The sequence below is a fragment of the Capsicum annuum genome, chromosome 7 (assembly GCF_002878395.1).
Source record: "Capsicum annuum cultivar UCD-10X-F1 chromosome 7, UCD10Xv1.1, whole genome shotgun sequence".
In the NCBI taxonomy this organism is placed as follows: domain Eukaryota; kingdom Viridiplantae; phylum Streptophyta; class Magnoliopsida; order Solanales; family Solanaceae; genus Capsicum; species Capsicum annuum.
The window spans coordinates 101,465,688-101,537,776 of record NC_061117.1 but is presented as its reverse complement, the minus strand read 5'-3'; positions in this window follow the sequence as shown (position 1 = coordinate 101,537,776).

The window sequence follows — 72,089 nt, the reverse complement described above, 5'->3', positions numbered from 1 at the left end:
CTTAGCATCCTTCTACAATAGAAAGGTGACAAACTCAACTCCATGTTGCTTCACAATCCCCATCTTATGTAACCCTCACAGAAATAAATAATAAACTCAAAGGTATCTTTAGAATCAGTACCCTAGAATGTTGGAGGTTTCATCCACATAAACTTTGTTAACAGTTTATGTTTTGTATGAGTCATCACTGAAACCAACACTAAATGTGGAGAAAGATTTGTCCCAGAAGCTTCATCCATTCAAGGATCCATGGAGATAGTGGGATAGACAACTAGAGCCTGACAAACTTACACTATGTGTGTGGCTCCAGTCTAATCCAATCCACTCCGAAAATCTAACACATGTTGAAAAACCTTAACGAACATAAAAGGTAGTCCTACAACCCCATCTTGAGCTGCTAACCTTAGACTCCAAAACCAAAAATGATAAGAGATTTCCACTCTTTCAACAGAGTGTACTCCATAGTTATGTTGTGTCAGCACAATGTTCCTAACAAATACATTGATTTATGAGTTCAAGTGTTTAATAGGTAAACAGTCACGACCCAAATTACTAGATTGTGAGGGTACGTATTCTAATCCACCTGGAGAGGAGAACCCCTTACCACCCATTAAGATGATTGACAGAAGTCATAAATAAATAACAAAATGACAATTCTTATAACAACAAAACTCCAAATATTAAATGGAAAATGAAAACTATCTACTGACCTAGTCTAAATAGGTACAAGAGATTCTAAATTAAGAAAAATAATACTAGACATAACTTCAACCAAGAATGATCTGAGTAGAAGCTGTTGGAGACTATCCACGTCACCTGAGAAACATCAACTGATCTTGCAACAAGACTATACCCAAAAAATGTACAATAAGAGTAGTATCAATACCAACAACATTTATTGGAAGGTATCATCGACCAATCCGGATTAGATCACGTAAACAAAATATAAAAATCACTAAAAGTAAACATGATAACTTATATATAAAGTTAAATCCTAACACATTCAACTATGCATGTTCTCTTTATCTGTTGTTTTAACTAAGAGTATTTCTCTTCTTATTCCTATTAACCATACGTCACCTTCACATCAAGTGTCATCCATCCTAACTCCCCACTCTTTTAATCCCAATATCTATTAAGTAAATATATTTCACTTATGCCTTGATGAACCTCAATGATAAATAAAAATCAATAATCAACACCTTATAATAAATACAACTATGGACACACATTATGATAAATGCCCCAAGTTCATCACAGTAGCCTTTTCAATTAACTTTAATACTTTCATCAAGTACAATTAGAACTATGAGCAACTCAATAACCCTGACTGTGACAACAAGAATCCCAAAATATATGTTAAGTAACCGGACCATGCAAGAATACCAAATATATCGAGCAGCATCATAATATGGTTCACTAAAGGAACACACAACAATATCCACACTTTACCTTGGTACACTCACGGAACAAATATAAACAACAACAATAACAATAATAATCATATATCTTGTTCACTCAAGGAACCATCACATACACACATACATTTTACTTGCATGCCAAAGGTGCACCCACTAATTATGATCTGTAGGGGACGTGCTCTTATTCTTGTACTACACCGACGTGGTACCTTAGCCAACTAATGAATCATATCATCCAATCCTGTGAAGATTTACAAAAATTGGTACATCTCACAAATAACCAATAGAATATCACAACAATCAAAGGAAACAATGATAACAACCAACATTTGTAGCAACCACAAGTTTTGCAAATAAATTTATTGAATACGATTAAACTTAGAATATTATTCAACACATTCCTTCCTTAAGTTATTCATTACAACAATAGACAACCACCCAAATGCTTGGTCAACTTGAGTTAATAATTTCAAGTAAACAATAATCATACTTTAATGCAACATATTACAAGTAGAAATAAGTCATTGGTTTCATCAGTTACAGCATATGCTAAGACCAAAACCATTGTTTATTCAAGAAAGAATTATCAAGCCATATTAATTTGATTCAAATATCAATTTTTGGAGTGCACCACTTAACCCAAAGGAGTCTAAACTCTAGTCCAACATTTATAAATTCATTCACTAATCTAATCCTCCTCATCTATAGTGAGACCTGGGTTTTACTATTATCTAGAACCCTTACTTCATGTCATTAATAGATTCAAGACCTAAAACATTAGCCAATCATTCAACTCTACTCAACTAACAATCTAGTTTTAGGAAAATACCTTTTCACCTTTTACTTTCTAAACCTTACCCAAACTTGCATTTAGGATTTTAAGATATCTAATTCAAACCCACTAATTTTATGCTCATTTATGGTTTACAAAATTATCAAAGGGTAAATTAACCATTAAGTCGTTTCTTTAATATTTACCGAACTTAATTAATGGTGTATTAAGGTAAGGTTCCACTTTTATTGAATTGGTCCCACACTGCCAACTTTTATATTTTGGAACCTTCATTTCATACTAGGAAAAGTTAATTAACAATCTAAAATTGACTCTAGATGAAAATATACATACCCATGAGTTTTCCTTATAAATTCATGACTTAGGATTCAAAACCACAATAATTTTACCATAAATTTTTCACTCTAATGGTTCTAGAAGATGAACCAATTAAACATGGTTAAAAAGGAGTAAAGTCATACCTTAACAAAGGATTTCCACCCCAATCATGAGAAAATTACCCCTCTAAGAATAATAATGAAATATTTTAGTTTTTGAGAATGAAATCCACCAAAGTCCGCTTTTAAACTACTGTTGACATTGCTATAGAGACTTGGGTCCGCTGTAGTGGCCTCAACTTTTTTAGCATAGATAATCTTTAGTAAAATTGTTATACCTTTTCACTCAAGAAGAGGATAAAGAAATGGTAAATTGTATTGAAAAGAAGGCATATTGATTTTTAATTTTGTGGGAATTTAACCCCATAACTTCTTATATTCTAAGAGGAAAGATCATTTAAAATTGATCCTTAAACTTAGACCGAAAATCAATTGGCAACGATACATTAAACTTAAATTTATGCTAGGGGGTATTGTATGACCGCAGTGCATATCAAATGCACTCCAATACTAAATAATTAATACTAACACATATGATGATTTAGAGGAACATCCTTTTGTCGAAGCTATATTCAATAATAACAGAAATGGTTACCACAACATATATAAATTTACTAACCGTTTGTGTCCAATTCAAGAGAAGCAAGAGTCAGAATTTGAAAAATACTACTTTTAGAGTTTCTTATGCATCACCTTTCGTACCTACTCACTATCGTTTATCAAATAAATCACCCCAAATCACCATTGTCTTTCCCCCAAAATAGGTTTTTTAAATAATTAAATATTTTAAGGAAAAATCTAATCAAATAGCTATTTACCTTGCTATAGAGCCCAATGTAACTACAAGAATTTGATACAGATATAGCAGGACTTTTTCATTTTTAGGGCATGTTGCTATAGCAACATGCACATCGCACTATAGCGACATAGGCGAGGCAAAATGTCTGATTTTCTTCAAAACTTCTCTTTTTTACAACACACCGTAAATTCAAGACATTCATAACTAATCCTTTTACATCAAGATCAATACTGGGAGTACAACCATCAATCAATACACTCCTATCATATTTGTTAATACATATATTGTCCACCAGAACTTACATAAGTTTATTCGACCCTTAACTATTAGGCATTCATAACAACCAAATTTTTAGCTATCGCCCAAGGGCAAGCTATACTTATTGCAAGGACCCTAGAAATTCCATTTTACCATTCTTATGAAACACTATTAATTAATATCCATTGTCCTATAGTAAACATATGAGCAATGCAAAACGACAATCAACCTATGATGAGTCATTTTATAAATCAATATATGGGTGACTATTTCCACCAATAGACAATCATAATTACTGTTTTAAGAATTACAAAGGAACTTGCTCCTGCCATAATTTTATAATTTATTCATTAATGTAGCATTCTCATCGCAACGCAAGTAGTTACTTAATCAACTGTAACAATAACCATGGAAAATAAAGTTAGATTTTCAAATATTTTTATGTTACCACAACAAAAACATTAGCTACATCAAATAGTTAACTTTCATGTAAAGGGCTACCATATCTACCCTTCCATTTACTTGATCGATAATTTGATTATCAACTAAACCTTCAAATTATCAAAAAATTCAAAATTAAAATAATTTTTCCTTAAGTCGAAAACATGAATTCACACAAAAATTTTCTTACCGCAGTTTAGGATATCAAGCAATAATAGTCCTTTGTCCATGGTACTTATTTTACCAATCACTTGAATAATAGTCTACAATTAAATACTCTTTTTCCCTTAAATCTCATAATCAAATTTCTTTAACTATTAACAAATAACGAAGTTACCACACAATTTTTGGAATACACAATAGTGAATCAAACATAATTAATATAAGAATCAACTTTACTAAACTTAAACACCAAATTAAGATGTCATGACACTACTAATAAGACAAGAAACAGACCTACTTAAATTCCTTCACACACAACAAATGCAAAATAACTAACAATTCGTACCTATCATGGTTGAAATTCTACCACCAACATTACATCACAATCACATCATTAAAAAACACCAACAAAGTTATGACCAACTAATAATATTATAATTCGTATGACAATCATAAGTGTTCGCCCTTATATACAGATACCAATTTCTAAAAACTAAGTTCCGATTGCGAACTCGTCATGAAACAAATTGAAATCGACTAGATTTTAATTATGACTGTAGAGATACCAATTAGAATTAGAAGATACCAATTGAATTCAACTCATACAAGATACTACACAAATCATACAAAAGAAAAGAAAGAAGAGCAGCAATTTTCTAAAATACTTTATTGCTTCCTGAAGATTAGATGTGGACGTCAACACGCCAATCTAAAGGACTATACTCGACATTTGCTCTTATATTGAAATATCGGTAACCTAGGCTCTAATACTAAATTGTCACCACCTTCTCCTACCATAGTTAGTTCTCATCACTAACTTTAAGCAAGATTAGTATATATTCCAATACACATAAAACCTAGTTCATCCTTTTTACAGTAATTAGGCTAAATCTCTAGATTATAGGCTAACACGGTTTGATTATCATCTACATTCACATAATTTACATTACAATGCACCATGAAATTTTACAAACACCAAACCCCCATAAAAGATTCAAATATTAACATGATAACACATAATTAGGTCCTTAATACATTAAATCCATATTTTATCTATTAAAACTATATATACGGCCAGGCCAATGAATGATTTCTCCAATTAAATCTATATTATGGGTATGATTACCAACCATAATCTACTACTCATAAATTATAACCTACTTGGGTTCCAACTCACTCTAATAAGTAGCTATACCATGGATGATCATCCTTTTCCTTCACATTTCTAAAGGATAATCTTATAAGCAACAATCAAAAGAGTAATTAATAATCTAGTCTTTAACAAATACCTTGAAAATTCAAAGCCAATAATTTTACCCTCATTTATGGTCTACAAAATTATTCAAGGATTAGTTAATTCAATATCAAATCAACATTTTAATGGTGTTAAAAGATAAAGGTTCCATCATTATTGAATTCAAGGGTTCATAGTAGGAATAGTTAATTCACAATCTAAAATCAATTCTAGATAAATATACACATACCCAGGAGTTTTTGCCAAAAAATTCATGAACTTAGGGTTCTAAACCATAAAAAATTCACCACAAATTTCTCATTATAATGATTCTAGAATATGAATAGATCAAACATAGTTAAAAAGGAGTAAGATCATACCTTAATAGAGAATTTCCATCCCAATCATAAGAAAATAGCCCCTCTAAAGCTTAGGAATAGAATATTTGAATTTTTGAGATTCAACTCCATTAAAATCTACTTTTAAACTACTGTTGATGTTGCTATAGCGACTTGGGTCCGCTACAGTTCCCTCAACTAATTTAGCATATGTAGTCTTTAGTGAAGTGATCATAATATTTCACTCAAGAAATAGATTAATAAATGGTCAATTATGTTGGAAAGAAGGCGCATAGATGTTTAATTTGGTGGGTATTACACCCCCGGCTTCTTATATTATAGGAGTGATGCTCATTTAAATTTGACTATAGTTTAAACATAGCTCAAAATTAAATCGACAAAGATACACTCAACTTAGCTTTGTTCAACGGGTATTGTATGATCATAGTACATATAAAATTTACTCTCATACTAAATAATTAGTCCTAACACTTATGATGAATGAAAGACACATTCCTTTACCATAGATACTTTTAGTAACAACGAAATTTGTCCTTATAAGATATACCAATTAACCATCCGTTTATCCTAGGATGGGAATTAAGTGAAGAGATAAACAAGGTTGGAATTAGAAATAAACCACTTTTAGAGTTGCTTATGTAACACCTTAATTACCCACTTGCTATTGCTTATCAACTAAATCTCCCTAAATCACCCTTTTTCTTCTCCAAAAATATGTTTCTTGAATAATTAACTTTATTGAGAAAAATCTAATTAAATAGTGATTTATCCCTCTATAGCAACCTATGTTGCTACAGTGACATCACTATAATGACCTATGTCACTATTGCGACATGGATCCTATTATAGTCTGAGTTTTTCCATTGTGAGACATGTTGCTATAGCAATATACACGTCGCTATTGCGCCATGGGAAAGTAAGAATGTCTGATTCTTCTTTAAAGATCCTTCTTTTCACTAGACACCATGAGTTCTTCTTCTTTGAATCTGATTTCAAAAAAGTCCTGCGACTTTTTTATCGCCTTAGCTAACATAAAATCAAGATAAACTTTATTATATATAACCAATCCATTTATGTATTTCCATAAATCATACCTCACTCAGATTTTACCAAAGAATAGCCTCGCCTAAAAATGCTAATTCCAAACCTAAGAAAACTTAACCAAAAATTTTGTATGCTATACTTATTTGTAACGATGGAAAATGTCATTGCAAAACCACAAAATGCCAAACTTCCATTGGAAATCACCCTAACCTGAAGTTTTGTCAACTTATATCTTGGAGAGAACTTTAATAGCATAATTTTAGCCTAAATAATGATATAACAAATACATCATTACTAAACACTTACACCATGTTTTTCGCTTGCAATATTTAATTTATGACTTTTTTCTGCACCTACATAATCAACTAACATGAATAAATTATCTAGAGTACAACTATCAACCAACACGCAACTATGGGGTTTGTTAACATATAGATTCTTCACCACAATTTACGTAAGTCTATTCGATCCTTAATAATTAACATTCATAAACAACCAGCTTTTTAGTTATCACTCGAGGACAACCGATACTTATTGCAAGGACCATAGGAAATCAATTATACCATTCTCAAGGAATACCATTGATCGATAATTATTGTCCTATAGTAAGCGTATGAGCAATGTCAAATAATAACCAGTCAATGAAAAGTAATTTTTTAAATCAATACATGAGTGACTATTTTCGCTGATAGATAACTATAATTACAGTTTTCACAATTACAAAGGAACTTAGTCCTACCATAATTTCATGATTTCTTTGTCAACTACACATTATAATCACTATGCAAGTTGTTACTCAATCAACAGTGAAAACTACCAAGGAAAACAAAGTCAGATGTTCTTATCTATCTATCTATCTATATCTATCTATCTATCTATCTATCTATCTATCTATCTATCTCTCTTTATATATAGATATATGTATATATATATATATATTACCTCAACAGACAATAACACCTGCATCAGACATTTAAATTTTGTGTCATGGGATACCTAATCTACCCTACTATTTACTTGATCGATAATTTCTTCACTAAGTAAACCTTTAAGTTATCACAAATTCAAAACAAAAATATTTTTTTCTCAAGTCACAATCATGAATTGCATAAAAAAATTTCCCACCACAATTCTCTCTATCAAGCAATAATAGCCCTTTATCCATGGTAATTATTCACATACCAACCACTTGAACATTAGTTTCCACAATTACATGCCATTTTTCCCTTAAACCACTTAACAAGGATTTCTTTAACTATTAACACACAACGAAGTTACCACCTTTTACAATTGTAAGAATTTACATTAGTCAATCAAATACAACTAATATAAGTATCAACTTTTCATCAAACATAAATACCAAATTAAAACTTCATGATACTACCAATTTGAGAAGCAACACACCTACTTAAATTTTGTAACACACCACAAAATGCCCCACTTTGCAATTCCTACCTATCACCATTCAAATTTGATCAAATAATTTAATATTACAATTATATCTTATATTACACCAGCAAAGTTACATCAACCAATTTATCATAATTTATATGAAAATTAAAAGTTCAAATCTTTATAGATATATATCTATTAAAAATAACTAGGTTCTCAAGATGCGAATTGCAATTGACTAGATTCTAATTATGATTCTAGAGATACCAATTAGAATCTAGAGATACTTATTTGGTCCAACCTATATAAGAAGCTATACAAATAGTATGAGAGGAAAGAAAGAAGTGGAATGATTTTATAAAAAGCCTCATAGATTTTCCAAGATTAGACTTCAACAAACCAATTCACTGGACTTTACTTGATATTTTCTCTTGTACTGAGAGACGGTTAACCTAAGCTTTGATACTAAATTTTCACCTCCTTCTCCTTCCATAGTCAGTTCTCATCACTAAATTTAATAAAGATTATCCTATATTCAAAGACATATAAAACCAAATTCATCCTTTTTATGGAAATTAGGCCAATTCACTAGATAATAGGCTAATACAATTATAATCTACACTCCCATAATTCACATTACAATCCACCATAAATCATACAAATACAAAACACCCATCAAGAGTTTATTCATCAACATGATAACACACAATTAGGTCCTTAGTACAATAAATCTATATTTAATCCATCTAGACTTCATGACGACTAACCTAAAAATAATTTCTCCCATCAAAGCACATAATGGATTCAATTACTAACAAAATTCTACTACTCATAAATTATAACCCACTTGGGCACCATGCCCTCCAACAAGTAGCTATACCATGGATGAATTTCCTTCTACTTCATGTTTCTGAAGGTTAAACCAACTAATAAACAACAGTTATAAGAGTAATTAATAAACTACTCTTTAAAAAATACCTTGGGCATTCAAATCCAACAATTTTACCCCATTTACAGTCTACAAAAATTAACCAAGGATCAATTAACCATTAAATAGTTCCTTCAAGATCAACCCAACTCTGTTAGTGGAGTTTTAAAGCTAAAAGTTCTATTTTTATTGAATTCATGGTTCCCAACTTCCAACCTTTATGTTTTAAAATTTTAATTTCATACTAAAAAGAGTTAATTCATAATCTAAAATTGATTCTAGATAAAAATACACATACCAATAGTTCTTTCCCATAAATTCATAAACTCAGGGTTCTAAACCATAAAATTTCATCATAAATTCCCATTCTAAGGATTTTAAAAGATGAGCAGATTAAACTATGTTAAAAGTAGTAAAACCTTACCTCAATTAAGAATTTCCACCCCAAGTATGATCAAATCACCCCTCTAGGATTTAGGAATAAAGTATTTGAATTTTTGCAGATAATGCCAATCAAAATCTTCTTTTAAAGTGTTGTTAATGTCACTTAGAAATTTGGGCCGCTACTACGGCCTCAACGTTTTCTTTAGCACAGACAGACTTTAGTAAAATGGTCATAACATTTTACTCAGTAAGTGAATTAATAAACGGTTGATTGTATTGTAAAGAAGACTCATAGATATTTGATTTGTTAGGTATCATACCCCTAACTACTTATATTCTAGAAGAAATATTAATTTAAAGTTGACCCTAGTTTAAACTTAGTGCAAAACTAAATCATCAAGGATACTTTCAACCTACATTTGCGCTAAGGGTACTGCATGACCGTAATACTTATCAAATACACTCACATACTATAGAATTAATCTTAACACTTAAGAAAAATAAGAGGCACATGTCTTTACCATAAATATTTTTAATAATGACAGAACCAAACTATAATGATCTATTTTGTGAGTTTTTATTTTTATGTGTTTTAACCATTTTTCCTTTACCTAAAATTGCTAAATGTTATTTTGGGGTTATAGGTAGTTGGCATAATTCTTGTTCTGATTGAAGATAATTTGTGTGTTTGTGATCTTTTAGAGGCTTAAAAAGTCATATAGTTTACTTCGATCGACATTTTATGATCTGAGTGTTGAATGACAATTTGAATTACACCAATATATTTATTATGTCTCATTTAAGTTAATAGTGGGGTTCACTCAATATTGAGACTTTTATATCTCATTTTTATACTTTGTTTGGAAAATAGTAGAAAGGGATCCCAGGAGTTATCTATTTGATAAAACCTTTTTTCAGAAATCCAAAATCACCATAGAGTCTGAAATAACAAAATTAGCCTATTAGAATAGTTATTTTATGTTCACAAGATTACAAATAAATCCCACGGGTCGATCGATAATTTTATAATTTAGCAAAGTTAGTGGCGCAGCTACAGTTAGTGTAGCTACTTTAGCAGCCACTATATTGCTTTAATGGTAGTTGCTTAAATGAAAAAGTATCACTTTAGAGGAATCGATAGACCAGTCTCCTACCACCAATTTAGCAGAAGGTGACCGCTTTATCAAGCATAGGAACAAAGGCTAGACCAGTTTAGCAGTCACACATCAATAAAGAGATTATCGCTTAACAGGTTATTTGACTAGTTAAGAAGTAAGCTGAATTAGTATATACACTATTCTACATATTTTTTCCTTTATTTTGGACATTTGAGCTTTACTTTTGGAAAATTCTTGAGGATTCTTTACCATTAGAGCTTGGGTTAGCTCAAAAACTATATTCTCATTATTTTTCATGGGTTATATCATCAAACCAGCTTTAAATTATGATATCAAAATGGAAATTTAAGGTTATTATGGGTAAAGTTTAAAAATGACTTTTATTCAATTTGGACCTTTTTTGTAACCATTTTTGAGTGAGTTTTCTCCTATATACTCTTATAACCTTGGGATATGTGTTTTAAAAGAAAATTCTGCTTTTACCCCTTTTATTTTTGACTTCATTTCTCAAACTCATTATGGACCTGACGTGAATATCATTAAATGTGTATATTTTTATTTATTTTAATGTATAAATGCAATATTCAACTTTGTAGTTGATTTTGTAGCTGCTCGCAAGGGGAAGAGTCCATGTTAAAGCACCTTAGATTAAAATTTCATTATTTTGAGGTTGCTTATGGCTTAACTTCTTTGAGATTGAGTTGGATAGTTAATAAATAAGTAAAGAATTCTAAAAGTTGATTTAAATAACTATGGGTGTTATATTTTGAGATTATTTTTACTATTATATGCCCGTATAAGCGCTTATGTTTTATCGTGGTAAGTTTTTGATATTTTACATTGTGTGTTTCCCGTATGAGGTCGTAATTTGAAATTATTGATCTTATCTTTGCATTTGAATACCTTTATTCTAGATATGATATTAGTGCGGAGGCTTATTTTGCTAATACAGGTCTTATTTAAGAATTGGTTGTCTTTATCCTGGTAGAAATACTTGAATTAGGGATTTAGATGATATTAATTATGTATTACATGCATATTTATTCTAATGGTGCCTAATTGGAGTTGATGGTCATGACTTGTGGACAAACTAAGTTGACTTCTTCGATCACTTATATATATATATGTTGGATGGATAGGATATCATTATATTGATTTGATTGTGAACATTACATCCTCATTCCATACATATACATTCATGAGATACCGACACTATTAGGAAACACTATTTTTGAAAGAAAATAAGACATTTTTGTTAAAACTTTCTGTATGAACATAAGATAAGTATGGGAGTTGAGATTAACAAATAATAAATTTTATATGTGTTGCAAACCCCCTTTGGATCCTATCTTAAAGATGTAAGCTCGATGGGCGTATACAAAAATTCATTCAATAGCTTTCATTATTCATTTCATCTATATTTCATTACATTATATATACACACACATCTTGTTTAATTTACCTAGTTTCCTTGACTTATGCTTAGTTTCAATGTATTTTTATATATGTTTTTGTTGTTTCTCTTAAAAATATTAATAGTAGAACTATTAGTGGAGATGAGGTGAGCTACTGTTTGGGACTTTTCTAATTGCAGGTGACATGCTCATAGTATAATTACTTATATTTATTTCTACTTTGCTTTGTCGGCCAATGTGACCTATAAAGTACAAGTGTACCATACTCACCCTTATTGTGCTCTTTCAGTGCAGATCCGAATATAAGTACCTCCCATGGTAGTTGGTTTCATGTGGAGATTTTAGATTTTGAGGTACTGATTCCCTTTGGATCCTTGTAATGACTCTTCAGGTTATTTTTGTATTTATGCTTATTGTCATTATTTAAAGCTTTACTATTTATACCCCAAGACAATTATGACATATTCAAACTGATAGTTTGGTTACCGAATAACTTATTTGATTCTTAGAGCCAATTTCTTATTTTGAATACTTTGTTGGTTCAAATTGGATACCGAGCAAAAACTTCAATCTAACAACCTCATATGGTAATTATAACTATTCCAATAGCTATAGAATATCAATTTTAGGCTATGAGGACCTTTTATCCAAGTCTTAAGGCTCCTGGACTAGTTTTGGCACATCGTCCAAAAGTTAAGAAAATGGCAAGTGGGCGTTGGACCCATTATTCATTGAAACAACCTTGGATAAAATTTTAAACAGTTCCATTAAGTCCAGAATGTCTCATTTGATAGGGTACCATTTTTCTATGCACGAGATTTTAGAAGAATTTTAAGGGGTTGGCAGAGACTTAGAATTTCTCTAAGTTCAAGATAATGCCTAATATATGGTGTGACCGCTAAAGAGGCCCTTTGGGAACTTTAGAGTAGGGTGATTTAGTGGCCCTAACCTAGCTAACAGCTACCACTTTACTTCACCTAGGCACTTTAGCAATTTCGCTTGTGGGATACATATTGCATTAGCGGTACCAGGATCTCTAGCGGTGACCGCTAAAGCAACCAAGTGACCGCTTTAGCGGAACTCGTATGCCAGGGAAGGTTATAAATATCCACATAGCCCACTTTTCTCTATTATTCATCCATTCTCAAGGTATTGGAACTCTGAAGACTGGGAAAGCTTGGGAAAAACATTTGTAAGTGATTTTGTATCTTAGGTGGAGATTATTATGCCTTTCTTCTTCAATTTTGGGGTAAGCTTCCATCTATTTTAGGATTAAATCCATCATCTTTTTATAAAATCCCTAAAACCTAGGTGGCTTGATTTTAGCACCTCTAGAGCTCAAAATTCACCTATTTTTTAGGGTAAATATTTCTTGAGCATAGTGGGATTTTGTGTTTTCTTCAAATGAAAGATTCCATAAAAGGCCTTACATGGGATCTTATATTTCTTTTGGACTCAAAGAACAATAGTGGAACATGGGTATCATATTTCTCTTCTTGATAAGTAGATTGTGATTTTGATAGTATGGTTCTTTGGGCTTTTCTTTGGCATCCAAGTAGACTGGGCTTACTCTCCTTATAGATTGAGCTATTTCGTGGTATATTTATGATATTATGCTAGATTAGGAGGGGACTTAGGTTTTTGAAATATGATTGTAAAATATTTGGGGTAGTTGGACTGTCGAGGTTATCTTGAAACAATAATTTTGGTGTAATTAACTTAGTTACTCACATCTTAATTAGAATAACTATATTAGGGTTATTTAAGGCAAGTTTAACATCTAAAATTGGACTTAGAAACCTTATCCTTTTCCATTGAAGAATTTACCTTATAATGGACTTCAAAGATTAGAAGTCGGTTTCTTTGCCACGCCTTATACCAAGACTTGAGCTAATCTTGGAGCACCTTGATATGCTTATTTTACATTTGGGAATGTTTATTATGAAATTTAGAAGATAAGATACTTAATGGTTGAATTTTTTAAGCTGATGCTATTTATGGTAAAACGGACAATTGATTAGGATGTTGATGATATGAGCACCAATTCAAGTATGACAATTGATTATGATATTGATGATATGAGCGCCGATTCAAGTCTGGCAATTGATTATAATGTTGATAAGCACTGATTCAAGTCTATTAATTATTCATGATATTGGTGATATAAGACTCAGTTTATGTTCGATAATTGAGAGTTGTTATATTGTGATATGGAAAAGATGAGTTCTTGATTTTCACATGATATTTGGTCGATTATGATTACCGATTATGTACTTTTCTTGAATGTACCCTCGAGGCTTCTAGGGGCCTATGTTTGTTTATTTACTTTTTTACACTTATTGGTTTATGGGGGCCAATTTAGTAGATATAATTGTGTGATCTTTATGTCATTATCTCGTATGCTTTTATTTATTTATGTCCGATGATGTTGGTGTAAAAATCTAGGATTGTCCTTTTACCTTTTTTTAACTGATTTTATATTGCCTTTTGTGATATTTCTATTATGATTTAGCTCAGTCTGCCGATGATGCTTATTGAGTACCATTGGCTTTAGTACTCATTCTAGACTTTTGTACCTTTTGGTACAGATCTGAGTACTAGTTGTCGCCGTTTACTAGATGCACATGCTATGATTGGATCTCGAAGATTAGGTAAGCTCTTGGAGTTAGAGTTACCCCCTTTTCCTTCTATTTATCTGTGTCTAGTATTTTGTTTCCAAGATAAATTATATTAACTATTTAGAAATACTTGTGTTTTCTCTTATACTGAAATTACTAGGTCGTGGGATGGTTGTCTATATTTTATCTATCTTGTTTTTTATGTATTGTCTTATCCTTACGATAAGTATTAAATTGTTGATTTTTGGTATTTTGGCCCATTTCCCACCAAATTAGCCCATTACTCATAGCTCCGGGCTACGATTTGGCTTACCTATAGGTGGCATAAAGTAGGTGCCATCATGACTTGTTAAACGAGTTGTGACAAATTTATATCAATTCCTAGGTTCATAAGTATTATTGGTACAAAGTAAGTGTCTAGTAGAATCCTGCAGATCAAAATGATGATGTTCGTTTCTTATCTTTGGAATACTATAAGATATTCTTAAGAGTTCTTAACTCTTTTACTCATCTGGTGCTAGGAGTCGAAGTTGGTTTCTGAAGAATTCCTTTAGTTTCACACTTTCTTAGATGGCTAGGACGCGTGATACCACAACACGAGATGGGGGTCCCAAGATCGAACCTATGGAACCTTTTACTATTCGTGGATGACCTAAAAGTTATAGATAGCATCAAGATGTGTCCCCAAATAGGGACAAGGATAGGGGAAAGTCTCCAAAACCTATCCTACCATTGAGCCTGATATTCTTCCACCCTAGACAGTGGTGGTCAAAGGACCAGCCCAGGATTCATCGGGGTTTATTTCTTATTTAGTGCTCATAGATGCTTTGGTTCGGCTTTGGGGATTGTTTGGTGGTTCACCTTCTGAATGTGTACAATCAATAAATTAGAGTAGTACTGAGGCAGGGTCACAAGCTTTATTAATGGTACCTAGAGTTTAGATCCCTCCTACACTAGCGTTTGACCAGCCAGTAGTCACTTAGCTAGTGGTTGCCTAGCTTACATTGTCTGTCAAGGAGCAAAAAATGTTGGGTAGACTCTTGAGATTGGCTCCGCCTAGGGTTTTATGTGCGTCGGGCAAGGATTCTTATGAATTTCTAATTGTTTGTGAGGATAGGTTACACGAACCGACCGAGGGCCTTGTTGTAATGGGCATCCTAAGTCCAACCATGACCGAGGACCACCCCCATTAGCCAACCCAATCTCTAGCCGCCTTCCTTGAGTTGGTTGAATTTTGAGCATATTACAAGATAGAGTAACTGTCCAAATTACAGAGTCAGGGATAGGTCTATTACTAAGACCGACCCAACCGAGTCCAACAGTTCGAAACCACCCAATAGCCAAACCAAACCACAAACCATAACCATATGAGCTCCGTAATAATTAAATATAATCCCAAAATAAAAAGGGATGGAATAATGTGAAATTTAGTCCTTTGGTATTAACTCCAATACCAATGCCAATACCCAGGCTGACACCAATACTGATCCCACCAATACCAACCTATAGTAGTTCCACAAAAGCCTCTAACCAAAAGAAGACCAAAATTCGATTGGGACATGCCCCCATCCATAGACAGAACCAATATCCACAAATGCACCAAAGTATGAATTAACGTCCATGAAATGGATCCTTCCAAAAAGATGGAAGCTCACCACTTCAATCCAATAGTTGATCTCGGATGTACAATAACTAAGCAGGTGAAGTAGAATTATTGGTTCCTGCATCGCGTGTGGATAAAGCCTCCCAAAGATGGGTTAGCGGGTGAATGCTAGCATGAACTCAGGATATGGATAAAATAATGCCAATAAGTAAAACTATGTAAACCAATCATATGCATACAAACCATACATACATACACTCACACATATATATACTAGTTTAGGTGTATCCGCTTTGTGTGCGTATATCACTTTAATAAATTCAAAGGTTACGCTAAATAGGATATTTGTTTAAATTGATAAAGATGTGTATACTAAATAAATTCAACATATTTTAAATATGTAAAGATGGAGAATTTATTTAATTAAACCTAGCCTTTACAAAAAATATTTTTTTAAGCCGATTGACATTCATCTACCACCTGTAAATTCTAATAAAATAATTTAATAATAGAGATATAAAAATAATACAATTAAATGTAACCTTTACATAAAAATTTCCTCAAAAATGACAAACATTTACCTACCAACTGTAAACTATAATAAAATAACATGATAGTAGCCATATCTAAAAAGTACATCTAAACCTAACCTTTACACACACACAAAAAAATTAAAATCAGAGATATCAAAACAATACAATTAAACTTAATCTTTACCTAAAAAACTTTTCAAAGTCAGTCGATATTTATCTACCACCTGTAAACTATAACAAAATAATACGATACAATATATATCAAAATAATATAATTAAACCTAGCCTTTGCATACAAAAATTTCTCAAAGTTGATCAACGTTCATCTACGATTTGTAAACTATTGTTTAGGACCTGTAAACTACCACAAAAGAATACACTAATAGAGATATTAAAACAATGTAGTTAAATAAAACCTTTGCCTAAAAAAATTCTTCAGAGCTGATCAACATTCATCGACTAACTGTAAATTAAAATAAAATAGTATAATAATGATCACAAAACTCTAGTCTCCACTGAAAATAATTTTTGCCTGAGAGGAAATTTTGACCCTAAAGGATGACTTGAATGAAAACAAAATAAGATAGAAAGGAAAAATGATTTACCTTTACTAAAAATACTAAAAGAATTTTATACCTAAACAAATTATACTACTATCACACATCTCTATTAAAATAAGGAAAGAAAATTAATTTAGCTTAACTAAAAAATAGTACACGTAATTTTTAATTTTTAGAAAAATATCAATTATCAGTATTTATGTATAAATACTAAAAATGTTAAAGGAATTATATACCTAAATAAATGATACTCCTATCACACATCCCTATTAAAATAAGAAAAAAAAAACTTAATTTACTTTAACTAAAAAATCGTACACGTTGTTTATATTTTTTCAAAAATATAAATTATTAGTAAATATAGCCATCATCAAATTTACCACACTTAAAGTTTGCTTATTTGATCAAAATATTTGGGAAGTTAAAATTTTTATCTTTTAAAATCCATGTAGGAAACTTACTTTTCAATGAGAAATTCCAAGTAGAGTTTTTTTTTCAACTTTGTATGGTTTTTCCACGCATATCCTTTACTTCATGATAGTAATTCTTTACCAAATATAAAGTACTACTATAATTAGGACTCTTTTAATAATGGAGATTTTTTATTTTTTTCAAAAATATATATTATTAATATTTATGTATAATGTAATTTTAAAAAAATAGTAAAAAGATAATTTTGTCCAAAGGAGAGTGTTTTAATGAAGGGTAAAAAGTTCCAATCACTTTTCTAAGGGCCTTCACACTTTTAATATATTATAGATATAGATACACACATATATATATATAACCATGCTGAGAAAGTGAACTGAATTTAGTATGCATTTAAAACCATTAACCTGGTTGTGTGTAGCTTAACCGTCCTGAATAACACACGAGCTATATGGGTCCAATGTAAGCCCCTGAATGGGCCCCGATGCGTATAGCCACACGAATTGGAGAAACCAAAGAGTAAGGGATTCCCAAGTATCCTCACCCTCCATGATACATATGTACAATGTACTTAGAGGATTCCTGCGTACCTTATAGTATCATAAAAGGGTCGACATTCCCCACCCCTCTTGTTGGCAAACATGAGTTTTCAACGTTTGTTCATTAAACTCCAACATTCACAGTTGGCTATCACACCCCGCCATTATTGCCCAATTAAAACCATTTCCAACCAACCAAGCCATTATTATTTACCGGGGATATACATAGTCGTATTGTCATACTGACTATAACTTGCAAGTATTGTCCTTAGCCAAACCTATTTGAGATCAAGGGAGTCTCATGTACCCATAGATCATATTACCAATAAACTTGGGGGAGTCCTATGTATCACACAACTGTTCCATTATTATGATAAGTTAAGGATTCCATTGTACCCCACAAGAATGATTGTTAAACCAAAACCATTCTATTTTGACCATTCCAAACCATTTAACAATTTAGGGTTCCTTTACCAGGTTTAAACCATGCATAGGTTCCATTAATATCCAACAATATAGTGAAAACATTCTCATAGGCATTTTATCCAACATATTGGGGGAATAGTATCTCCAAAACCAAAGCCAATTATCAAATAACCATTCCTATGCAACCAATTACCCAAAACCATCGGTAAAGCATATAAAAGCATAATTAAAACATGGAAAAATCATAAACAAGCATTTATAAGTGAAACCCTCAAATTATATTTGAAAATCCAAAACCATACAATAAGAAAACCATGAAAACATTGTATAAAACCATACCTTTAGTTGGAACTAACAAAGAGGTAATAGAACATAACTTTAACCAAGAAGATGATGGAGATAAATCACCAACACAAGCCCCAAATTAATCCTTAAGATGAAACCTTGGCCTTTCTTTACCCACTTAAGAGATGTTTCTAAGTGTTAATGAATAGAATAGAATAATAGGGCAAATAACTTACCAATAGGAATATAAATCATGGTGCCTTATTAGGTTAAGTTGGGAAATATCTAAATTTCCCTCACATAAACTCCCAAATATCCTATCTGGTGGGTACGACTATCCATACCAGTCGTACCCTTCAATACGAGTGGTACCCACCACTCATACCCGAGGCTATCTCCCTTGCACTCAACACTGCCTATGGTATGACTCACCTCAAACCAGGTCGTATCAAAGTATATGACTAGTATCCATGATTCGTACCCCTAAAAGAATAGAATCTCAAAAGGATTGAACACTGCCCACCATACGAGTCCTGATAAGACTCGTACCCTAGCTTACGGCTCTTGGTGAGCTACTCATACTTAAATCTACATTGAGTTACCAAGCCTAAGAATAAATAAAGTAACCAAAGAACTTGTATCCATCGATATGACTCATACCACCCAAGTCACATCCATTCTAGAACCCAAATCCAACCTATCAACCAACACTGGTCAGGATATAACTAACTCATGTCACTCGTATCCTAGTGTATCAGTCATTTCCCCTAGTTATATCCTGTCTAAAGACCTAAAATCCATGAAATTTTCTTAGGACATGAAACTCAGGGTGTTTTAGTTTCCTCAACTAAGAATACTCATCTGGAATTACCGATAAGGTAGGGTAACCACAAACACAATTCATTTGAATTATCAAATATCAATCCAAACTTTCACAAAGTTAGGGAACATAAATGTAAAGATATGACTCTTTCCTCTAACAAACTCGAAAAAAAAAAAATATGTTCAAGAACACATACCTTCCACACAAATGTAAGAAGCAAAAAATAGATGCGGATACTTGGACTTCATGTCCTTCTTTGTTTCCCTTATAGCCTCTTCCACCTTGTGGTTCCTCCATAGAACCTTAATCGAGACCATATTCTTGGTCCGAAACCAATGAACCTACCGATCCAGTATCTCAATTAGGACTTCTTCATAAGATAGAGAGTCTGAGATACTCAAGCCCTCTAAGGGAACTCCAAAAAAGGATGATCGATAACCAAGACACTTCCTCAATGGATAAATAGAACTCAAACCCAAAGGCAACATCAATTCATAGGAAACATTACCAGCCCCCTATAAAATTGCATAAGGACCAACAAATCGGGGACTAAGGTTCCCCTTCTTAACAAACTGCATTATTCCCTTCATGGGAGATACCTTTAGTAACACCTTAACCCTATCCTCAAACACCAAGTCTCTATGCATTACATTTGTATAGGTATTTTGGCAACTTTGGGCAGCCTTAAGCCTATCCCAAAACACCTTCACCATTTCCATAGCCTGATAAACCAAATTCGAACCAAACATGTCCGCTTCACCAAGCTCAAACCAACCAATTGAAGATCTACAACTCTTACCATACAATGACTCAAATGCTTAACCCAATTTCTACTATAATCAATCACACATACCCGAAGCATATCCTCCTATGTCTGAATAGTTCTTTTTGCTTGCCCATCAGTCTGAGGATGAAAAGTAGTACTGAGATTCACCTTAGTACCCAATCCCTTCGAAAAAGACTTCTAAAAATGATATGAAAATTATGTACCATGATTAGAGATAATTAAAATAGGAACCCCATACAGCTTCACAATCTCTTAAAGATACAACTTTGTATAATCCTCCACCGAAAAGGTAGTCCTCACTGGCAAAAAGTAAACAGACTTTGTCATCCAATCCATGATGACCCAAATCAAATCAAATTATTTTTGAGAATGAGGAAGACTGGTAATATAATCTATATTGATCACCTCCTATTTCTATTTGGGCAAATCAATTTCTTAATACAACCCTCCAAGCCTCATGTGCTCAACTGTAACTCTTTGACACACCATGCACTTGGCTAGAAAATCAGCCACGTCTTTTTTATACCATTCCACCAATATATCTCTTTAAGATCACAATTTGCAAAATTGAGATGAATAACTTAGAGAGAATCATGTGCCTGAACCAAGATCCTTTGTCGTAACTCATCGACATCAGCAATACATAACTTCCCTTGGTATCTATAAGACCCCACAAAATTCAATGCTTAATTAATTCCCTTAATCTTGCTAAGAGGTCCCGAAATTAGAAAATTCTAGCTAACTATTCAGACTTAGTGTTATTTTAGCCTTCGAAAGTTGGTAATCTTATTTCGCAACTTTACGTTAATTAAATATTGATATTTGAGTTAATTCATAATCACAAATGTCAATAGGTGTTTCCAAAAAAGATTTGAATTTTTTTGAACCTCATTTAGATCCTGTTTGAATGACCAAAATAGTGAGTCGACATGATCTTGACGTGTTGCGTCATCCATTGCATCGACAGATAATTTTTTCCTCAGCTTAGTGCAATTTTTACTGAATCGACCTGAATTCAATGTGGCACATTGGCTATCTCATCGATGCCAATGATGCGGCGCGTTGGCCTGTGCGTCGATGATTTAATTTTTCAGTAATTAAAAGCCGCTTCTTTAGGTTTAATTAAGTCTTTTCCCCACATCCTTCAGCCCCCATAACACGAAATTTAGCCCTTTTAGCAAGTTAAATTCATTTTTTCACAAATTTCTCAAGAAAAAAACCCTAGGTGAATTAAATTCAAACTCAAGGCTGAAGATTCAACCGTTAATTTTCCAAAATTCACTAACTAAGGTATGTGAAGTGTTTATTCAAGGATTCCTTCCACCCTTGAAATCATAGAAATCTTTTAAAGTTCATGTAGAGTGATATCATGATTTCTATGATTTGAATTAAAGTGTATTCATGATTTATTGCAAAATTCATGTAGATTTAATTGATATGTGTGGTTTATCATATAAATCCATTTTGAAACTCTTGGAATTTAATCATTATGCCTATATGTTGTATTAGTATTATGTGCATATATTGTGCCCCACAAGGGTTTGATGAATTGTCCATTTGAGTTAAATAGTGAAATTATATCATGTTAGCATGCATACAAGTTCATGTCATTCATGTGTTTGCTTAAACGTCCAAATGAATGAATGATGATTAAGTAGTTAATTTTCATGTCTCAAGATTATGCCATGTCTTTTAAGTTTATGCTATCATTTCCTGGGGGTATTTAATTCCCAATAATTTAGTTTCTTGTCTAGAGATTTGGTCAGCCACATAGTAGAATCAGTCATGTCTCGATCTAAAAAATTCAGTCTATTATATAACATAGGAAAAACTTAGTGAACTTAGAATCAATCCCGCTCATTTCAATAAAAATCAATTCAGTTTAGTTAAGTAGTACGATCAGTAACAGTTCAGTCTAGCCTAATATGATTTAGAATTAAGTCCAATGTCTATTCAGTAGGGAGTAGGATTCAGCACTGAGTGAACCCAAGGATGGGGACACACCTGCAGTAAAGGGTGAAATCCTAAGAAATAGTCCTTCCATTCCAAAACTAAATAGCCAACGTAGGTTGAGATATCAACCTGCCAGTAGAGGGTTGATGAGGTGATCTACCTACCAGTTGAGGGTACCACCATTCTTATTTAAAGTTCCTACCAGATAAGTGTGGCTCAACACTTTTCCTTACCTGTGGCACGATATTGACACCCTTCCAACTGGGGGTACAGGTTAGACCCTAAATCAGTTAGAGAAGGGGTATGCCAATTAGATGATTATTTCCCACAGTCTCAATTTCTGATTCAGTCTCAGTATGGAACTTAATTTAGTTTCGCAGATTCGGGACTTTCAGACATAGTTACTCAATTTAGTATGAGACTCAGTATAGTTCCACAGAATCAAAACTATCAGATGCAGTCATTCAGTTACCAGCAATCTAGTATTCAACATTATTACGATCTCAGTACAATTTACGTATTCATGCATGTACTCTCATTCATTCATACTTATGATATTCAGTTAGTATTGTTCATGCCTGTGAACCCATGAATTTCAACCTACCTCACTGAGCATACCTATATATTTGAAGTACTAATGCACGCTTTTCTTTTGTGCTATGATGTCTTATATAATAGGTTCAAACGCACGAGCTCTCGAGCACCCTTATCAGTTCAGATTCTCAGCATACAGAGGTAGTGGTAAGTCCTTATAGTTTAAGGACGTGATAATTTATTTTACTATTTCAGTTCATTTTTAGTAGTTAGAGTTAGTTGGGGACTTGTCCCATCAACTCCACAGTTTGGACAGTTTAAAGGCTTTTTCGACTGGAGTATTTTTAGAAAGTTGTTAAGTTTTTAGTATGGATGTTTAGTTTTTGTATTGCGATACCATGTTTATTATTATTTACAGTAATGAACCTTATGGATAGTATTCTAAATATTTTAGTATTATTGTTATTTACTTATTACAGCAGGTACTAGTCATGGGTTAACTTGTGGTCCTTTAAGATTATCATTATGATGTAGCATCTGGGGTACAGACTTAGGGCATTACAAACTTAGTATCAGAGCCTAAGGTTCAATAGAGTCCTATGAAGTTTTAAATCAAAATCTAGTAGAGGCTTGTGCATGGGTGTGTTGAGCGCCATACTTATGGACAGGAGGCTACGAGATGTTTTAGGAAAACTTTCCCTTCTTTTAGTATTCATGTCATGTGAGTCAGCGTGAGCTCCATTTAAAATCTTAGTCTAATCCTTTCTCTTTCATTTACAGAAATATGCCTCCAAAGAGAACTAAGGGATGAGGAAAAGGAGATCAGCCAGAACCACATCCCGTCCAGCCAGATCCACTGGACGAACATGTCTCCCACGATGAGTTAAAAGCAGCCTTCACCACCCTAGCTCATTCTGTGGTAGCCCAAAATAAATGCCCAACTGCTGTACCAGCTAACCCATTGGCCAAAATTGCTACTGCTAGGATTTGGGACTTTACTCGAATGAACCCTCCTTCATTTACCAGGTCGAAGTCAGATGAGGACCCTCAGGAATTTCTTGATAAGGTGCAGAAGGTTACGGATATTATGGAGGTAACCATGATTGAGAGTGTATATTTGGCCATATATTAGTTTCCAGATATGACTCACTCATGGTTTAAATAGTGAAAAGTGAAGAGAGACATAGATACAGGCCCATAGAGTTAGAGGAGTTTGCTAATGCTTTCCTAGATAGGTTCTTCCCATTGGAGTTGAGGGAAGTGAAGGTTATAGAATTTATCAATTTGAAGCAGGGCAATATGATAGTGAAAGAGTAATCTCTCAAGTTTATTCAATTAGCTAGAAATGCTCCTCAAATGGTGGCAGAAAGAAAATCCTGAATGAGTAAGTTTGAGTCAGGGGTGCTAGAAGTATGGTGAAGGAGTATAGGACCGCAATTCTTATTAAAGAGATGGACATATCTAGGATCATGGTCCATGCTCAGTAGATAGAGGAGACTAAGAATAAAGAGAAGGAGAGGGTGAGCTAGAGAGTAAGGACAAGTAGTTTCAACTTCGCTCAGCCTAAGTTAGAGGGTAGGAATCATTCACAATTCCACCCAAAATATTTAGTCCAAGTTTCGTCCTCAGCTAGTGCTCATGTGTCAAAATTTAGAGATGGAAATAGGGATAGGGCACCAGGCCCTAAATCCCAGGGCAGTGTTAGGAGTGCCAGAACCAATCCCCTTTGTCAGAAGTGTGGCAGAAACTACTAGAGTATCTATAGAGCGGGTAGCATTAATTGTTTTGGGTGTGGCAAGCCGGGCCAAAGAGAAATAGATTGTTCCCAGTCAGGTTCTCAAGGTTAGAATAACCATCCCCCAGCTCAGTTCAATTACCCGAATCATCATGGTACCACTTCAAATGCCACCAGTGGGCAGTGCCTAAATAGACTCTATGCTCTTTAGTCCCGATAGGATCAGGAGAGTTCTCCTGATGTGGTCATAGGTATGTTACATGTTTTCCATTTGTATGTTTATTCTTTGTTAGATCCAGGAGCTTCTTTGTCCTTTGTTACTCCATATATAGCCATTAATTTCAAAGTCAGTCTTCAAATTCTTGCAGGGCCTTTCTCAGTCTCTACCCCAGTGGGATCCATCATAGATAGGTGGGTATACATGAACTGCCCAATTATGATATCTCAGAAAATCACTTCAGCATACTTGGTCAAATTATAGATGACTTATTTTGATGTCATTCTTTACATGGATTGGCTTCATTCCTGCTATGCCTCAGTCTACTGCAAAAACATAATTGTCCAATTTCAGTTTCCAAATGAACCCATCCTGGAGTAGAGGGGTAGTACTTCAGCACTTAGGGGTCAAATTATTTCTTACCTTCGGGCTAGAAAAATGATATCTAAGGGATGTGTCTAACATATCATTGACTCCAAGACACTAGTTCAGAAACCCCTACTTTTGAGTCAGTGTCAGTAGTGTGTGAATTCCCAGATGTGTTTCCTGACGATCTTTCTAGAGTTCCTCGAAATTGATTTTCAAATCTATATTCTTCCAGATACTCAACCCATATTGATTCCTCCATACAGAATGGCTTCAGCAGAACTTAGATAATTAAAAGATACGTTAAAGGATCTCTTAGATAAGGGATTCATCAGACCCAGTGTGTCTTTGTGGGGCGCACTAGTTTTATTCATGCATAAGAAAGATGGTTCCCTCAAAATATGTATTGACTATCGTTAGTTAATTAATGTCATGGTCAAGAACAAGTATCCACTTTCCAGAATCAATGACTTGTTTGACCAACTTCAGGGTGCTAGTTACTTCTCTAAGATAGAACTCAGATCAGGCTATCATTAGCTCTAAGTCAGGGAGTATGAAATCCCAAAAATAACTTTCACAACTAGTATGGTCACTTTGAATTCTTAGTCACATCCTTTTGGCTTACCAATGCTTCAGTAACCTTCATGGACTTGATGAACTATGTGTTCAAGTAGTACTTGGACATGTTTGTCATAATATTCATAGATGACAATCTTATCTACTCCCGCAGTGAACATAATCATATAGACCATCTCAGAATAGTATTACAACCTCTCAGAAATCACCAGTTATTCACCAAATTCAGTAAGTGTAAATTTTTTATAAGGTCAGTATCTTTTCTGGCCATGTAATTTTTGGTGATGGCATTAGAGTTGATCCCCAAAAGACCGAAGTAGTGAGAAACTATCCCAGGCCTATCTCTCCATCAGATATCAGGAGTTTCTTAGGTTTGGCCGACTATTACCGATCCTTCATTGAGGGATTTTCATCTCTTACATTCCCTATGTATAGATTGACTTAGAAGAAAGTCAAATTACAGTGGTTATATTCTTGTGAGAAGAGATTTCAGGAGTTGAATACTCGACTCATTACAACTCTAGTTTGGACCTTATGTGATAGTTCAAATAGCTTTTTAGTGTATTGTGATACCTCCAGAGTTAGCTTGGGGTTTGTTCTGATGTAGAGAGGTAAGGTCATAGCCTATACCTCTAGTCAGCTTAAACCCCATGAGAAGAACTACCCTACTCATGATCTTGAGCTAGTAGCAGTAGTATTTTCCTTTAATATTTAGAGGCACTATTTGTATGGTGTGCACGTTGATGTATTCACAAACCACAAGATCCTACAGTATGTATTCCCTCAAAAAGACCTAAACCTCCGTCAGAGAAGGTGGCTGGAGTTATTGAAAGACTACGACATGAGTGTCCTATATCATCTGGGGAATGCCAATATAGTGGTCGATGCTCTAAGTAGAATGTCTATAGGTAGTATTACTCACGTTGAGGATAGTATGAAAAAGTTCGCTCAGGAAGTTCATTAGCTAGCCCGACTAGGTATCTGCTTAGTCAATTCAGCAAAAGGTAGAGTATGGGTGTAGAGTAGTTTAGAATCATGCCTAGTTTCTGAAGTGAAGGAAAAGCAGGATAAGGATCCCAGTCTAGTCAAGTTGAAAGAATCAGTCAGTGATCAGAAGGTAGAGATTTTCTTCTAAGGGGGAGATGGTGTTTGAATTCTCAAGGTCGACTATGTGTGCCAGGCATAGATGACTTGAGGCAGTGAATTCTTGTAGAAGCGCATGGTGTGCACTACTCTATTCATCCAGGGGCCATTAAGATGTACCGTGATTTGTGGGAAATCTATTGGTGGAGCAGGATCAAGAGGGATATTTTAGAGTTTGTGGCTAAGAGCTCGATATGTCAGTAAGTTAAGATTGAGTATCAAAAGCCTAGTAGGTCCATGAAGGAGTTCAACATTCCTATCTAAAAATAGGAAGAATAGAATATGGACTTTGTGATGGGTTTGCCTCTTACTCATTGTCAGCATGATTCGTTTTGGGTCATTGTAGACAGGATGACCAAATTATCTCATTTCCTAATAGTCCATACCTCTTACTCAGCCAAGGATTATGCCAAACTCTATATCAGGAAGTTGGTCAGATTGTATGGTGTTCTGTTGTCCATTATCTCAGATAGAGCGACCCAGTTCACCTCTCATTCTGGAAAGCATTCCAAAAGGGTCTTGGTACCTAAGTTCACCTTAGTACAACCTTTCATCCTTAGACAGATGGTCAAGCAAAAAGGACCTTTCAGACTTTAGAGGATATACTGCAAGCATGTGTGATAGATTTTAAAGGTAGTTGGGATGTCCACTTAACTTTGATTGAGTTTGGATACACAACAAATTCCATTCCAATATTTAATGGCTCCTATTGAGGCACTTTATAGAAGAAGGTGAAGTTCTCCCATTGGTTAGTTTGAAGTGGGTGAATGGTAGATCCTGACTTGGTATTTCATACCTTAGAGAAAGTTTAGTTTATAAAGGAAAGGCTTAAAATAGCTCAAAGCAGACAAAAATCATATGCAGATGTACGCAAAAAGGATCTAGAGTTTGAGATTAGAGACTATATGTACTTGAAAATCTCTCCTATAAAAGAGGTGAAGCATTTTGGAAACAAAGGGAAGCTCAGTCCCCGATAGATTGGTCCTTACCAAATTCTCAGTCATTTCGGAAATGTAGTTTATGAGCTTGAGTTACCTTTAGGTCTATCTTCAGTCATCCAGTGTTTCATATCTCCCTGCTAAAAAATTACATAGGTCACCCATCAGCTGTAGTCCCCATAGAGGGTATAAATGTTTCGAATAGCTTCTCTTACAAAGAGATTCCAGTCAAAATCCTTGATTATCAGATTCACAGACTGAGGAATTAAGAAGTACCTCTAGTCAAAGTTCTTTGGCATATTCAGCCCATTGAGGGAGCTACTTGGGAAGCAAAAGCAGATATGCGGACCAAGTATCCTAACCTCTTCTTCGCAAACTCAGGTTCATCTAAAGGTAATAGTCTTTCTCAAGCTTATTCAGTTTAATCCTAAGATTTTCCATTATGAACTTGGTATCAATTACCATTGCATATTCATTCATATGTTCATGAGTCAGATCAGTCATGTATTCATGCATAAGATATGCATGTTCAGTATGTCAGTAATACTAGTCAGATAATCATGTTTCAAATGTTCATGTTCAGGAAACAAGTTCATTCTACCAGTCCTCTCATCTTAGTCAGTCTTATTCGAGCTCATTCGAGGACGAATGTTAATAAGGGGGAGATATTGTAAGACCTCGCAAAATTCTTAGCTTAATTTAGTCTGTTAAGCTTGCTAAGGGGTCCCAGACTTAGAAATTCTAGCTAAGTATTCAGACGTAGTTTATTTTAGCCTTTGAAAGTTGGTAATCTTATTTCGCGACCTTTGCATCCATTAAATATTGATATTTGAGTAAATTCATGATCAAGAATGTGAATAGGTGTTTTTGAACAAGTTTTTGATTTTTTTGGACCTCGTTTATATCATGTTAGAATGACCAAAAAAGTGAGTCAACGCGATCTTGACGCGTCGCATCATCCATCACGTCGATAGATAATTTTTCCCTCATATCAATGCAATTTTTAGTGAATCGATACGAACTTGACGTGGCACGTTGGCTATCGCATTGATGCTAACGATGAAGCACGTCGGCCTATGCATCGATGATTCAATTTTTCAGTAGTTAAAAAGATGCATCCTCAGGGTTAATTCTCTTTCCCACACCCTTCAACCCACATAACACAAAATTTAGACCTCTTTTAGCGAGTTATATTCAATTTTTCACAAATTTTTCAGGAACAAAAACCCTAGGTGAATTAAATTCACACTCAAGGCTCAATATTCCACCGTTAATTTTCCAGAATTCACCAACTAAGGTATGTGAAGTGTTCATCCAAGGGTTCTTTCTACCCTTGGAGTCCAAGAAACTCTTTTAAAGTTCATGTAGAGTGCTATCATAAATTCCATGATTTGAATTAAAGTGTATTCATGATTTATTGAAAAATTCATGAGAGTTAATTGATATGTGTGCTTTATCATGTTAATCCATCTTGAAACTCCTGGAATTGTGTAATTGGAATTGAATCATGATGCCTACATGTTGTGTTAGTATTATGTGCATATATTGTGCCGCAAAAGTGTTTGATGAATTGTCCATGTGAGTTGGATAGTGAAATTATATCATATTAGCACGAATGCAAGTTCATGTCATTGAAGTGTTTGCTAGAATACCCAAATGAATGAATGATGATTCAGTAGTTAATTTCCATGTCTCATGATTATGCCATGTCTTTTAAATTTATGCTATCGAGTCCTAGGGTTACTTAATACCCGACAAATTTAGCTGCTTGTCTATCACTATTGTTAGTCACAGAGTAGAATCAGTCATGTCTCGATCAATAGAATTCAAGTAGTTATAGAACTTAGGAAAAATTCAGTGAACTCACCATCAGTTCCACTCAGTTTAGTTAAATTAGTTTTTTTTAGTTATGCACTATGATCAGTAACAGTTTAGTCTAGACTAGTACAGTTTAGAATTCAATCTAGTGTCTATTCAGTTGGGAGTAGGATTCAACATCGAGTGAACCCAAAGATGGGAACTCACCTGCTAGTAGAGGGTGAAATCCTTAGAAATAGTCCTTGCGTTCTAGAACTACGTAGCCAATGTAGGTTGAGACATCAACTTGCCAGTTGAGGGTTGATGAGGTGATCTACCTTCCAGTTGAGGGTACCACCATTCTCGTTCAGAGTACCTGCCAGATGCGGGTGACTAAACACTTGTCCTTACCCGTGACATTGTATTGACACCCTTCCAACTGGGGTTATAGTTTGGACCCCAAATCAGTTAGAGAAGAGACATATTGGTTAGATAATTAGTTCCCACAATCTCAGTTTCAGATTCAGTCTCAGTATGGAACTCAGTTCAGTCTCACAGATTTAGGACTGCCAGACATAGTCACTCAGTTCAGTACGAGACTCAGTATAGTTCCACAAAATCAAGACAGTCAGATACAGTCATTGAGTTACCACTAATCCAATATTCATTGTTATTACGATCTTAGTACAGTTTACGTATTCATGTATATACTCTTATTCAGTTATACTAATGATATTCAATTATTATTGTTCATGCATATGCACTCATGCATTTCAGCCTACCTCATTGAGCATACCGGAATATTCGAAGTACTTCCACATATTTTTTTTCCCTATGATGTCTTATATCATAGGTTAAGATGCACGGGTTCCCGAGCACCCTTAGTAGTTTAGATTCTCAGCTTACAAAGTTAGTGGTGAGTCCTCATAGTTCGAGGCCGTGATCATTTATTTCAGCATTTCAGTTCATTTTCAGTAATCGAAGTTAGTTGGGGACTTTTCCTATCACATCCATAGTTTAGACAATTTAGAGGCTTTTCAGACTAGAGAATTTTCATACAATTGTTCAGTTTTCAGTATTGATGTTCATTTTATGTATTGTGATACCATATTCAGTATTATTTATAGTATTGAACCTTATGGCTAGTTTTCCGCCTAATTTCTGCATATTTCATTATTATCGTTACTCAGTTATTACAGCAGTCACTAGCTATGGGTTAGCTTGTGGTCCTTCGAGATTATGAGCACCGTGTAGCATCTGAGGTACAGACTCAGGGCATTAAAGTATCGTAAAGCACCATCACCATTGATCTCAAACACCATTACCTTTTGCCCCTACATCACTCTTGATTTACATCTAAATAGGATTTAACACTTGCTTATCCTTAATCCCTACACCGAGAGATGATCTAATTACTTCCTGTAACAGCATACCACTATCCTAAGAGTCTAAGAGACGAACTACAAGATTAGAAAAGCAGTGAATATCCTTCACTAATTCCTTTTTCTACTTATCCCTATGAGCCAAACTTCCCATGGATAACCTGCTAATTTCATCAACAACATTAGCCTTACTTGAATGATAGTGAAGGCTCATATAATAGTCCTTGAGTCTCTCCAACCATCTCCTATGCTTGAGATTTAGCTTCTTTTGAGTGAACACATACTGTAAACTCTTATGATCAGAAAAGAGATCTACGTGCAGACCATACAAATAATACTGCCTTTTTTTAAAGAAAAAACCACCGCCAACAGCTCTAAATCTGGAGTAGTATAATTCCTTTCATGCACCTTCAACTGCCTAGAAGCATAGGCAATCACCTTCCCATGCTGCATCAAAATACAACCAAGTCCCATCCAAGATGTATAACACTAAATTACAAACCCTTATTACCTTCAAACAATGTCAAAACAAAAGCTAAAGTTAGCTTATCCATAAGATTCTAAAAATTCCCTTCACATGCTTTTGACTAGGAAAATTTTACTTTCTTCTGAGTTAGCTTAGTTAGAGGAGCTGCTATATAAAAAAAAAGCTTTCCACAAATCACCAATAATACCTAGCAAAACCTAAGAAGTTCTGAAAGTCAATTGGGGTAGTGGTTCTAGGCCACCTTTCAACCACAACCACCTTTTGAGGATCAACCCTGATCCCCTAACTATAAATAATATGACCCAAAAAAGTTACAACATTTAACCAAAACTCACACTTAGAGAACTTGGCATACAATTGTTGTTCCTTCAAGGTATGCAACACCATACTAAGGTGATTGACATGATCCATATCACTTTTAGAATACACCAAGATGTCCTCATTGTACACAATGACAAAAAGATCCAAGAACTGCCGAAAACCCTGTTCTTTAAATCCATAAATGTCGCTGGGAAATAGTCAAGCCAAATGACATAACAAGGAATTCAAAGTTCCTATATCGAGTACGAAAAGTCATCTTATGGATATCCTCATCCATAATGTTAAGATGATGATACCCAGACCGAAGGTCTATCTTAACAAAGGACTTAGAACCTAGCAACTGATCAAACAAGTCATCTATCCTTGTAATAGAATACTTGTTCTTGACCATTACATTAATGAATTATCGATAGTCAATGCTCATCCAATGGGAACCATCCTTCTTGCCCACGAAAAACACAGTGCACCCCACGAGGACACACAACGATTAAATAGTTATTTATCTAGAAGATCCTTAAGTTGCTCTTTGAGTTCCCTTAACTCAGCTAGAACCATTTTATAAGGAGGAATAGATATTGGCTGAGTGTCCATAACCAAATCAATAACAAACTCAATTTCCCTATCCTAAGGAACAATAGGAAGATCATCCAAAAAATTTTTAGATATTCAGGAAACTCATTTACCATCAGAACTAAGTGAAAGAAAGACCCTCCGAGTTAAAATCTTTAACTCGAACCAAGAGATAAAAACACCCTTTAGAGATTAATCTCTAAGCTCTAAGATAGAAATAAACCTCCCCAAAGAGCTAGGGAACTACCCTCTCACTCTATAGCTAGTTCATAAGGGAACCTAAAGAAAATGATATGAGTCTAACATTCTAAGGATGCATAACATGAGTGTAGCCAACCTATCCCCAGAATAATATCAAAATCCACAATATCTAGCTCAAACAAATCTATTCAGGTCTTATTGCTACCAATAGATACCACACTACCCTTATAGACACTTTTAGTAATAAATAAGTCACCTAACAGGGTATAAATAAAAAAATGATATGAAACTACCTCAGGATAAAAACCAAAAGACATGGCCATAGATGAGATCACATAAAAAAAAAAGTACCCAGGATTAAGCAGAAAATACACATCACGAGAAAAGAGTTGTAATGTACTAGTAACGACATCAGGTGATGCCTCAGATTCCTGCTGAGATGCAAGAGCATACCACCTATTCTGTCCTGTGCCAATACCAGAAGTAGGAGGAAACACAGAAGCAACACCACTAGGTGTAGGAGTAGTAGATAAAACAACTGTAGACCTAAAAGTTCCCAAAGCACCCTTACTAACAAGACAGTTTCTAAGAATATGGCCTAAATGACCATATTTAAAACATGTGTCCCTTACTTCATCATAAAAGCCCTAATAAAATCAACTATAGAACTAGAAAAGAGGACACAAAAAAGCTGACTGTGCCCCACTTGCCTGAGATTGGAGACCTTGTGCCTAGAAATTATCACCACCTTGCTGATGCCCGTCACCCAATGCTTCAAGTAAGGAGCACTAGCATTAGAGAAGGAACCAGATCTTCTCTACTACTTCTTCGACCATTTGCCTCAATCCCGACCACCCTACTATTGTGCACCATCTTGCTTAGAGAACCTGCTCCTCTTAACTTGCCTTTCCCCAAACTCTAACTATGTCCTTTTTTCATCCTCCACCTGCTGCATGTGGACAAAAAACCTCAGCATATCAATATACTTAATTAACAAAGTAGTCTTGCTTTCAAGGATCAAATCTCGAGATAGCCTTGAAGTGAAGTTTTGAATCCTCACCCTCTTATCAGTCTACAAATCTAGAGCATACCTTGACAACTGATAAAATTTCAAGGCATATTCCAACATTCTTCCATGCTTAAGATTCACAAACTTCTCCATCTCCTCTTCCCTTAGCTCCTAAGAAAAGAAGTAATCCAGAAAAGCATTGTAAAAGACCACACATAAGAAAAAATCCTCAACATCACCTCTATCCCTATCCCACTACACGTACCATTGGTATGAAATATCCATAAGCTGATAAGCTGCAAAGTTTACCCCTTCCAAATTCGTGGGCTACATCACCTGAATATCTTCTCAATTTCATCAAAGAAACCTTGAGGATCCTATTCCACCTTTACACAAGTCTAAGTAAGAGGATTTATCTTTACGAACTGGCCAACCCTTGTATCCTCAACAGCTAGAACACTAGATGTACCCCACTCAGCTTGAGTAGCAACCAACTGAGAAATTGTATAAATCGACTGAAGATAGACTACATTAGTCACCTCACCTTGAGTAAGACTAGTAGCAACTGGGGAAACTCAAAACCAATCAGGGATAGGACCCTGAGATCGAGTGTGAACTCTAGGTATAGGGTGTACTCCATGAACATCATCCATATATGGGACAAAATGATTTCCTTATGTTCTAGATCGATGAGGCATGATCTAAAAAAAGAATAAACGAGGACTAGAGAAAATTTTAGGACTTAGACTCCAAGCTTGAAAATAAAATACCAAAAAAGTGAATTATTAATAAATACCTTGTAGTCTCTCTCTTATGAGTGTGGCACGAACACATCACTAAAATAGACTCTACTAGACAAGGCTTTGTGGATTCCCAATTGACCATGAACATAAATCTCTGATACCAACTTGACACAACCCAATCGGGGGCCTTGTCTTAATAGGCATCCCCAGTCCATGCAGGACCGCGGACCACCCTCATTACCCAACCCAACCAACAATCGTCTGCCTTAAGTTGGCTGAAGTATAAGCATATAACATGGTAGCTATCTATCATAACTACAAACACTGGCATAGGTTTATTACCAAGATAAGTAGAAGGAGTAGAATGGCCAATTCCTGCATTGCATGGGCATACAACTTCCCAAAGATGGGTTAGTGGATGAACGCCAACATAAACTCAACATAAGGATAAAATAATTACCACCAGTAGAATCAAGTAAACAAACCATACGCATATAAACCATACATATATAACTATGCTGGGAAAGAGAACTTGGTTTAGCATGCATTTAAAACTATTAACCTAGGTATGTGTTGCTTAACTATCCTTAACCATCCATAGGCCATATCGGTCCAGTATAACCTCCTAAATGGTCCTCGAGATGTGTAGCTGCAAGAAACAGAGATACCATAATAGTAAGGGATTCCCAAGTACCGTCACCTTCTATGACACTTATGTCCAATGTACTTAAAGGATTCCCACGTACATCGTCGTATCATAAAAGGGTAACTATGACCTACCCTTCATAATGGCAAACATGAATTTCCAGTGTTCTTTCATTGAACTCCCACGTTCACGGTTAGTTATCACACCCTACCATTATTTAAAAATTAAGATCATTTTCAACTAACCAAACCACTGTTATTATCCAAGACTATGCATAGTGGTATCTCCATAGTGCCTATAACATACTAGTGTTTTTCTTAGCCAAACCTTTTTTAGATCAAGTGAGTCCCATGTAACCATAGATCGCGCTACCAATAAACTCAGGGGAGTCCCATGTACCCCACAATGTTCCGTTATTATGATAACTTTGGGGATTCCATTCTACCCCACAAGAATGATTGTTTAACCAAAACCATTCCATTTTGATTATTCCAAACCATGTAATTATTTAGGGTTCCAATACCAAGATTAAACCATGCATAAGTTCCATTAAAATCCAACAATGTAGTAAAAACATTCTCGTAGGCATTTTATCAAACATAGTGATGGTATAGTATTTCCAAAATCAAAGCCAATTACTAAATAACCATTCCCATGAAACCAATTATCCAAAACTACCATTAAAGCATATAAAATCACAATTAAAACATGCTAAAAGCATAACTAAGAATTTATAACCAAACCACCTAAATTATATTTGAAAATCCAGAACCATACAATAATCAAACCATGAAAACATTGTTTAAAATCTTGAATTTTCTTGGAATTAACAATGATGAATAGAACATGCCTTCAACCAAGAATATGATGGAGAGGAATCACCAGCGAAAGCCCCACATTATAACTCATGCGGCCATATTGGGTTAAGTGGGAAAATGTTTAGATTTCCCTTACTTAAACTCCCAAAAATTTTGTTAGGTAGGTACGACTCTCCATAACAGTTGTACCCTCCAATATGAGTAGTACGCACCACTCATACCCAAGGCCATCTCCCTTGGATCCAACACTTCCTAACATATGACTCACCCCAAACTATGTCATATCAAATTTTATGATGATTACCTATGATTCATACCTCTGGAAGAAAAGAATCCCAAGAGGATAGAGCACTCCCTACCAAAGAGTGTGTTATGACTTCTACCCTGGCTTATGGCTCTTAGAGTTGAGTTACCAAGCCTAAGATTAAATAAAGTAACAAAACAACCCATATCCATCAATACGACTCATACCATCCAAATCGTATCCATTTCAGAACCCAAACCAGTATATCTACTATCACTGGTCAATATTCGACTAACTCAAACCACTCGTATTCAGGTGTATGAGTCGTTTTCCCTCATCAAATCCTATTTAGAGACCAAAAATCTTGGAAATTTTCTAAGGGATAGAAACCTATAGTGTTTTAATAGGCTATGTAATTTGGGCCTAGTTGAGACTCGTATTATGGATTTTACTATTTTTTAGTTGGACTTGGAAACTAGATATTAGTGGAGAGGTCATCTTAATTCTAAGACAGCTAGATCTTCTCTTTTGACATAAACTCAGATCTTTGAGATATTCTTGGAGAAGTATATGCCTCCTAGCCTTAAGGATCATTTTTTAGACTAGTTCCCAAGACTACAGTTGGGATCCATCATATTTGTAGAGTTTGAGGCTCATTTCCATGAGTTTCTAGGCATTCTACTTCTATTTCGAATTCTGAGTATGAGAGGTTCGTTACATTGTGAGGGGATTAGTAATTCTTTTTCGCATGTCTACACAGAGGTTCGTTGTTATGGGTAGATCTTTTGTTGAGGTGTCAAACCATATTCATGTTCAGTGGGAGATACATCGGAGGCCTAAGGAAGCAGCGCTAGGAGGCTGCAGTATCAGGGTTGTTTTTAGTGGGAGCCTTAGTGACCTGACCTAACCCGAGGAATTATCGTTATAGGGATCCCAAGTTCGTTTGGGACCGGAGACCACCCCTGTTACCCAACCCAACCTCCCGCCGCCTGCCTAGAGTTGGTTAAATTTCGAACATATAACAAGATAGAAAAGCTATCCAAATTATAGAGTTTCTGATAGATCTATTACTGAGACCGACCGAACCAAGTTCGATCATCCCATACCAATCGTCAAACAATACCAAGCCAAACCAAACTATAGATACAACTATAACCAACTAAGTTCCATTAATAATTAAATTTATAATTACAAAATAAAATATGATGGAACAGTAAGAAATTTTGTCCAACAAGGTCAACCCTAATACCAATGCCAATACTAAGGATGACACTAATACCCATCCCACCCATTCTAACTCATAGTAGTTCCATAAAAGCCTCTAACTAAAAGAAGACAAATATCCAGTTTGGACATGCTCCCAACCATAGAAAAGATCAATACCCATAAATAAATAGAGCATGAAATAACATCCATGAAATAGAGCTTTCTGAATATATGTAAGCTTACCACTTCAATACTAAGCTAACCCCCGAATGTCCAAATGCTAAGCAGGAGGAGTGGAACAATCAGTTCCTGCATCGTGTGGTCATAGAGCCACCTAAATACAGGTTAGTAGGTCAACACTTTCATAAACTTAGGATAAGGATAAAATAATTCCATTTATAAGACCAAGTAAAACCATCCATATACACAAAAAATCATACATACATATATATATCTAAAAATAACCATACCGAGAAAGGGAACTGGGTTTAGCGTGCTATTTAAAACCTTTACCTCGACTATGTAGCTCTGTCAACCTAAACCACCCATGACCTATATGAGTTCAGCTCCCCATGTTGAAAGGGCCCAGTGCATGAATTCGCACGATGAGTGAAGAAAACCTAGGATGACTAGAACATCCCCCAAAATATAAAGGGTGACATCATGCATACAGTTACTAGGGCCAAACCTCACATCGTCAAATATGGGTTTCAAGTTTTGATCCCCCCCAGGACCTCCACCTTCCACAGCTTTGCCACACCCCTATCTTTTAAGCCTAATTAGAACCATTTTCCAACCAAATCATTATTCCATCATTATTAACCAATGTTATTAGTAGTAGTGTAGTCATACCGACTATAACTTGTAAGAATTGTCCTTAGCCAATCCTTAGGGGATTACCATGTACTCAACATGATTTGCAATTAAACCAATATCATGGCTACCAAGGCCTTTTCAATCAATTTAAAACCATTTATACCATGCATAGTAAAAGCTTTGTTATAGGCTTTTTATCAAACACTTTGGGGGTATAGTTTTTCCCAAACCACAGTCCATTGCCAAAGAATCATTATCATGCAACCAATTATCCAAAACCACCATTAAGGCATATAAAAGTATCATTAAAAAAATGGGAAAACCATAACCAAGCGTCTATAACTAAAACCCCCCAAATCATATCTGAATACCCAAAACATAAAACATTCAAGTCATGAAAACGTTGTATAAAACCGTGCCTTTAGTTGAAATAACAATGAGGAAAGAAAACATGCCCTAAACCAAGATAATAATGGAGAGAAACAACAAAGACAAGCCCTAATTTACTCCTTAAGATGAAACCCAAGCCTCTTTTACCTATGAACTAGAGAGGATTTAATAGTATTATCCAAGTGTTTAAGGATAAAATAATAGGGTAAAAAACCTTCTAAGTGCAATATAAGTCATGGGACCTCTTTAGGATAAGTGGGGAAATATCTAGATTGGCCTCGCTTAAACTGTATTAAATCCTTATCATAGGGTATGACTGACCATTATGAGTTTTACCCATCCTGTACAAGTGGTACCTACCTCTCGTACCCTAGGCTTTCCTCCATGGATCCAACATTGTCCAAGGTACCATACTCCTAAGCCCAAGTAGTATTCAAATTTACCAATAATACCCACAAACCATACAATTGATAGAATAGAATCCAGGATGTTTGAATACTGACCACCATACGAGTCCTGGGCATGAGTTATACCCTAGATTATTACTTATGGTGATCCACTTGTACTCTAATCAAACTTAAGTTACCAAGTCTAAGGTTAAGTGATGTTTCAAAACAACCAATACCCAACAATATAACTTATGCCACCCAAATTATACACATTTTAGTAACTATATCCATCCTACCAACCAACAATGGTCAGCATGTGACTGGACCATACCACCCATACCAAAGTGTGCCACTCATTCCCCTAAGTCATAACTTGCCCAAAAACCAGAAATTAAGTAAATTTTATAAGGTCCAGAAACCAGGGTGTTTCAGTCTCTCCCACTAGGAATATTTATCCTCGAATGACAAATAAGGTAGGGGTAATCACATGCACGAGTCATTTGTATTATCAAATATATTTCTAATATTTAACAAAGTTTGAAAACAAAGAGGCAAAGATATTAATCTTTACTTTAACAAACTCAAAAAATAAAGATGTGTGGAAGACACATACCTTTAGCATGAATCCCAAGAGCAGAAAACGGATATGGATACTTGGACTTCATGTCCTCTTCCGCTTTCCATGTAGCTTTTTCCATCTTATGGTTCCGCTATAGAACCTTAACAAAAGCCACATCCTTGGTTCACAACCGACAAATCGTCCTAACCAAGATCTCAACCCATCCAAAGGAACAATTGAAAAGGGATAAACAAGACACTTACTTAACTTGGACATATAAAATGTCGGATGAACGAAATTGAAACTAGAAGACAACTCAAATTTATAAGCAACATTTCCAGCCCTTCACCAAACTGCATAAAGACCATTATATTAGGGAATGATCTTCCCCTTTTTTCAAACTGCATTACTCCCTTCATGGGAGATGCCTTAAGGAACACCTTATCCAAAACACTAAACTCCAAGTCTCAATGCCTTACATCCAAATAGGACTTTTGGTGACTTTGGGCAGCCTTAAACCTATCCCGAATCAGCTTTACCTTTTTTATAGCTTGGTAGACAAAATTTTGACCAAACATATCTGATTCACTAAGCTTAAACCAACCAATAAGAAATCTACACCTTCTACCATACAATGCCTCGGGGGCCACACTAATACAAGAATGATAGCTATTGTTGTAAGTAAACTCTACTGATGGTAGATTCTCAACCCAACTTCCACCAAAATAAACTACATATGCCCGAAGCATATCCTCTAATGTGTGAATAGTCCTTTCTGCTTGGCCATCCATCTGAAGTTGAAAAGTAGTAATCAGAATCACCTTAGTACCCAATCAATTCTTAAAAAAGTGCCATAAATAAGGTGAAAATTGAACTCCACGATCAGAGATAATCAAAATAAGTACCTCTTACAAATTTATAATTTTATGAATATATAACTTCGTATCATCCTCCACCAAAAAGATAGTCCTCACTTCTTGCCAGTGAGCAGACTTTTTCTTTCTATCCATGATGACCCAAATCAAGTCATATTTATCCTAAAGACCGAAAGACAGGTAAAAAAATCCATATTGATTACCTCCCAATTCCATTCGAGCAAAAAAATCTTGATACAACCCACCATGTATGATGAGCTTAACTTTAAGTTGTTCGCACTCTAAGCACTTGGCCATAAAATCAGCTACGTCTCTTTTCAGACCATTCCACTAATACATCTCCTTGAGATCTTGATAAGTCTTCATTGATTTAGGATGTACAACGTAGCGCGATTCATCTACCTCAACCAAGATCCTTCGTGGCAACCTGTCGGTATAAGGATTTCACAACCTACTTTGGTATCGTAAAGTACAGTCGCCACTGATTTCAAACACCATTACCTTCTGCATACCCATATTAATCTTGATTTTTATCAAGATAGGATGGAACACTTTCTTTTTCTTAATCTCTACACTAAGAGATGACTGAACCACTTCTTGTACCATCACCCCACCATCCACGGAGTCTAAAAAATAACTCCAAGATTGGCCGACTGGTGAATATCTTTCAGCAATTCCTGCTTTTCTTCCACCATATAAGCCGAACACCCCAAGGAAAATCTGCTAAGAGCATCAACAACTATGATAGGCTTACCTAGGTGATAGTGAAGACACATGTCATAGTCTTTGAGAAGCTCCAACCATCTTCTTTGCTTGAGATTTATCTCCTTATGAGTGAACTCATATTGGAGACTCTTATGATCAGAAAAGATGTCTACGTACACTTCATATAGATAATGTCACTAGTTTTTGAAAGAAAAAACCACCACAAACAACTCCAAATCATGAGTAGGATAATTCCTTTTATGTACCTTCAACTGTCTAGAAGCATAGGAAATCACCTTCCCATGCTGCATCAAAACACAACCAGGTCCCACCCTAGATGCATCACAATAAACCATAAACCTCTCACTGCCCTCAGTCAATGTCAATACTAGAGCCAAAGTTAGCTTATCTTTCAACTTCTCGAAACTCCCCTTAAAAGCATCCGTCCAAGAAAACTTCACCTTTTTCTAAGTCAACTTAGTCAAAGGAGAAACTATCATAAAAAATCTCTCCACACACCACCGATAATAAAAATCCAAACCTAAAAAGCTCTGAATGTTAGATGGAGTCGTGGGTATAGGCGACCTTTTAACCACAACCAACTTTTATAGATCTACCATGGTCATTTCGATAAAAATAATATGACTAAGAAAAGTCACAACATTTAACCAAAACTCATATTTGGAGAACTCGGCATACAACTACTATTCCTTTAAGGTCTGAAATAGCACACAGAGGTGATTAGCACGATCCACCTCACTTTTTGAATAAACCAGAATGTTACCAATAAACACAATGACAAATAAAGGTAAGAACTACCTGAAAACCCTATTCATCAATTTCATAAATATGCTGAGACATTAGTCAAAATAAATGACATCACCAAGAATTAAAGTGTCTATACCGAGTTTGAAAAGTCGTCTTAGGGATATACTTCTCCTTAATCTTAGGTAGATGATACCCAGACCAAAGATCTATCTTAGAAAAGAACTTGGCACTTTTCAACTGATCAAATAAGTCATCATCCATTGGAAAAGGATACTTGTTCTTTATCGTTACCTTATTCAACTACAGATAGACAGTGTACATCCAAAGGAAACCATCCTTCTTGAGCATGAACAACACTGGTGCACTATATGGGGATAAACTAGGATGAATAACTCATTATCTAGAAGATCCTTAAGTTGCTTTATAAGTTCCCTAAACTCAGTCGGAGTTATTCTATAAGGAGGAATAGATATAGGATAAGTGTCCGGAACCAAATCAATACTAAATGCTATTTCCCTTTACAAAAGAATACCAGGAAGATCATCTGAAAAGAACTTAGGAAACTTAGTTACCACTAAAACTTATTGTAAAGAAGGACCTTTCGATTTAAAATCTTTAACCTGGACCAAATAATAAAGACAAACTTTAGAGAATAACCTTCAAGCTCTAAGATAAAGACTAAACCTCCTCCTAGGAGATAGGGAACCACTCTACCACTCTACAATTGATTCACCTGGGAACCTAAAGACAACCTTACAGGTCAAACAATCCAAGGATGCATAAAAATAGTATAGCTAATCTATATCTAGATTATCATAAAAATCCACCATATTAAGTTAAAACAAATCTATTAAATTCTTCCTTCTACCAAAAGATACCATACACCCCCTATAGACTCTTTTAGCAATAACCGAGTCTCCCACCATGGTACAAATAGTAAAAGGATCCGAAACAACCTCAATATCCAAACAAATAAATACAGCCACATATAGGGTCACATAAGAAAAAGTAGAACCTGGATCAAGCAGACAATACACATCATGAGAAAAAAGTTATAATGTACTGGTAATGACATTATGTGATGCCTCAAATTCCTACCAAGGTACAAGGGTATACAACCTATTCTAGCTAGTTACAGGTACCAGAAGTAGAAGTAGACACTAAAGCTACACCACTTAGCGTAGGAGTAGAACATTAAGCAATTGAAGCTTTGATTACTCTTGAAGCACTCTTACCAACAAAAATATTCTTGAGTATATAGCCTGGCTAGCCATATTTAAAACATTTGTCCCTTTCTCTATCACATTAACCCTGATGAACAAAACTACAAAACAAACAAGGTGGGCATAAAAAAGCTGATTGACCCTCACTCGCCTGAGATTGGGCACCCTGTTCCCAGAAATTATCACCACCTTGCTAACACCTGTCACCCGACTGCCTCGGGTAAGGAGTACTATCAGTACAAAATGAACTAGTACTACCCTACTTATTTTTTGGCCATTTATCTCCATCCCAACCACCTTATGACTAGCACCTCCCTGGTTAAAAAACCTGCTTCTCTTACCTTGTCTATCTCTAAACTCTAATTATTTCCTCTTCTCATCCTCCACCTATTGCATGTGGACAACTAACCTCAAAATATCCATATCCTTAATCAGCAAAGCAGTCTTGCTTTCTAAGGTCAAATCCTGAGATAGCCTACAAGGAAACTTTCTTATTCTCACTCTCATGTCAGCCAACAAATAAGGAGCTTACCTTGACAACTAATTAAATTTTAAACCATATTCCTTGATAGATATTGTTCCTTACTTAAGATTCATAAATACCTCCATCTTCGCTTCCCTCGGCTCTTAAGGATAGAAATAATCTAGAAAAGGCATCCCATATGGTTAACTCCTCCGTATTACATCTACCACTCTCTCACTTTTAATACCATTGGTAGAAATATCCCTGAGTTGATAAGTTATAAATTTTATACTTTTAACATTTATGGTCTGCATCACCTTATACACATCTTAATTCATCCAAAATACCCTGAGGATCCTCCTCCAACTTACCACCAGTAAAAGTAGGAGAATTTAGTTTCATAAATTGGCCAACCTTTGAGGTATCAGTAAACAAACCACCAGATGTATCTTGCTTAGCTTGAGCAGCAACCAACTGAGCAATAGTATGAATAGATTGGAAAAATTCCATATTAGTCACCAACCCTGAGGAGGACTAGTAGCAACTGGAGGAACTCTCAAGAAATAATACATTGAGATTGAATACAAACTCCAGACATAGGACATACCCTATGAACATTGTCCCTAAATTGAATTGAAGAGTTTTTTTATGTTCCAGGTGGTCAAGGCTGATTTGAAAAGTGAACAACCAAGGATTAGAGAATAATTCTAAGACTTAGATAAGAAGCTTTAAAATAGAATACCAAGAAAGTGAAACATTCCTAAATTCCTAGGAGCCTCTCTCTTGTGAGTGTGGTGTGCTATAAACCCTCAAAAGAGACTCTACTAGAATGAATTTGTAGATTCCCAATTGACCATGAACAAAAATCTTTGATACTAACTTCACCTGACCTGGCCTAGGGCCTTATCATAATGGGTGTCCTAAGTCTATCTGGGATGGGAGACCATCCCCATTACCCAACCCAACACCCAGTCGCCTACCTTGAGTTGGCTGAATTTATAACATATAATAAGCTAGCATAACTATCCAAATAATAGACTTTGGGATAGGTATGTTACCTGTACTGACCTAATCAAGTCTGATCATCCCATACCAACCATGTAACCATACCAAGCCAAATCAAACTAAAGATCTGACCATAACTAAATAAGTTCCATTAGTAATAAAATATATAATCCAAAAATGAAATACGATAGATCAATGAAAAATTTGGTCTAATGAGGTCACACTTAATACTAATGCCAATACTAAGGTTGATACCCATACTGATCCCTCCCATTAAAACCTATAGTAGTTTCACAAAAGCCTCTAATAAAAAGAAAATAAATATTTGATTGGGACATGCCCCCAACTATAGTCAAAACCAATATCCATAAATAATCCAGGGTATGAAATAACATTTATGAAATAGAGCCTTCATAATATATAGAAGCACACCACTTCAATCCAAAGCTAACCCCTAAATGTCAAAATATTAAGATTAGAGTAGAACGGTCGATTTCTGGATCTTATAGGGATATAGCCATTTGAAGATGGGTTAGCAAGTTAACTATATCATGAAATCAGGATAAGCATAAAATAATGACATTTATCAAACCAAAGAAAATGATCCATATGCCTATAAACCATACATATATATGTAACTATGCTGGGAAAGGGAATCGGGTTTAACAAGATATTTAAAACCTTTACCTGGGCTATGTAGCTCTACTTTCCTAAACCAGCCATGAGCTATATGGGTTAATCAATTTCTACAAAAAGGGTGTTAGTATGTGAAGTCTCTTGAACAAGGAAGAAAAGCTGGGATGACTAGTACATTCCCCAAAATATAAAGTATGACATTATGCACTGGTCACTAGGACAAAATCTCACATTATCAAATATGAGTTTCTAGTTTTGCTCCCTACGGGACCTATGCCCTCCATGAGTTTGCTATACACACCCCTTCTATAAGCCAAATTAAAATATTTTTTACAACCAAACCATTGTTCTATTATTATTAACCAAGGCTATTACTAGCGATATCATCATATGTCTATAATTTAAAAGTATTTTCCTTAGCCAATCCTTAGGGGATTACCATGTTCCCCAAATGATTTCCCATTAAACGTAAACCATAGCTACCAAGGTCGTTTCAATCCATTCAAAACTATTTAAACCATTCATACCATTTAGGGTTCTGTTACTAGGATTAAACTAGTCATAAGAACCCATTGAAAAACTGATATTATAGTGAGAGCATTGTTATAGGCAATTTATCAAACTCTTCGAGGCATTGTATTTCTAAAACCACAGCCCATTACTAAAGAACCATTCCCATGCAACTAATTATCCAAAACAACTATTAATGCATATAAAATCATAATTTAAAACATGGGAAAACAATAACCAGACATTTATAACCAAAACCCCCATATCATATTTGAAAATCCAAAATCATAAAATATTCAAATCATGAAAACATTAAATAAAATTATGCCTTTAGTTGGAACTATGAATGAGGGAATAGAAAATTCATTAAACCAAGATGATGATGGATACAAATCATCAAGACAAGCCCCAATTTAATTCTTATGATGTAACCCTAGATTTCTTTGCCTAAGAATTTTAGAGAGGAATTAAGATTGTTTTCCAAGTGTTTAAGAATATAATAATAAGAAAAATAACCTTTCAAGTGCAATATTAGTTATGGGGACTTGTTAGGACAAGTTGGGAAATATCTAGATTTCACTCACTTAAACTACATTAAATTCTCATCATAGGGTAAGACTGGTCCTTCAAGAGTATGACCAGTACCCATAAACCGTACCCCTAGCAAAATAGAATTTAGGAGGTTTGAGAGGTTTGAGCATTAACCACTATACGAGTCCTGGGTATGACTTGTACACTGGCTTATGGCTTATATTGAGCCACCTGTACTTAAATCTATCTTAATTTACAAAGTTTAAGGCTAAGTGATGTAACCAAACAACTCATAAGTACCCAACTATATGACTTACACACCCAAATCATACCCATTCTAGTGACTACATCCATCCCACCTACCAATATTGGTCGACATACGGTAAGACCATACCACCAGTACCCAAGTGCACGATTCATTCTCTTAAGTCCTATCTTGGCTAGAAACTAGAAATCAAGGAAATTTTCTAAGGTCTAGAAACTAGGATATCTACTAGTGGATCATGATTCATAGATAGTGGTTATCAAGGTCGGTACCCTTTGCGTTAGCTATATTAGCTTCAGGTTTAGTCAAGTAGGCTCGTTTAGGCTGCGCTCTAGATTTTTGATAGAGTTCAATATATTATTAGTAATTATCCAGTCTAGGATTATGGTCAGTCTTCTAGGGGTTGGTCATCTGGTTATTCTAGTCATGGTAGTTATTTTAGGTTAATTGGATCTTCTGGTTTTAGTACCTTGCATGAGGCATGTCATGTTTGGTAAGTTTTTAGTCACATTGTAGGAGACTTCCTTAGTCGTGGAGCAATTATTCCTTAACTCAACTTGTTCTACCTATTAGGATAGTTTAAACCTCAGCATGAAGTGGTAAACATGGTAATAGAAGTAGTCCCAAGGGTACTTATAGAGACTTTAAGAGAGGTTGGACAGGAGAGCGGTTATGAGTCTATCTAAGTGGTGGTAATATTTAGTTGTATATAGTACCTGCCAGACTAAGGGCTGAGTTTTAGGATGTTGTTATCATAAGTACAATATTGGTATGTCGTTAGTTGGCGCTTTCTCTATTTGGTTTAGGATCGATTTATTATTATGTACCTTCTTATTATACATTGGATAGATTTATCTTGGGATTCATTATCTGGACCATTATGTTTATCTACTATTATGGGTAATTCTTTTATTGTGGATTAGGTTTTTAGATCATGTGTTAGGACTGAGCAAGATTTTAATACTTATGCTGATCTTATTATATCATACATGGTAGATTGTGATGTGATTTTGGTCATAGAACAGTTATCCCACTATCATGTGGTCCTAGATTATTTTAAGAATACCATTACATTTCCCTGCCTGACATTTAATAAGATATATGGAAAAGAGAGATTAGCCTTAATCCAATTGGGATTATTTCATACATTCTTGCTAGGATGCTTATTTTGAAGGGTTGCTAGTCTTATCTCACTTATATTCACGATGTTAGTGTGGACAATCCATCGCTTGTCCTTATTCCTATAGTTTATGAGTTTTTTAATGTTTTTCCCACAGATCTACTTGATATTCCTCTTATATATGTATTGAGTTTGTTATTGATCTTGAGCCTTGAACCTAACCTATTTTTATGGCACCTTACCGTATGGCTCCCACAAGGCTTAAGAAGCTAATTCTTAGCTTTAGCATTTTTTTGGTAAGGGTTTTATTAGACTGAGTATGTCCCATTGAGGAGATTTTATGTTTTTTTGTGAAGAACATAGATGGATCCATGCATATGCGTATTTACTATTGGTAGCTTAATATGGTGACAATGAAGAACCAATATCATATGCCTCACTTTTATGTTTCATATGACCATCTTAAGGGAGCAGTGTTGTTATCTATGATTTATTTGAGTTCTAATTACCATTAATTGAGATTTTGGACTTGGAATATCTTAAAGACAGTCTTTAGGACTTGTTATTGTCATTATGAGTTCCTTATGATATCTTTTAGGTTGACAGATGCCCTAACTATATTTATGGATTAGATGAATTGAGAGTTTATACCTTATTTGGATTCCTTCATCATTGTATTAATCAAAGAAATCCTTGTGTATTTGAGTAGTAGCGTGGAATATGTGCAATATTAGAGGATTGTGCTCTCGACTTTGAGAGATAATTTGTATTTTTCTAAATTCTCTGTGTATGAGTTTTGTCTTGAGCCGGTGACATTCCTTGGGCATGTTGTTTCTACCAATGGGATTATGGTACACATAATGAAGATTAAGGCCATTCGTGATTTGGTCAGGCCTATATCTCCGACAAAGGTTTGTAGCTTCTTTATTTTGGTTGGTTACTAAAGGTTGTTCATGGTGAGTTTTTCTTCTATTGCAACACCTATGACAGGATTGATTTAAGAGTGTGAGTCAAGATTAGAAAATCTCATGTAGTTTCTTACTTTGAGTTTTATTTTGGCTCTTCCTGTTGAGGGTGAGGGATTCATTATGTATTATGATGATTTTGGTTTTTGTTTAGATTATGTATTAATCTTACAGTGTCCTAATATTCCTTATGCTTTAAGCTTAATGAAGCTAAAGGTGCCCAATTGAATCTACCCTACTCATGATTTGGAGTTAGCAGTGGTAGTTCTTGTGGTTAAGCTTTATAGGCATTATGTATGGCATCCATTATGAGATCTTTATGGATCATCATAGTATTCAACATCTTATGACCAGGAGAGAGATAAACACTGGAAAGCATAGATGGATGAAATTACTTAAGGATTATAATATCTCTATTTTGTATCATCTGGGTAGGGCAAATGAAGTAGCGGATACCTTGAGCAAAAAGGTGGTTAGTATGGGTAGCCTGTCTTTTATTTCAGTTTCTCAAAGGCCTTTGGTGTTGGACATTCATTCCTTCGATGACTTTATAGTGCGACATGATATTTTAGACCATAGGAGGATTCTTGCTAGTGTCGAGGTGAGGTATTCACTATATAAATAGATTTGGAGTTGTCAGTTTTAGTATTAAATACTTTCTATCATCCGGGATTGGGTTTTGAGTGGTGAGTAGATTCAAAGGGAGTTTTAAGCTTTAGTAGCCATATTTATGTTTCGAGGATTGACGAATTAATTCAATCGATCTTGCATGAGGCTTATAGCTCCAGGTATTATATTACCTTGGTAAGCTAAGAGGTATAGAGACTTGGGATAGAATTATAAGTGGAGTGACATAAAGAGAGATATGGCAAACTTTGTAGCTCATTGTCTATGTTTTTAATAGGTGATGACCGAGCAGTAGAGACCTGGTAGATTTATTCATGATTGCCCATTCCCGACTAGAATTGGAAGAGGATGAATATGTTCTTTGTTAATGGTTTGTCTCATTCCTCTCTTAGTTCTAATGGTATTTGGGTCATTGTGGTTTGGTTAATCAAGTTGCCATATTTCATTCCTATTGAGTTGTCCTTCATTGATGAGAGGTTAGACCATATCTATATTCGTGAGATAGTCTCTTTGCATGGTGTACCTATAATCATTTCAAATCAGGGTTCACTATTTACTTCCATATTTTATAGATCTTTGTAGGAGGAATTATGCACTCGGGTAGATCATAGTACAGCCTTCCATCCATAGACCAATAGGCAGTCAGAGTGGACTATTCATGTTATTAAGGATATGCTCTGAGCCTATGTTATGGATTTTGGAGGTCAGTGGAGTGGTACTTAGACTTGTCAGAGTTTATGCATAATAATATTTACTATTAGAGTATTGCAATGGCACCTTTTGAGGCTTTATATGGAAAAGATGTTATTTTTTTTATTTGATGGTTTGAAACTTCCAAGGTTACACTTTGTTTTACTAACTTGCTTCAGGAGTCATTGGATATTGTCAAAGAGATTTAGGATAGGATGAGTGTAGCTCAAAGTATATAGAAGGCTTATGCAGATTGTAGAGTTTGTTCCTCGAGATTCAGAGTTAGTGAGCAGGTATTCGTCGATGTATCAGCCATGAATGCTGTGATGAGGTTTGAGAGGGAAGTCAAGCTTAGCCCTAGATACATTAGGGCATTCAAGATTCTTTGCACAGTTACCCTTAGATTTTGTTGTTGTCCATTCGATTTTCCACGTCTCTCTGTTGCGACGATACATTCCTCAATCGTCTCATGTTCTTAGATAGGACTCAGTCCAGTTGGATGTGGAATTGACCTTCGTGGAAGAGCCTGTGATCATTTTAGCCAGTGATATTAAGCAGTTGTCTACTAGAGAAATTCCTATAGAAAAGGTTCAGTGGAGACACCGCCTAGTAGAGGAGGCTACTTAAGAGGTCGTGAGCGAAATGTGGACACAGTATCCTCCAATAATTGAGGCTTTAGGTATACCCTATTCTTTTAAGTTTTAAAATGAAAGTTCCTTCAGTGTGGATAATGTAACCACCCATCTGGTTATTTTCCATATTTCTGCTTATTTTTTCTATTTAGAGCTTTCCTATAGCTTCCCCCATTAAGTATGACTTGCTAGAACTGACAGTTTGATTGTTGGGTAGTTCGTTTGGTTTATAGATACAGTTCTTTGATTTGAAGCCTTCACTGGATTAAATTGGTTTTCGGGCAAAATCTTTAGTCAAACATTCTCGTATATGAATACTGATTATTGAAACAACTACAAAAACTTAATTTTATACTAGGAGGACCATTGGTTTTGGTGTCAAGGGTCCAAGACTTGTATTGGGTTATTTTCCAAAAGTTATGAAAACAGAAATTAGGTGTGGGACCTACTTTTTTCAAAACGACCTTGGATCTTATTTTTAACTGTGCCATTGAGTCTAGAACACTAAACATGATAGGGTAGCCTAGTTTGTTCGTGTCCACGGGATTTTGGAGGAATCTCAAGGGGTTGGTGGAATTTGGAATTTCTCAAAGTTTTAGTTAGTGCCTAATACCTGGTACGACTTTTAAAGCGGCCCTTTGGGCACTTTAGCAAAAGGCATTTTAGCCTTCATTGGGTATTTTAGAGTTTCTAACCTAGCCAATAGGTACAACTTTATGACATGTGGGTGCTTTAGCAGCTTGTGCTAATGTGGACCATGGTCTGCTTTAGCAGCCTAGCTTGTGGGATACGTACTACATTAATAATATCAAGCACTTTACCGGTGACCGCTAAAGCGATTAAATGTCCTATTTATAGGTACCCATGTGCCTATGAAGGCTATAAATACCCACTTAGCCTTTTTTCTATATCGGTAATCAATTCTCAAGTTATTAGAACCCTAAAGAGTGAGAAATCTTAGGAAAAGTATTTGTAGGTGATTTTGGAGCTTGGTTAGAGATTATTTACGTGTTTCTTCTTTGATTTTGTGGTAAGCTTCCATCTTTTTTAGGATTAAATCCTTCATTTTTTCTAAAATACCTAAAAACTTGGTTTCTTGATTTTAGCACCATTAGAGCTCGAAATTCACCTTTTTTTTCGGTAAACTTTCCTTGAGCATAGTGGGTTGTTGTGTTGACTTTGATTAAATAATTAAATTAATGGTCCCCACCTAGGAATTTGCTTAATTTTTGGACCCGAAGAACAATAGTGCAATATAGTTATCTTTGTTCTCATCTTGGTAAGTAGATTGTTGTGTGATTGAGTAGCACCTTGTGGAAGCTTCTAGAAATGGAAAATTGGTGGTTTAAAAGATTCTTTGGGATTTTCTCTGGCGTCCAGGTAGGCTAGGTTTACTCTCTTAATAGATTAAGCTATTTTGTGGTAAACTTATGATATTATGCTAGATTAGGAGGGTATTTAAGTGTTGGAAATATGCTCATCAAATATTTGGTATAGTTGGATTGTTTAGGCTATCTTGAAATCGTAATATAAGCGTAATTGACTTACTTACTTATGTCATCAGTAGTATTTCTGTCTTAGGGTTATTTAATGCATTTTTAGCGTCTAGAAGTGGATTTAGATACCTTAAGCTTGTATGGGGTAGAACTTACCTTATAATGAACTTTGAGGATTTGAAGTGGGCCCTTTGAGCTAGACTTAGGACAAGACCTGAGCTAGTTTTTGTAGAAATTTATATGCTTGTTTTGCATTTTGGAATGTTTATTACGGAATTGAGAGGATTAGATACTTAATGGTTGAATTTTTGGAGATGATGCTATTTATGGTAAAGCTCGATAATTGATTATGATATTGATGATATGAGCACTAATTAAAGTGCAATAATTGATTATGATGTTGATGAAATGAGCATTGATTCAAGTCAGGCCATTGATTATGATGTTGATTTGAGCACCAATTCAAGTCTTATAATTTATCATGATATTTATGATCTGAGAACCGATTCAAGTCTTGAAATTAAGATTTATTATGATATGATATGGTATGGGTGAGTTCTTGTTTTTTGCATGATAGTTGGTTGATTATCATTATTGATATTTGCTTTTCTAGATTGTACCCTCCAAGATTATGGTGGCATGAGTTAGGTTATTTACTTTTCCGAACTTATTTGTTTATGGGGGCCAATTTAGTAGATATAATTGTGTGATTTTTATGTCATTATCTCATATCCTTTTATTTATCTATGTATGGCGGTGTTGGATTAAAAATCAAGATTTAACCTTTTACCTTGACTTAGCTTATTTTATCTTGCCCTTTATAGTATTCATATCATGATTTAGCTCAGCTGATAGATGATCCATACTCAGTACCTGTGGTTTTGGGACTAATACTACACTCTTGTACCTTTTTAGTACAGATTGAGTACTAGTTGCCACCGCTAATTTGATACTCATACTGTGATTGGATTTTAGAGATCAGGTTAGCGCTTATAGTCGGAGTTACCCCTTTTTCCTTCTATTTATGCCTAGTATTTTGTTTCCAAGGTAGATTGTATTAACTATTTAAGAACTTGTAGTATATTTGTAGTTGCTCTAGTACCGACATTACTTGTTTATGGGATGGTTGTCTATATTTTATCTAACTTGGAATATATCTATTGTCTTGTCCGTATGATAAGTACTAAAATGCTGATTTTCATTCTTTTGGATCATTTCCCACAAAATTAGCCCATTGCTCAAAGCTATAGGCTAGGATTTGGCTTACCTATAGGCTGCATAAAGTAGGTGCCACCATGAATTGTAAAATGGGTCATGAAAAATTGGTTATAGATCCTAGGTTCACTAGTATTTTTGGTATAAGAGAAAGTGTCGAGTAGAGTCCCGCGATGAAATTTATTTCTTATCTTTGGGAGGCTATAGTACATTCTCAGGAGTTCTTCACTCTTTCACTCATCTTGTGCTAACATTCAAAGTTGGTTTTTAAAGAATTCCTTTGGTTTTTCTCTTTCACAAATGTCTAGGGCACATGCTACCATTACATAAGATAAACATCCTAAGAATAAACCTAGGGATCTTCTCGCTATTCGTGGGCCACCTAGAGGTTGTAGATAGCCATGAGATGTGTCCCTAGCTAAGGACTAGGATAGCTCAACTTCACCAAACCCTATTCCTACTCCCGAGCTAGAGATTCTTTTGCCCCAACAGGTGGTAGGCTAGGGACTAGCCCAGGTTCTACTAGGGTTTATTTCTTTTACAGTGCTTAGAGATTCTTTGGTTTATCTATTGGGATTGGTTAGTGGTACACCATATGATGGTGCATAGTTTACAGATTTGATGGGTACTAATGTCGGGGCATAGCCTATAGCTGCAACACCCAGAGTTGATGTCCCTCCTTCACTAGTAGTTGCTCAGCATGTAGTAACTCAATTAGTTGTTTCCCATCTTGCTTGTCAATCGAAGAGTAGAAGATATTTGGTAGATTTTTAAGATTGGATCCGCCTAGGTTTTCTGGTGCATTGAGCGAGGATGCTTATGAGTTTCAGATTTCTTATGAGGATAGGATCCCTAATTTTGGCCTGGTTTAGACTCATGGTGTGGATTACATTACCTTTTTGATTATGGATGTGAAGATCATAAAATGAAGAAAAAAGAGGGGTGTGGAGGATCGTTCACGAATTAGGTGAAGTAGTCTAACTTTGGCCAGTGCTTTGGATATAGGGGATAAGTAGATTATGAGGAAGGCTTAAGGGAGAGAAGGGGATATTAATAGTATGTAGGATGGGACTTCTAATTGCATCAAGGAGATAGCTATTAAGGTGTTTGGGGTATTAAGAGGATGTTTGGTCAAGCACCAAGGGGACTGGTGGTAAACGAAGAGGTGAAGGGAAAGGTGAAGGCTAACAAAAGAGCATTTTCAAAGTTTGCTAAGAGTAATGATGAATAAGACAAAGAGAAGCATACAGAGAAGTTTAATATTTCTAGACGAGAGGCGATGTTAGTGGTCATAAGGGATAAGGATGCTATTTTTGAGAGTTTATACACAACATTATATAGTAAAGGTAGGGATAAAAATTTGCATAGGCTCACCAAGGTTAGAGAGAAAAGGGCTTGGGACCATGATTAGGTAAAGTGCATTAAGGATATGGAAGGAAAAGTTTTGGTAGAGGAGGGTCATATTAAAAAAAGATAGTAGTCATACTTTCACAAACTCTTGAATGAAGAAAGGGATACTAGCTTTATGTTGGGGGATTTGGAGCATTCCACGAGGTTTCATGATTATTGATATTATACGTGCATTAAGGTTGGGAAAGTTAAGGGGGTGTTCATAGAATACGTAGAGGTAGAGCGATGGAGCCAAATAAGATTTTAGTGGATTTTTTGGAATGCATAGGAAGGGAAAGTATGGAGTAGTTGACTAGATTATTTAATATAATTTTCAAGATGGTGAGGATGCCTAAAGCTTAGAGGTGCAGTATGATGATTTTATTATATAAGAATAAGGGTGGCATCTAGTACTGCAATAATTATAGGGGTATCAAGTTATTGAGTCAAACTATGAAGTTTTGGGAGAGGGCGATAATGTTGAGGATATGAAGGATTGTTACTATTTCTAAAAATCAGTTTGGATTTATGCTAGGATTCTCGACTACTGAAGCCATCAATCTCACTAGGAGAATGGTGGAGCAGTATAGGGAAAGGAAAAAGGATTTGCACATGGTGTTTATTGACCTAGAGAAATCCTATGATAGAGTTCCTAGATAGGTTCTTTGGAGATATTTGGAGGATAAAAGTGTACTATGTCTTATGTTAGGGTGATTAAAGATATGTACGATGTAGCTAAGACTTATGTTAGGACTGGGAAGGGGACTTAAAGAACTTTCCCATCTTGAAGGGGTTACATGAAGTATCAACTCAAGTTCCATTTCTTTTTTCCTTTGTGATAGATATTTTGATGCGACAAATAAAATATAAGGTTCCTTATTGTTTGCTTTTTTTTATGATGTATTCTATATTAATGAGGCAAGTAGTGAAATTAATGATAAATTGGAGATTTTGAGGTGAACCCTTAAGTCTAAAGGGTTTAGGATGAGCAGGTCAAAGATAGAATATTTGGAGTTTAAGTTTAGTAAGGTGTCTCATGAGTCTGATGTGGTTCTTATTCTTGATACTCATTTTATCAGTACGAGAGATAATTTCAAGTATCTGGGATATATGATTCATAAGAATAGAGAGATTGATAAAGATGTCACTGATTAGATTGGGGTAGGTAGGATTAAATGAAGGGTCACCTCTAGAATCTTGTGTGACAAAAATTGTACCTCCAAAAATTAAGAAAACTTATATAGAGTGCGTGTTAGACCATCTTTGTTGTATGGGGTAGAGTGTTGGCCTGTTAAGAAGGCCCATATCCAAAAGCTGAAGGTAGCAGAGATGAGAATGCTTCAATAGATATATAGGTGTACTAGGAAAGATATAATTAGAAATGAGGTTATTTAAGATAAGGTGGGAGTGGCTTTGGTGGAATCCAAGATGATGAAAGCGAGGTTGAGATGGTCAGTCACGTAATGAGGAGGAGATCAAATGCCCTGATGTAAAGGTGTGATTCTTAGATTAGGATGGTTTCAACTAAGGTAGATGTAGAGGTAGACCAAAGAAATATTATAGGGAGGTGATTAGACATGACATGGAGCAGCTCCAGCTTAACAAGGACATGACCCTGTATAAGAAGTTGTAGAGCAGACAGATTAGGGTAGAAAGTTAGCTTGAGTTTAGGATGTTATATATTTCGGTGTGTTACTTGGAGTATCTTGTTTATGGTATTATTGGATATTTTAATTTCTATTGTATCTTGTTCATTTATAATTCCTTATTTTGATTATTTTATTTTTTAACTAAAAGTCTATCAGAAACAACCCCTCTTTCTTATATTTTAGTTAGTGGTATGAACTACGTACACTTACCCTCCACAGACCCCACTTGGCGGGAATATACTATGTATATTATTTTTGTTATTCTTGTCTAGGCATGCTACTTCTACTATGACTTGTGAGTATGAGAGGGTTTGTTGATTTATGAAGGAATTAAGACTTTCTCTTTACGTGTTTATGCATAATTTGGTTGTTGTAGGTACATCTTTTGCTAAGGTATAAGACCATACTTAGGTTATAGAGAAGATGCATTGTGAGGCCCAAGGAGGAAGCGATAGGCCACTGTATCAGGGCAGTTTCAATGGGACTTGTAGTGGTTCATTATTCAGAGATAGTGGTTCTCAAGGGAGGTATCCTCTACGTCAGTTGTATTAGACTCAGGTTTAGTCTAGTAGACCTATTCAGGACATGCTCCAGATTATCGATGGAGGGTGTTCTAGTATTAGTACTCATGTTAGCCAAGGTAGTGGTCAGCCTTTGAGAAGTTGATCTTATGGTTATTCTAGTTGTGGTGGTAATTTTAGGTTAGCTTGATTTTCTGGTTTTTGTATATTTCATGGGGCATGTCATGTTTGTGAAGTTTTTGGTAACTTTTTGCAAGAGTTCCCCAGTCAAAGAGTTATTGTTCCCTCAGCTTAGGGTGTTCTACCTATTCGGGAAGTTCACCCCTCAGCTAGAGGTGGTATGCCTAGTCTTAGGGGTGGTCCCTAGGTTCTCGTGAAGGCTCTTAGGTAGGTAAGATAGGAGATCAGTTAGGAGTCCAGCCAGTTAGAGAGCGTAGTCAAATGTATGTAGTACCTACTAGAACTGAGGCTAATCTTCGAATATTGTTATCATAGGTACGATCTTTGCGTGTTGTCAGTCTTTCTTTATTTGAAATAGGATTCATTTATTCTTTTGTGTCTACTTATTATGCCCTGTGGTTAAACTTATCTTGGGATTCATTGTTTGTGCCATTATGTATATCTACACCCGTGATTTATTCTTTAGTTCTGGATAAAATTTTTAGATCATGTGTTGTGACTATGTGAGATTTTGATATTCATGTTGATCTTATTATATTGTACCTAGTAGATTTGGATATGATTTTAGGCATGTACTAGTTATCCAATTATCATGCGGTCCTGTATTGTTTAGCCAAGACTGTTACATTTGCCATACTCGACATAACTCTTGTTGTATGGCAGGTAGCAATTATCGATGAGTCGACAGGGATTCTCTCTTATATTCATTCTAGGATGCTTATTTTGACTGGTTGAGAATGTTATGTCACTCATATTCATGATGTTAGTGTTGAGAGTCCATCACTTGACTTCTTTCCTGTAGTTCATGAGTTTTCTAATGTTTTTCATACTATTTTACCTAGTATTCCTTATGCGTGTGATGACTTTGTTACTGATCTTAAGCTTGACATTTGACATATTTCTATAGAACTTTATTGTATGGCTCATGCGATGCTTAAGAAGCTATATCTTAACCTTCAAGATCTTCTTAGATAGGATTTTATTAGACCAAGTGTGTCCCATCGGGGTGATCATGTGTTGTTCGTGGAGAAGAAAGATGGCTCCATATGTATGTGATTGATTATAGGCATCTTAATAAGGTGATGATGAAGAACCAATATCCTATACCTCACATTGATGATTTATTTGACCAGCTTCATGGAGCAGTGGTGTTCTCTAAGATTGATTGTTTAGGTCTGATTACAATTAGTTGGGGATTCAGTCTGAGGATATCTTGAAGTAAACTTTTAGGACCTGTTATCATCCTTATTAGTTCCTCATGATGTCTTTTGGGTTGGCTAACACCCAAGTCACATTTATGGATTTGATGAACCAAGTGTTAAGACCTTATTTAGATTCCTTTATGATTGTGTTCATCAATGATATCTTTGTGTATTTGAGAAGAAGAAAGAAGCATTCAAAATAATTGAGGATTGTGCTCTAGACTTTTGGAGATTATTTTATTTTTGCCAAATTTTCTAAGTGTGAGTTTTATCTTAAGAGGTGACATTCCATAGGCATATGGTGTCTAAGTATTATATTATGGTAGACCAAAAAAGATTGAGGCCATTCGTGATTGGGCAAGGCCTACATCTCCAATTAAGCTTCGTAGCTTTATTGGTTTGGCCGGTTACTATAGGCTGTTCATGGAGAGATTTTCCAATATGCATCACCTGTGACTAGATTGACTCAAAAGGAGGATTTTTTTCGATTGTCCTAAGAGTGTGAGTCAATCGTTTGAGAGCTTAAGGAGTATCTTTCTTCGTTTCTTATTTTGGCTCTTCCTATAAAGGGTGATGGATTCACCATATATTGTGAAACTTCTAATGTTGGTTTAGGTTGTATGTTGATTCAACAGGGTTGTGTTGTTGCTTATGCTTCAAGGTAGCTAAAGATACACGAGCGCAACTACCCTACTCATGATTTGTAGTTGGCGGCGGTAGTTTTTACACTGAAGATTTGGTGGCATTACCTTTATGCCACGCATTTTGAGATCTTCATGATCATCATACTTTTTGACATATTATAAAGCAGAGAAAGCTAAATTATAGGTAGTGTAGATTGATGAAACTGCTTGAGGATTATGCTATCTCTATCTTGTGTTATCCAAAAAAGGTAAACATAGTAGCGAGCGCCTTAAGCTAGAAGGTAGTAAATATGGATTGTCTAGCTTGTATTTCAGTTTCTCAGAGGTTGTTGGCGTGCGAAATGATGTGTTATAGATATATAACACTTTTTATAATTATACTTTGAAATATGCTAGTTTCTTAGGATACTTTGTTAGATATGATACATTTTGGGTATGTATTGCAGGAAACGATGTTTTGGATATAACTTTGAAGAAGAAAAGAAAATTAAAGTTTTTTGGTACACACTACCTCATCTTTGGGCGTATGTGCTACATATTTAGCGTATTGGAGAAAAGTATATTGAGAAACTAAAACTCCAGAGACTAAGCTGGAGAAAAAAGCAAGATCATTAACATACTAAGTCAACATACAGTCCGCATGTTCAACATACGGTCTGTATATAGACTTAGTCTATATAAAAATACAAACTTCTAGAAAGTTGAAGATCTAGCTTCATGGGTGGCAACATACTAAGTCAAATATACGGATTGTATGTTCAACATATGGTCCGCATGTTGACTTTGTAAGTTGCCACCAACTTTGTTTTTCCTTCTTTATTTGGAATTTGTTTTTTAGGGTTTCCATGTATTCTATAAACACCCTTATGATGTTTTGTGTTCAGTTTACACAATCTTTATACTCAGAAACATATATTCTAATTCTAAGATCCGTAATTGGTCATAGAATTATGTTGTATTAATTTTTGTTGTTAATTAAGTTGACGTTTAAGGATTTTCACAAATTCCCTTGGGATTCAACCCCAACCTTTGTTGGGTTACTATATTTGATAGTGACCGCATAATCTTTATATTGAAGGTGTAGCTTAGGCGTGAACAAATTTTGGTGCCATTGGCAGGGAATTCACTGTTGAGTTGTGAACTAAATTTGTTGCAGTTTACGAGTATTTTTTTATTTTTGTTCTTAGTTGGGTGTATGCTAGTGTATGACTAGTAGACAGAGTAGAGGAAATCCATTACTCACACTGAATCTAAATCCAAAGACGATCCTACGAATACCTAGTAGAATGATAGGGTAGAAAAGAGATGATATACCTGAAGAGGTTCGTGATGATGCACACTGGTGCCTCCCCCTCCTCCTAAAGGAGTTTGGGACATTATTGACCAACAGATGAAGGTGTTGTTAGAACTACATAATTAGATAAGGGAAGAAGATGCTCATCGTATAGCTCGAGAGGTAGAGTTAGCTGAAAAGAGGGAGGAAGTAGACTATTGACCACACTTAGTGGTAATTGTAATACACTTAGAGGTGGCCGTCCTCAAGTGATCCCATCATTCCAAAATTTATTGCCATATGAGGATGATGAATAGGATCTGGGGTACACCAATTCGGAAAAAATAAGAGCTATCATTTTTCCTGTTTTCCCCAAGGCATTAATTTTAATATATCTAGTGCTATGATCAAACTCTTATACTTGTAGAGTGTGTTTGTGGGGTTTCCTACAGATGATGCAAACATGTATCAAGCTAATTTACTAGAATTTGTACTTCTTATATAAATCTAGGGGTGATAAAGAGGTACTTACCCTAAGGTTGTTCCCCTTCTCGCTTACAGGAGAAGTATCATTTTGGCTAGGGAAACTTCCAAGAAGATCTATCACTACATGTAATGAGTTGTGCACACAATTTTTTAATAGGATCTTTCCTCCATACAAGATGTTGCTGCTTAAGGATGAGATTTATGATTTTAGTCAGCTGCAGTCAGAGTCTATGTACATGGTTTGGTTTTTGCTCAAGAGAAAACTGAGTGTGGTGCCCAACCATCGAATTTCAGGAATGAGCTTATTGGAGCTATTTCATAAATCCTTGACTATCAGTTACAGACTCATAGAAGACACTATCTCTGGAGTATCTTTTAAGATATTATGTTTGGTGGTAGCTTCTACTATTATGGATCTAATTTCTCTAGCTAATTGAGGGTGGAAAACTCATGAAGCTATGAGGGGTTCTGACACTTATACCATTGGAGTTGCTAATGACTAGAGAGTGGATTAAGATTTTATAGTTTAAGAGACTTTTTTATGGAAGACTGATATTGGTGCACTGGTAAAGTAGTTTGCAATAATAAATTCTGAAAAGGTAAAGGCAGTAGGAGTATAAAACTATTATGATGACAAATATAGATATTCTAGTAGGGACAAAGATGATGACTGGAGGAGAAAAGATGATTACAAGGAGAAGGAAGATGGGTACATTCTTCTTGGAAAATGAGATATGAAATCAAGAATGGAAAAAATGTTGTCTAAGATGGTGAGGAGTCAAGAGAGTGAAGAAACATGCCTTAAAGAACTTAGAGCTTATATTTCAGGGTTGACCAAGACTATTGAGTCATATGTAACAGCTCTCAAGCAGTTGGAGTAGCAGTTTTGGTAGATTTCTGCCACTCAAAATAAAAGGTAGCTAGGTACCATTCCTAGTGATACGTTGCAGAATCCTCCAACCCTTGTACATTGTCTAGATATTAACACTAGTAGTGGCTTTCCTTTTTATCATTACTCTATACCTACTACTAATAAGCCAAAGAAGGATAATGTTATTGCTGATAAGTCTCCTGAAGTAGAATTTGAGAAGCTGACTTGTACTGCTGATGATTATAACATGGATGATGGCGACGTCACAAATGAGCCCAAAGATAAGGTGCAATATCGTAGTGCGATTTCTCCTACACAATTAGTAGAAAAGAATAGGGATCTAGTGGCATTCACTATCCCTTATTCTATTAGGCATTTTGATATCAAGCAAGCTCTATTTTATTTGGGAGCAATCATAAATTTAATACCACTAGTGACACACAAGGTGTTCGGATTAGGATAACTAGAGCCAACATCTGTAAGGCTACTAAATTTGGATTCATTTATAAAAAAGACAATGGGTATTTTGCAGGATGTAGAAGTAAGGGTGGCATCCTCCAAATACCCTGCAGATTTCATGATTTTAGATTATGAAATGGGTGCCCAATCTTCGATTATATTGGTTAGAGCTTTCTTATCCACTGGTTGGGCATTGATTTTATGGACTTGGAGAAGATCATCTTCAAACTAAATAATAAAAAAATATCTTTTAATGTTTGTATGATAGTACAATAGCTCGTTAATATACGAGTAGTGGGAGTGATAGATGTTGTGGATGATGATGTGGTTGCAGAAGATGTGCCTATTAAAGAAAGATCAGATATTGAAGCATTAGCAGCCGTGATTATGAAATTCAAGAGTCATTTGATAAAAAAATATGATGAAATAGTTAGTGCATTACAAGGCAAAGGTTCTTACACATATTCCCTTAAAAAGATGGATCTTGTTCTGAAAAAGAAAACCATACTGCTTCCAAACCATCTATTGAGGAGACATTGGTATTGGAATTGAAGGCACTCCCATCTCATTTGCAGTATGCATTCTTGGGGACCAACAACACTTTATCAAAGATTATTGCGGCAAACTTAGTAGGATCAAAGGTGGAAGCATTGATATCTGTGTTGCAGAAATTCAAGAGAGCTATTAGGTGGACCATTGCTGACATTGTAGGGATTCTACTGGGTATTTTTACACATAAGATACAATTTGAACCGAACAACATTTATAGCATCAAGCGTCAGAGGGAATTGAACTATCCTATGTAAGAGGTTGTAAAGAAAGAATTAATCAAGTGGTTAGATATTGGTGTAGTGTTCCCCATTACAGAAAGTAAGTTGGTTATCCCAATTTAATGTATTTTAAAAAAGGATGGAATCACAGTGGTTCCAAATGAAAAGAATGAAATAGATCATACCAGACTAGTGACCGATTGAAGACTATGCATGGATTATAGGAAGCTTAACAGTTGGACACAGAAGGGCCACTTCCCTATGCCTTTCATGGATCAAATGCTGGATAGATTAGCAGTTAGGGGTTGGTATTGTTTTTTTGATGGGAATTCTCATTACAATGAAATTACCATTGCTCCTAAGGACTAAGAAAAGACAACTTTACCTACCTCTATGGGACTTTTGCATTCAAGAGAATGTTGTTTAGGTTATGTAATGCTCCTAATACTTTCTAGAGATGCATCATGTAAATATTCTTTTACATGGTAAAGGACATGATAGGGGTATTGATAGATGAATTTTAGTGGTTGGGTATTCATTCGATGACTATTTGGATAACTTGCAAAATGCACTTCAGAGGTGAAACAAATTTAACTTGGTGTTGAATTAGGAAAAATGTCATTCCATGGTTAAATAAGGTATTTTTGCCAGGCGAAAGATCTCCAAGAATGGTATTGAGGTAGACAAAGCTAAGATTCAGGTAATTGAAAAATTGTCACCGCCAATCTTAGTCAAAGGCATACGGGGTTTCCTGGGTCATGTAGACTTTTATAGAAGGTTCATCGAGGACATTTTTAGAGTTGCAAATACTTTGTATAGCTTTTAGAGAAAGAGGTGAAAATTTTGTTTGATGATGCGTGTCTCAAGGACTTCAAATGCCTTGAAGAGTGGTTGATTTTGGCTCCTAAAATTGTGTCTCTTTACTGGTAAAGTCATGTGTGATACAAGTGGAGTGGCCTTGGGTGCTTCCTTAGGCTAAAAAAGAGAGAAGACCCTTTATCCTATCTACTATACTAACAAGGCTTTATACCAAGCATAAAAAATTATATAGTTACAGAGTACGATTTACTTATAGTGGTTTTTTCCTTTGAAAAATTTTGGTCTTAATTGATTGGGACCAAAGTCATAGTTCACACAGACCACGCAGCATTGAGGTATTTGGTGCCCAAAAAATATGACAAACCAAGATTGAATCATTGGGGTCTCTTGCTTTAAGAGTTTGATTTTGAAGTAAAGGATCAAAAAGGCATAGAAAACTAAGTTGCATATCACTTATCCAGGATTGAGGATAAGGAAATTAAGAGATTAGGGGATAGCCTTGATATCGATGACACTTTTCCAGATTAGAGGGTCTTGGCAAATTCTCAAGACCTAATTCCTTAGTTTGTGGATTATGAAAACTATTTGGTCAGTGATCTTGTCCCAGAAAACTTGTCCTTAAAGTAAAGAATGAGATTTATGCATGAGGTAAGGAGGTTATTTTAGGATGAGCCATATCTATCTAGGGTTTATATCGATGGTGTAATCCAGAGGTGAATCCCAGAAGTGGAGATGATGTGCATTAAAGAAGCTTTTCATTCCTCCCCAGTTAAGGGTAATCATAGTGGTACTCGTACAACCCATACAATTCTACATGTGGGTTTTACTGGCCAACAATTTACAAGGACACTCATGATTTTACACAATCCTGTGACCATTGTTTGCATTAAGGCAATATTTTACGATGCCATGAACTCATCATGACACTGATTTTGGAGTTGGAGTTGTTTGATATGTGGGGGATTGATTTCATGGGTTTGTTCATGAACTTATATTGCATGAGGAATATTCATATAGTGATTAACCATGTGTCGAAATAGTTGTAGGTAGTTATGCTTCCAGATAATAAAGGTAAAAGTTCAATCAACTTTTTGAAGAGAATATCTTTTGTCGATTTAGCACTCCACGTAAAATTATTAGCGACGGTGGGTCTCACTTTTGCAACCAAATATTTAAAGCCCTACTTGTTAAATATGGTGTAAGACATAACATGGAAAACCCCTACCATCCTCAGACAAGTAGGCAAGTTGAGGTATACAGTAGAAAGATCAAGTCCATGCTAGTAAAAATGGTTAATGCAAATAGGTCTGACTGGTCAAGGAAGCTAGATGATGCATTATGGGACTACCAAACAGCTTATAATACCCCCATAGGTGCCTCCCCATATCAGCTCGTACACGGAAAGGCATGTCACTTGTCAGTTGAACATGAGCATAAGGAACTATGCGCATTGGAAAGGTTAAATTTCAAGTGGCGTGATGAAGTAATCTTTAGGTTCTTTAAGATGAATGAATTGGATGAGTTTTGAATCTATGCTTATGAGAGCTTTGCCATATACAAAGAAAGAATGAAGTTGTATCATGACAAGAAGATCGAGGAAAAAGTGTTTAAACCCAATGATTTGGTATTGTTGTATAATTTAATACTTTATTTTTTTCATGTCAAGTAGAAGTCTTGGTGGTCCGGACTATTTACCGTGGTTAGCGCATTCCTTTATAGTGTTTTAGAACTAAAAAGAGATGGTGACATCCTATTCAAAGTGAATGGGCAACGTGTGAAGCACTATTTAGTAAATCATGAAGAAGTCAAGGTAATTGATGAGTTCACCCTTGGTGAAGTTTGAGTAGTCGAGGCAGTTGAGTCCTGCCACAATATTAAATTAGGCGTTGTTTGAGAGGAAACCCAAGGAACACAAACTCTTAATGCATCTAAGCTAGGTTTTTATTGTCGTGCTTTTTTTCCTTTCAACAACTGTATGGTTGCACAATCGACATATCTAGGTTAAAATTTGCTACATATTGTGTTTTTGTGTAATTGGCAGATTTTTAAGTATTTAGGGAAGTTATCATGTTTTTGATTGATTTTTGAGAAAAAATGATACCCTTTTAAAATTTCATTTTAGAACTGTGTGAATGTATATATGTGTGAGCAGTATGGGTCTTCTTATGGCATTAGGATTAGGTATAGCATAATAATTTTCCAACAATTGCAGGAACCAGATAGGTAGGAGCTTATAATATTGACTCTATTCCATGTGTATGAGAGATGATACTTAGTTTCTTTTCTATGTTAAATCAACAACTTTCCTGGTTAGTCCTACCTAGGTTGCTTGATACTTGGTTATGAAAGGATCATAGGCCATTTTTTATGTTAGTCCAATTTTAGCCTAAATGACCTTCCATGTGTGAATTGTATCCCTTAATCCCTGAATTTGAGCCTTATATCCAATTTTCTTATTACACTTTTCATCTTTCCATTTTGGTTGTAATAATCTATTTGGCCCCTTTCCTTTTTTAACATTGTGCACCTTAACTCCGGCAAATCGCCTAAGTTGAGATTGGATGTCATATAGATGTGTGATGTAAAATGGGTATGTAGAAGCGTGAAATAAGAGAAAAAGATAGTAGGTTTGGGTGTGCTAAAAAAAGAAAAATACTGGAAAAAATTGATAAAGAAAGAATAAAGACCACACCCAACCTGAATGTGCAATAAAGAATAAAATGGGAGAAATAAGGGTGGAATAAAAATGAAATAGGTTAAAGTGTGGACACCAAAAGTAGTTGTATTTCAAAGGAGGCTTATTCACTTGATATATCTATATGTACCATACCATTCCCCAAGCATACATTACAAGTTGAATAAAGTCCTATGGTGATCCTAATTTGACTATCCAAAAAACTAAAGGAAAGAAAATAAGGGCAAGCCTATGGTATTTGATGCACATTGATTAGAAATTCTCTTTTGAGTCTGAGCGTCTCTTGACTGTCCCTGCATTGACATGCATTATTTCATGAGTGAATGAGACTTGTTTGTTGTGAGGGCACATGAGTCATATTGCTAGTATGCAGGCATAATTGTCTATTGGTAATGTAATTCCATACCATGATTCCATTGTGTCACATTGTTGGGCTTCATGATTATCCATAGTTGGTTTTGAAATTATACGATGGGAAAAGGTATTATGGTTTGAGCTAAAGTGTTGATTGACTACCTTCTATAGCTTATATTCTCCTTGCTAAGAGTCATGTTTTATTTTTTTTGTTTTGTTGAGTTGCCTGAGTATATGCGAAAGTTTTAAGTTGAGAGTGTTAATATGCTGTAAAAATATGCACTTTCGATACTTAAAACTATGAAAATATGCAAGTTTCTTAGGATGTTTTGTTAGATATGATGCTTTTTGGATATGTTTTGTAGAAAACTATGTTTTGGATGCAATTTTAAAGAAAAAAAAAGAAAAAAAAGTTTTTGGGTACATACTAAGTCATCTTTGGGCATATGTTCTACATACTTAGGGTATATGAGCAAAGTCTGTTGAGAAACTTAAAGTCCAGAGACTAAGGTCCAGAAAAAGAAAGAACATCAACATACTAAGTCAACATATGGTCTAGTGAGTTAAAGATCCAGCTTTAAGGGTGGCAACATATTAACTCCAATATATGGACCATATGTTCAACATACGCTCCGCATGTTGAGTTAGTAAGTAGCCACCGACATTATTTTTTCTTTCTCATTTGGGATTTGATTTTTAGGGCATGTTTTCTATAAACACCCTTATGACATTTTTTATAGAAGCCAGGGGAACACAACCCTATTATTTGTCAAAAGTTAAATAACAACCAAAGTTAATATTATTTAGTTGTTTGATATTGTCACTGCAAGCTCCCCATTTATTTTTCTAGTTTTACCCATTTATTACAATAGTTAAGAGCCACAATTCTACGAATTCCCTTGGGATTCAACCCCATCCTTTGTTGGGTTACTATATTTGGCAAAGATGACATAATCTTCAAATTGAAAGTGTAAGTTGGGTGTGATTAGGACATTTAGTCCATACATAACTTTATTGTATGACTTTATATTTTAGGCCCTAGGAGGATTTTATCTAGTGTCAAGGCAAAGTTTTCACTATTTGAGAAGATTCATAGTTGCTAGTTTGAGGATAAGAGAATTTGTATCATCCATGATCAAGTGTTGAGTGATGAGTCCATAAGGGCTACCATCAATTGAGAGGGTATTCTAAGGCTTTATAGCCGCATTTGTGTTCTGAGGGTTGATGGCTTGATTTAATCAATCTTGCATGAGACTCATTGCTCCAGGTGTTCTATTCACCGGGATAGCTAAAATGTATAAAGACTTGAGATAGAATTATTGGTGGAATGGCATGAAGAGAGATGTGGAGAACTTTGTAACCTATTGCTTATGTTGTCATCAGGTGGAGACCAAGCATTGGGGACTTGATAGGTTGATTTAGGTGTTGCTTCTTCCCGAGTGGAAGTGGGAGGAAAATTCCATGGACCTTATTCAGTGGTTTGCCTTGTACTTCCATGGCTCCGATGGTATTTGGCTCATTGTATATCGGCTAACCAAGTAAGCACATTTCATTCCTTTTTAGATGTCCTTCAATACAGAGTAATTAGCCTGTATCTATGTTCGTGAGATAAAACATTTGCATAATGTGCGCATGTCTATCATTTTAGACTAGTGCTCAGAGTTTAATTCTATATTTTGGAGATATTTCTAGGTAAAGTTAGGTACTCAATTGGATATTATTATAACCTTCCATCCATAGACCGACGGGCAGTTTGGACAGACTACTTAGGTTCCGAGGATATGTTTCGAGTCACTGTTATGGATTTTGGAGGTTAGTAGGAGTAGTACTTAGCCTTGGAAAGTTCTCTTATAATAATAGTTACTATTTGAGTATTGAGATGGTGCCTTTTGAGAATTATATGGCAGGAGATGTCGTTCCCCGATTGGATAGTTTGAGACTTCCAAGGTTAGACCCTATGTTACTAACTTGATTGAGGAGTCGCTGGATAAATTCAGGGTGATTCAGGATAGGTTGAGGTTAGCTCAGAGAAGGCAGAAGGCTTATATAGATTGTAGAGGTTATGCCTTGCAATTTGGAGTTAGCTATTGGGTATTCATTCATGTATCTCCCATGAAGGGTGTGACAAGGTTCGGGAGAAAAGAAAAGCTCAACCCCAGAAATATTTGGCCCTTTAAGATTCTTGGCACAGTTGGTAAGGTAGTTTATGATTTCTCCTTACCCCTAAGATTTTGCTATTTTTAATTCGCTTTTCCATGTCTCTATGTTGTGGTTATACCTTCTTCACTTATCTCATGTACTTAAATAGGTCTCAGTGCAGTTGGATGAGCAGTTGACCTTCATGAGGGAGCTTGAGCTAATTTTGGATAGTGATGTTAGGCAGTTGCGCACTAGAAAGATTCATGTAATTATGGTTTAGTGGATGTACCTTCTAGTAGAAGTGTCTACTTGGGATATTGAGATCTGGATACAGACCCAGTATCTTTATATGTTCGAGGCTTCACGTACATCCTAATCTATTACTTTTGCAGATGAATTTTTCTTTAGTAGTAAATATTTCAATGACCCTTCAAGTAATTTCTTGTATTTATTCTTGTCATTTATAACTTTCCTATAGCTGCCTTAAGTCAATTATGACTTGCTAGAGCTGATATTTTGGTTATCGTGCAGTTTGTTTGGTTTTTAGAGCCAATTCTTTGTTTTGAAGCCTTCGTTAGTGTAGATTGGCTATTGGGAAAAAACTTTAGTCAAACATCCTCGTATCAAAATTCTAACTATTCTAAAAGCTCCAAAACATTATTTTTAGACAAGGAGGACCATTGGTCTTAGTCTCGAGGCTCTTGGACTTATTTTGGGCTATTGATCAAAAGTTTTAAAAATAGCAAATGGGTGTGGGACCTATTTTTCGTCAAAACAACCTCAGATGGAAAATTAAACTGCGCCATTGAGTCCATAATGCTAAATTTAATAGGGTAAAATATTTTCGTGCACGTATAGGATTTTGAAAGAATTCTGAGAGGTTGGTGGAGACTTGGAATTTCTCCAAATTCTAGGTTATGCCTAATAATTAGTGCTATCATAAAAGTAGCACCTTGGGTGCTTTAGTATCCCTAACCCAGCCAACAGGTTCTGCCTTAGTGGCACTTAAGTTCTTTATAAACTAGTGCTAAAAAGGCCTATGGTTTGCTTTATTGGTCTGGCTTGTGGGACGCGTACTACTTTAGTGGTAAGTGTTTATTTTAGTAGAACCTAAATGCCTAGGAAGGGTAAAAATACCCACATAGCCTATTTTTCTCCATTTTTCATCCATTCTAAAAGTATTAGAACCCTAAAGAGTGGGAAAGCTTGGGAAAAATATTTGTAGGTGATTGTTGAGATTGGATGGAGCTTATTTATGCATTTATACTTTGATCTTGGTTTAGCTTCCATCTATTATAGGATTAAATCCTTTCCTTTTTTATAAAATCCCTAAAACCTTGGGTCTTGATTTAAAACCATTAGAGCTCCAGATTCACCTAATTTTAAGGGTAAATGTTCCTTGACATAGTGGGATGTTGTGTTAGCTTTCAGTGAAAAATTTCATAAATAGTCCCCACATAGGATATTACATGATTCTTGGACCCGAAGCACAATAGTCTAATATGGGAATCATTGTTCTTATCTCTATGAGTAGATTGTGATTTTATGTTTTGACCCTTTTAGTCCTTTTCCATATTTTTGCTTACTTTTATCATTAGAGCTTTTCCATAGCTGTGCCAAGTCATTTATGACTTGCTGGGAGTGATAGTTTGGTTGCAGAGTAGTTCATTTAGTTTTAAGAGTGAATTACCTATTTTGATGTCTTCGCTGGTTCCAAATAGCCACTAGGAAAAACATTTAGCAAAAAAATCTCTAATGCAAATTCTGACTGTGCTAGCATCCCAAGAATATCAATTTTAGGCTTGGTAGACCTTTGGTTTGGGTCCTGATGAACCTGAGCTCATTTTGACCTATTGGTCAGAAAGTTGAAAAAATAGAAATATTGGTCCGGGTCCCATATTTGATAGAAATGACCTCAAATGGAAAATCCAACTTTTTCATTGCATCTCCAACATCGAATTTAATGTTCTTATATAGTTCATTTGCATATATCGGATTTTGGCTGAATCTCGAGGCCATAGTAGAAATTTGGAAAAATTCCAAGCTTCAGCTATCATCTAGTGTGGCCCATGATCGCATGCGATGTGCAGGGGGTAGTACGATTGCACTAAGAAGTATGGAGATTGCCATATCAACTTCTGCAGTCAGGTTGTGAGATTGCACACTTGGTTGTGCAATTCAACACCTGAATACGTGGAGGAGGTATAAATAGACCCCTTAGATTGTGATTTTTCCTATATCCACCCATTCTATTGATAGCAAAACTTTTAAATATTGTGATAACTTTAAATTGAGTCTTAGGGTGACTTGGGATCTTAATTAACATATATTTTCATGAATATATTTGAAATTAAGGTATGAATCCTTCAAATTCATGCTCGAATTTATTGATTATTCGACTAAAGCCCCAAATTCTTTAGGGCTTGATGTTACCTCAAAATTTTCTTGGTTTTAAACCATTTATGAGGGTTTTTATTTTGCGAGCTTCATATCATGTTAGGTTGGTCTCAAATACATGATTATTCATGAATGGGACAAATGGTGTTTTTGGTATGATTTTTGGGCCCAAAGCATAGTGGTGCAATTTGGGTATCCATATTATCGTATTGATGAGTTGAATGTGTTTTTGATAGATTGGCATCTTGAAGAGGCTTCATAGAAGGCAAAAGTGAAGGTTTAGTAGTTCGTGATCTTTCTTCAATGTGGAGGTAGGCTAGATTTACCCCTTGTTAGATTAAGCTTTTTCATATTCTTCTTATGATATTTTGATTTGGAATTGGGATGGGTTTTTGGTTTGGATTGATAACATACAAGGCTTGGGTTTAGTTTGATAGTTTAGGCTAAATTGTAATCATAGAGTTAAAATACTTAGTTTATTTCCTTCAACCTTAGTGAATTGGACTTCATTACTTATGTTTAACAAGCGAATGTCTTGGTTTGATCTAAAATTAAGTAAAATACTCTAGTTAATCATGCTTAGGGTGAAGTAGCCGTAGTTGCTTACACCAAAGGAAGGTTTCTTAGTTATGATATTGGCTTAGTGGTTGTGTTTGAGAAGAACCTTTACCTTAGGACTAATCTGGCTTTCTATTCATCTATGAGTGGATTTAGATACATTAGCCTAGTCTGGGGTAAAAATTGACT